General features: G+C 29.8%; 3 protein-coding genes and 1 pseudogene across 3 annotated transcripts; 3 read left to right on the top strand and 1 right to left on the bottom strand.

The window, feature by feature from the left end:
• Window positions 1–12,585: 12,585 nt before the first annotated feature.
• LOC148191413 (cytochrome P450 78A3-like) lies at window positions 12,586–15,007 on the top strand. Its single transcript, XM_088102245.1, has 2 exons — window positions 12,586–13,852; window positions 14,035–15,007. Exons 1-2 carry the CDS (start codon window positions 12,854–12,856, stop codon window positions 14,659–14,661), a joined length of 1,626 nt encoding a protein of 541 aa, XP_087958371.1. The 5' UTR covers window positions 12,586–12,853; the 3' UTR covers window positions 14,662–15,007.
• A 19,602-nt stretch (window positions 15,008–34,609) lies between these two features.
• Window positions 34,610–37,011, top strand: LOC124836991 (cytochrome P450 78A3-like). The gene is made up of 2 exons (XM_047312270.2): window positions 34,610–35,866; window positions 36,049–37,011. The coding sequence occupies exons 1-2, from the start codon at window positions 34,868–34,870 to the stop codon at window positions 36,673–36,675; spliced, it is 1,626 nt and encodes a 541-aa protein (XP_047168226.2). The 5' UTR covers window positions 34,610–34,867; the 3' UTR covers window positions 36,676–37,011.
• Window positions 37,012–50,383: 13,372 nt separating this feature from the next.
• On the bottom strand, window positions 50,384–54,393 carry LOC124836989 (cytochrome b5-like). The gene is made up of 4 exons (XM_088102304.1): window positions 54,263–54,393; window positions 53,967–54,066; window positions 51,112–51,178; window positions 50,384–50,962 (listed from the first exon to the last, which is right to left on the bottom strand). Exons 2-4 carry the CDS (start codon window positions 54,051–54,053, stop codon window positions 50,682–50,684), a joined length of 435 nt encoding a protein of 144 aa, XP_087958430.1. The 5' UTR covers window positions 54,054–54,066; window positions 54,263–54,393; the 3' UTR covers window positions 50,384–50,681.
• Window positions 54,394–56,107: 1,714 nt separating this feature from the next.
• LOC124822672 (uncharacterized) lies at window positions 56,108–57,354 on the top strand (annotated as a pseudogene).
• The last annotated feature ends 5,681 nt before the right edge of the window (window positions 57,355–63,035 follow it).

Raw genomic sequence — 63,035 nt, 5'->3', positions numbered from 1 at the left:
TGACGAGAAATTTTCTATTCTTTTTATTGATGGACTATTTCGTTAGTAATACATATTTTCGACGGATTTTATCGACGAAAATTTCTTTGCTAAATAAAATGTGGTTGTTGATTTTTTTTATAAAATCCGTCGATAATAAATCTGTGGGTAAAATTCATTAATAATTAAAATTTCAAAATTCGTTAATAAAATTCATCAGTAATTTAAATTTATTGACAAATTTACTTTCGTCAATAAAATTTCATCAATAATTTCATAAATTTATATACTGTTTCCATTAAAATTGTCATGTCATGAATAGTAGCTGAAGTAATAGTATGTATCTTATTACTTTATTCCAATATAGAGTGAGTGAAATATATTAGAAAACAAGTTGATCATGCACAACATGTGACTAATTTATGAAGTTCTTAAATTTATTAGCCAAATTTTTAGTTTGTTTGTCCTTTAGAGTTTTAAAATGTTAAACTTATCCTTAAGTTTGTTTCTTTTTAATAGGACATGAATGTCTTAAATTTTTTGTCTTTTAAAGCTTATCAAATAAAGTTTTTTGTTTGTTTTTCTGTTTAGAGGACAACAAACAAAGTCTTCCATACTTTTTTAAAACCAAAACATGTAGCCAAAAGTTGTAGTGACATATTATTTTCAAAGATTCAATTAAAACTATGTTAAAGGTTACGAATTCATATATATATATATATATATATATATATATATATATATATATTTAAATAATTAGTTTCTAAGAACAATAAGATGTTATAACTACTAAATTAAGAATTAGGATGAAACATGTTTAGGAGTACTAAAAAATAAAGGATATCTCACTTAATACTTTACAATATTTCTTCACAATTTTTGTTACAAATAAATATATTTAAACTCTTTAGTTTAAAAGTTAAAAGAAAAGTTTTTACATAGATTCAAATACATGTATGTTATCGTTCTAAGAAAAATCATTTTGCTATTTTTCAGGCAATGCTCCATAAGAGTCGACTTAATAGACACATCATCAATATATATTTTTATAATATTACTAATGATTTCTTTGAACTCTTTATCCAACTATTTGTTGAGTATTTATACCAAATCTCACTTATTATTTTCATAATTCGTAGCTCGTGCGAATGTGAATTTGTATTTTTAAGCTAAAAGAAAAATCCAAATTTTTGAAATTCAATCCAAATTACTCATGGATTACGAATTTTTCCATGAAGTTTGTGGTTATATGCATCCATTTAAAAGAAGTCTAATATAACTTAAGACTTTAGGTTTTCGATTTCCTATTGTTAGGGTTACATTCATGTTCTTCCCATGAAAAGTTCAACAATAATGGTGACATTCCTCTTTGTTATTTCCAATTTGCATTAATTTTCATGTTCCATTGTTGCAATCATCTCCATATCTCAAAAGAGGTTTTCCACTTCAACTAGTAGATCCAACTCACTTTCCACACATGTGACACAACTTTAATTGTAATCTCCGGTGAAACCTTATCCCCCTAGTCCCCTCTATTATTTTATTTGTCAATATTTCTATCTAGATTTTTGTTTCGTTCCTTATGATTTAAACTCAAAATTATTTAATTCAATTTTTTTTTGCTAGGTTTTGTGGTGTCTCAATTTATAAATTCTTACTTTTACGTTTCAAAAAGATCGTGTTTGTTTTCGAATTTATGATTGCTTAATTTACTATTAGTTATATGATGATGAGTGATAAAAAAAATAGAATATCATAATTGAGAATGATATAAGAATACATATAGAATTAATTGTTTTATACATGTTTATATAATGTTCTACTATTTAAGTTTATATATATATATATATATATATATATATATATATATATATATATATATATATATATATATATATGAGAAACATTGCATGATATCATATAGTTGGAATAAGGTTATTGAGGTTATAAAGGATTATCCATATAAATCTATCCCTTTTATAATTTTAAACATTTTTCAATCGCTGAATTTATAATTAAAAGTTTTGTATGTTCAATTTAGTGATGATAATGTTATTAGTAAAGTATATGAAAATTATTGTTAGTTAAATTTTTGCAAGGTACATAAGCTTGTATAAACCACGAGTTTTACAAATGTAAATAAGCTCGTATAACTTGCACGTTTTGCAGTACGAATGCAATTTGTTAAAATTGATGGCCATTTAAATATTGTGATTGAAAAAATACAAAAGAAAAATATTAATAAACTTTTAGTGATTAACCAAAACTATACTACATAGTATTTATGGATTTGTTATAGTTTTGATCAAGATACTTAGAAATAATAGTTGTTATTTGTTATGGATGGAAAAATAAATAAAAATTACCAGGGCATAATCAATTATGAGTTACATAATTTTTCTTATGATCGACCAATGAAAATTTTTCACAAGTTGTAACTAAAACATGCTAGAAGAGAAAAACCTTTAATTAGTCAACCTCCTTCCCTTTCCACCAATCTCCTATTCTCTTAGTTTTCATCTTCTCAAATCAGCAAAAACCTAAAAATCCAAACAACAACAGTCCAAGCTTACATTTTGCATGAATAATACATTTGCTTAATCGAAACACACGGTACATTACTGTTATATATTAAAAGTCTCCTATATGTTTGAATTTTCTTGAAGATTTTAAACATATGAACTTAAAATACTCCTTAATAATTATTTATTTATTATTATAAGAAAACAGATACAAATAATAATTTTGAATTATAAAACTAAATGAAAAAAGAAACGTTGTATTAAAGACCGGTTGTATTACTCTCTAGTTAGAAATTCGCTAATATATGTAATGTTTATATTAAAATTACAACTTGGACAGATAGAATATAAGCTTTCTTTTTATAATTATAATGGAAATAGATATTTCGGCGCGTTACTTGCCTTTTTAATGCATTGTTATACCCCTTTTTGTATTAACCAAAAATAAAATAAAATAATTATTTGTATTATTATAAAAATAAATCTTAAAAAATATTAAATGCATAAAACATAATATATTGTTTAAATAAACCTTCAAGAAAAGCCGTTACATATATAAGTTTCAGATAGTTATATAAGAATATGATAATTATATCAAACATTTTTAAGAAAATAAAATATGTACCGCACGGAAATAATAGAAATAATATTTTGTTTTTATTATCATTGTAGATTATAGATAACATATCAATAATCAAAATATAAGCACAACATAACAATAACGATGTTCGTATACTTCATGATGTGAACGCAGTTCTTGAATTCTTACAATTTCTTAAACTTGTACGCGCCGTTAAGTTAGAAAACCTAAAAAGACATTGTTATGTTTCATATGTTCATTAGATCAGAATTTGAACAAGAACACGGTTTGACATTTTACGTTAATTTGTATAGTATTGAGGAAATGTTTATTCGTTTAATGTCATAAAACCATGCGTTTCCGTCAAGTTCTAAAGCATGTTAGGTGAAAATCATCGAAACTAATGCCAAAGGAGATTGATTAAGACGGTTTACAAATTAATGTCACAGCATATACTGCTGTTCCCTAAAATATACACATAAAATCTAAATGCAGCTTCTTTGTAGATTTCTATGTTTGACAGAAGATTCAATTCCACTAAGTTACAAACGTTAAACTCCAAAACTTAACAGGGTTATGAACAAGCAGGTGATTTTCTTAGTAATGACTCTAATTACTTTGTAAACCATTTATTAATATTGTCCTCTGAGAGACAGTGGTGTCTCTCAGCAACCACCAACCGGCATCGAAGAAAGATCCGGGACAAATACCTTAAACTAGGTTCCTTCAACATGTAATCTAACAAACACCTTAAACTATGGATTTGGCATTGTCAAGTACGGTTCCAATACGCAGAAAATCATATTCAATTAACTTTATCTAATCAAATGAAGTATATATACTTTCCACTGATGATAATCCCATAAAGAAGGTTTCCTAGAAGCTAGGTGTCTTGTTGCCGGTAACGACAATATCAGGGCATAATTTGATTAGCCTAATTGTGTAGTCTACACGTCAATTAATTGATTAATCATAATGCTCAATATATGGTCCTGAAGTGGACATCACACTTACTTTATGGATTAAGAAACAGCCATATGCTTAATGTTGATTTGATTCAAAAGGTTAAAAAATGATTAAGTGCTTAAGGTTCTTTGTTTCAGAATGTTTAATTAGCTGGAGGAGCACGCTAGTTTCATGCACAAACCTTCCCTAGTTTTTTAGATGTGAACTTGGAATTTCCACTCGTTAGGTGTGTAGTTTAATAATGAAAAAATCATTTGAGTTTACTGATTGAGTGCATGAATAAGGAGGGAAATATATATCATCCATTTTCTTTAACACCATTATTAGGTCAACCTGAGAGTTTTCATTAACCATGGCAGGAGCTTCCAGACAACAGAGGCTTTATTATTTAATGAACATGTCAACATTTCTACATAAATTTATCGGAAAATTAAAGCTTAAATATTTTTTAAAGAGAAAAAATTAGACTGAATGGTATTCAACATTTACTCCATTGGAGTGCTGCCAAAATTAGTTTATTTTTAATCAAAATGATTTATAATAAAGTTTTTTTTTCAAGAACTAACCATATATAACGTTTTCTTCAATATGTATATGAATAAGAAATAGTTTGTACTAATTTATTAAAATAAACTATTAAAAAAATTAATAATCTATTATGTTAAAATAAATTATATTGTAAACTAAAAGGTGTTTATGATATTAGTATATTCTAATAAATTCAACAAGAAAAATAAAAAGTTTCTGTAATTTAAAAACATTGTAGAGGTGAGAGAGTATTTGATCGTCTAATTAGATCTTGATTAGCTGCTGATGTTTGAAAGATTGTGCAGACATATTCATTGCCAGTGTAAAATTTGAAATCAAACATGCATGGGGAAAATTTATTTTTATTAATTAATCAAGTCTTCCTTTCTGTTGACTGACTTTATTATTTAGATCAAAATTGAAATTGAAAAGTAATTAAAATATAAACAACTCTATTCTTTAATTTTTCTAAAATTTTTACTTTTTAAAACTATATTCACATAAATCAATGCACAATATGAGTTTAAATTAATTTATCTAAATTAAAATTAACAATAAGTATTTTAAAAATATATTAAAAATAAATTATTTAATTATCTAAAAAAGGTTAACATGCATATTTGTTTTTATATATAATTCAAATATTGAATAGAAATAACCATTTTTATTCAACTTAGTTTTAATGTATCATATTATATATATATATATATATATATATATATATATATATATATATATTATATATTAGAAATTTAAATAGATTTTGTCTAAACAAATCATTTTTAAAATATAGATAATATAAATCAGATTTGAAATATTTCAAAATTTCTAAAAATTAAAAAAAAATATTTTAAACACAAGGTTGGATTTAATCATACATAAAATCATTAAGAACTTTTTTTTATCATATTAATTTACCAACATAAAAATTATAGAGACATTTGATACTATCATGGATAAGAATTAACATTGAAAGGTAATTTAGTCCACAATATTGGTAAATTTATGATTGAATAGAGGTTATTTTCTACCAAGAACTAATTTACTCTCATCTCAAGTTAAAAAGTTATGGAAAACTATAAATTTGAGGAAGTTAAGTCCTTCATGTTGCATATGTTCTTGTCTTCAGTCTAATTTCCTTTGACGTATATAACATAATTAATTATACTATTAAAAATTATATATATATTATTATGATCTATTATGGAATGTGTTTATAAATATCACTAGAAATAAATAATAAATTGGTTATTTTTATTTTTATTTTCTTTGATTTGATCTAAATAATTTTACTTTTCAACTTTTTTTTTTTTTTTACTTTTGGTTTTCACTTCTTTACTTTTTTGTCATAGTGCATTATTCTTTCTACTTAAATAAAATACATCATATGTGACACATATACAAAGTTAGACAACCAAAATGAAACATCTTAAATTAAGAGACCAAGATTAAACCTTGACATATTTTGTTATTAATTTATAGATGAAATAGTGTTTTTGAGAATTACATTTGACCTATTACAACAAATACTTAATTTCATTTTTTTAAAGTCTTTGAATAAATAAATAGTACTAATAATTTTGAGAGATAAAAAAGTATTTGTGTAATCCTTGTTAGGTAGTGTTTAAATTAACGTTAGAATAAAAACAACAAAAACACTTAAAAAATAAAATAAAATCAACAATAATAAGAGATTCAAGTTAGTTTTTTTTTTTCAAATCTTCCATCAAAATAATACAATTTTTACCTGAAATTTGTGTAAAAGGACAAAAATGACTCTAGATAAGTTACTCAAGATACTAAGTTTATGACAACTCTTCATTTACTATTTAAAGCATTAATTAAACTATTTTTTACAGGAAGTAAAAATCATAACTAAATTATATTAATAAATTATTTAATATCAAAAGAATATAATTTTTTTATTAAAGTCAAATATCAAGAAAAAAATATAATACCAATTTTAAGTATCAAATAATAGTGAAATAAATATCAAGTAATTATAAAAAATAATTAAATATGAGTGTTACCGACATTGACTTTTTCAAATAAATAATAAATCACGGATAACATATTTAGTAGAATTTCCAGTAAAAAAAAGTTAACAATTTTTTTTAATGATTTTGATCTAAGAGTAGTGCACATGACAGGAGATTTTTTCACAGAAGAAACAAAAATGTTGAATGTGTTGGTGACCAGTCCCTGAGTTTCTCGGTGCCCTTGAATTTATCTATCTACCAACAAAAGACAATTGAAAAGGTAACAAATAGACTCAGCAAATTGTTATATATTTTAAAATTTATTAAAACTATCATTTTCAGTAAATTTATTTTTACGTATTATTGTTTTTACCAATTTTATTATTTTTATTAAATAAGTGTTTTTTATAATTTTTTGTTTATATTTTTTTAAAACGTGAAAGTTATTATTTTTGATCTTCAGTATAACATAATAATAACTAACCATGTAAAAATAATAATATACCAGTAAAGTATTATATACAAATAATTTTTTTTTAAAGAAAAGTTATCAAGATGCAAACTGTCACCTATCTCAAAAAAGATTAAAGTTAGTGATTTTATTTAAAGTACAAAAATTGACAATATTATAAAGTTAAAATTAATAATTCTAATTTTATAAATGTCTAAACAATTACTTTAATCATTTTCAGTGTATAAGTGATACGTAAAATTATAAATTTAAAATTTTATAATACAATATTTAAAAAATTTGAAATTCTAAATAAGATTTGAAATCATAAAAAAGAGAGTTAAAAAGCATGAAGAACATAACAAAGTATGAACAATAGAATAAGATTCTAACTTGAATTTTATGAAGTTTATAGATAAGTTTTAAGATTTTTGTTTAACTATTTTTGGGATTTTTCTTTAATTATTAAGATAAGCATATAGTTTTAACCCGTCTTACATTTATAAGATGCTACCGAACATAATAAATAGAGTAAAGAAATAAGATGAAGGTGTAATAAATAAAAAGGAGTGGAGCAAGAAATAAATAATTTAATTTTGAGAAGAAGAGAGTGAAATAGTTTTGACTGTGTGGGATGACAGTGAGAGATGGAATCGATGGACAGGGATTGGTGAGGGAGAGGGTGAGAAAGGAGGAACGTTGATGAAGTGGAAACAAAAAGAGTGGGTCCCAGTTTCTTAAAAGTTCACTTTACACGCAACCCTCCCTGCGAGGGTTGCAGCGTATCCTTCGGTCCATGTGTGGTGGTCTGGATGGGAAAAGACAGTAATGGGGTGAAGGGAGAATGGGATGCGAAGGGCAAATCGGGAAAGAAAGGCAAAGAGAAGGAGTTGTCGCAGTCATGAAAGAGGTTAGTGCAGTGACACACTGGTACATCTAAACATTGCCCTCATTGTACTAATGTACTCTTTCGCCACACACTTCCACACTCATTTTTTATTTATTTTTTATTTATTAGATGAATTATTAGAATGCATGGAGCAGCAGTAGGGTTTGAAGATTTGGAGGTAGAGCGAAAGGTTAAAGTGAAATGAAAAAAGGACAAAAAAATAATTAATGTTAAGATTGAGGGAGATCTGCATGATAAAATTGGAAATGAGAAATGGAAAATGAGAAAGAGAATGAAAGAGAGAGTTGAGTTGGATGGGAGGGAGAAGAGGCCATACTGAGATACTGATACTGATACTGTGTACTGAACGCCTAAAAGCAATGTATGAGAGCCATAAGTGGATGGGCCTCATGTGCCCTTTCACTCTCTCAGTCGCATCACCAGACAGTATCAAGCCACACGACCCCCACGTGTCAGACATCCAAACCTGATTTTTTACTGCTCCCACGTTAATTTGTCGTCCCAGGATGTCTCTTCCTCACGCGCTTTCTTCTTCCCTATTCCCTCACCGCCCAACCCAACACGACATCCACACTCCCTCAACAACAACAACAACGCAACACACCAACATTAAACACCTCTTCAATCTCGCTCAATCCCAACCGAGCCCTCTCTTCCTAGTTGCATACCAGGTATGATGGATTCTGTTTCATTATGTTACAACTTCTCTTACCACTCTCATACTATATACATTATAATAACATATGCATATTCACTTCTGCTCATTTTTTCTTATCTCTTATGTTCAATTTCATTTTTTAATCTCCAAAAGGTTCCATTTAGTTTTTAGCCCTTTTTATAACAACAGAAATTGTAAACAAAGATTATGTTAGGTGATTTTTTAAGTAAAGTTTTATTGTGCTATGCCATCTTAAACATTTTTTATTTTCTTTTTCTAGATCTACATTTTTTAAACTTAAAAATACTTTTTTATAATTTTAGATTAGATACTATTTTATCATAGTTCTACTGAAATTTGTATAACTATTAATATTAATTCACATAAATTCAAAAAATAAATGGTAATATATATATATATATATATATATATATATATATATATATATATATATATATTATTGATTTGGTAGCTATCAAGTTGGAGAAGACAGCAGTAAACAGTATGTGTGTGTCCAATCTAGTGGCAACTTACAAACACTATCAAAATATATTACTCATCAAACATGATTTAGACAAGGGGTATGCTTAGATTTGTGTAAGATCTTCTGTCCATAATATACCACCTATTTTTACACTGATTTGAAAACCAATTTAATAATTTTTTTAACTAGTTTCAACAAACTCTTTTACACTAATATTAGATAATAAAACTAAAAAAAAAACATGATTCTTTGATTGAATATTAAAAAAATCTTAAAAAAATCTTAAAAAATAGGATATATAAATTTTTCATGAGAAAATAACATTATTTACCTCATTAATTTTTCTAGAAAACGGCAACTTTTAAATGAGTACATATATTAATTATACTCTTTTGCTATTTTTTTTTATGTAAAATCAAACTGAGAGAAATATTATTTGAAGACTTAAATGAGTTATCTATTCAGTAATAGTATGTTTCTTTGGGGGAGAGGAATTGAGAAGAGTGAGTAATGAATTTGAGGATGAATTAATTGTTGTTTGTTTGAGTGGATTTGGAGGTAAAGGAGAATAGATTTGGAAGTAAAGTTTATAAAAATTAGTGTAGGATTTATTGATGTGAAAGATAAAATTTTTTGTTTAATTGGTATAAATTAAAGATTACCAAAATACTCCTAATTATTAAAGTAAAATAAAATGATAATGATTAATGTTATATTTAATTGTAAAAATATTTATAAAGAGTAAAAAATTAACATTAATTATTATTATTATTATTTATTACTATTATTATTTTATTAATATTATTATTATTACTATCATTATTATTATTATTATTATTATTATTATTATTATTATTATTATTATTTCTATTTCAGCTTGTAAATCATTTTAGTCAAACACATTATATTCAAGAGATAAAATTATAAATGTTGAGAAATTCTTACAAATATGCTAATAGATAAGAGATTGAAAAAAAATTTTATCTGTAAATCCGTGCTTTCAAATTGCACAAATCTTTAAAAACAAATACAACAATAATTTAAAATCCGGTTTTACATTTTATCGTACATAGTAAATTAACCTCAAGCGAAAAAAAAATGTTAAATAAATAATTAGTATTAGAAAAATAATGTAAAATGATTTAAGGACATTGAAAGAACATATGGTGGTTGCCGGATTGTTAAACACAAGTAGTCCTGATGACCATTAAGTAGTTCACGTGTTTTAAATTGAAACTAAAAGGAACATCTGAGTTCAATTCTCAACAGTATGTGTCTGATGTCCCATCAGACTCCTCTCAGATCTCCTAAGCCTAAACAAATAAACTGTGTACTTCTCCTATTTATGTGTTCTTTGAAAAATTTAATATTAGAAAAAAAAACATGTCATAATGGAAATAAACAAAATCAAACTACTTTTATTAGATTTTTCAAAAAGATTAGAAGTAGATAAAATCTATTAAACAAGTAAAAATTAATACTTTAGTTTAATAGTCATAACCTATATTTTTCCTTTGATGGTTAATAAAAATAAAAATACAATCCAACTAATTTAAAAAATAATAAAAGTAAATGAAAAAAACATTAAGTTCTTAACATTCATCTACCCATTTGTATTTAGATTAAAATTGAGAGGTTAGAGAATGTAAAACGAAAAAGAAAACATGAAATGCAAAACTGAAAAGTGCAAGATGTGAGTTATAAATGAGTATATATATTAAAGGGTTAAATATGTTTTTAGTCCCTAAACTATTGGCCGTTTCTGGTTTTCGTTCCTCTTTCAAAGTAAGGTACAATTTGGTCGTCATTTTTTTCGAAAACGTTCGTTTTAGTTATCGAAAACTAACACTGTTTAAAAATTTGGTCCTCATTTAGCAACAAATTGAGGACAAAAACCAAAGTTCCGAGGACTAAAACGAACGTTTCGAAAAGAATGAGGACCAAATTGTATCTTACTTTGAAAGAGGGACGAAAATCAGAAACGGCCAATAGTTCAGAGACTAAAAACATATTTAACCCTATATTAAATAATTGAAGTTCCATTTTATTAAAAAAGAAAAATAATTAAATATTAACAGATATTTTTGAAAGAATGTCTTAAGTAAAATATATATTTATAAAGTAAGCATTGATTATTTTATACCTATTTGATATATGAAAATATCCATACTTTTATATAAAAATTATTTAAAAAATAATTTTTAAAATATTAATTAAAGTTGATAATTTAAAATAAAATAAAATATTATCAAATTTTTCAAGAAAAAACCATAAAAAACAATACATTAAAATAAATTATTAAGTAAAGTACCCTAGTTTAAATTAATTATTATTTTTTATTTTAATGATTCATTCATTGTAATAAAACCGTAGCTGTCAATGATATAATTAATCATATTAAAAAAGTAAATTACAAAAAGTAACATAAGTGCATGTAGGTTTAACATATTTAACTTTTTATCAAAAATATTAATGAAATTTTTACTATATAATATTTCAAACACGCTTAATTATATATATTTGGAAAATCTGTTCAAGAACAAAAATGTTTAACAAGTATTTTTATTATATTGCAGTTTGATAATTAACTTTTTGGAACAAACAAGACGTGAGTACCGATGTGGAATACGGAAATATGTTTAATATTTTAAAAGGGAATTTTGTCAAACATCAGGTTTTAAGAATCATACAACATTTAGACAGCAACAGAAATAAAATAATTGGTATTTGACGAAATTAGAGTGATATAAGAAGAAAAAACAGTTTTTATGATTTAATTTTAACAAAAAAAATAATAAATACTAAGACTTCCTTCACTTGAATAAATTTAAGAAAGAATGATTAAGAAGATTTGAAGATAAATTTTGTTGTTATTTATTTAAAAAGATTTAAAAATAAATAAAAGTGAATTTAAAAAATTTAATTTATCACCTTAATTAAATTCTATATTAATTCTTGCAAACATTACAATTACGTTTAAATTTATTCAAAAAATTTACTTTTAAATTCTATCATTCAGTCAGCAAATCCTAAAAGTAAAAATAAGGTAAGGTAAAAGTTATGAAAGCATATATTCTAATTCTTGTGTTGAAGGGAAAGGGAAATAGAAAGAAGTGGGTAAAAGCAAAAGGGAATGGGTAGTACATCATATCTTATACACCAAAGCGGTAATGGCGCGTGCATTAATCAACCCTCTGAATCTAGTAACTTACTTTTTTCAAAGGATTTCGTCATACAACCATGGCGGCGCCACAACAGTTCTAAACATTTCCTCCAAAATAAAAACTACTTCTCTGCACACTACAACTACTAACTCTCATATTACTTTCATTCCCAGTCTATATAACCCCACCCACTGTACCATACACCTCCCAACGTCACTATAGCAAACATTAATTCCTTAATTCCCCCTATAATCATCACTCCTAATTTTTTAATTTTAATTTATTACTATTTTTTATTTTTTATTTTTTTATTATTAGTCCATCAATCAATTCTTATTAGTATTCTTCACTCCTATGCAATCTATTAGCTTAGTGTCCTGTTCCTTCCAGCATGTAACACATCATAAGCATAAACATAAGCACAAGTATAACTATAACTATAACAGTTATGATTTGAGCTATAACAGTTTCTCTTGCTATGTTCTCTTCTCACCCTATATATTTGAGAAGCACCATCTACCATACTCATCTCTTCCTTCGCTTTCCAACCTCGAAAGAAAGAAACTTTCTTCCTTCGCTTCCTCTCTTTTCTTCAATTCTCTGTTTCAAACACACTCTCTCAAGTGAAGAGTATGACAACGCACATTGATAACCTGTGGGTGTTGGCCTTGGCCTCCAAATGCACTCAAGAGAACATTGCATGGTCACTCTTGATCATGGTCTGTCTCTGGCTCACCATGACTTTCTTCTACTGGTCTCACCCTGGTGGTCCTGCTTGGGGTAAGTACTACTCCTTCCATTACTGGAAAAAGCCCACTTCAACCTCATCCAACAACCTTAACCTTTCCTCGGATACTGACAAAATCATTCCCGGTCCCAAAGGCTACCCTATTATCGGGAGCATCAACCTCATGATCTCCCTCGCCCACCACCGTATCTTTGCCGCAGCCAAGGCATGCAACGCCATCAGGCTCATGGCCTTCAGCCTCGGAGACACGCGTGCCATAGTCACGTGCCACCCGGATGTGGCTAAGGAGATTCTCACCAGCTCTGTCTTTGCTGATCGTCCAATCAAGGAATCTGCATACAGTCTCATGTTCAACCGAGCCATCGGTTTCGCACCATACGGTGTCTACTGGCGCACCCTCCGCCGCATAGCCGCCACACACCTCTTCTGTCCCAAGCAAATCAAGGCGTCCGAGCTCCAACGGGCAGAAATAGCCGCCCAAATGACCCGCTCCTTCTGGAACCGCCAAGGTGCCTTTCAGCTTCGCCAGGTTCTAAAAAAAGCTTCTCTTAACAACATGATGTGGTCTGTCTTTGGACAAAGATATAAGCTGGACGAGGCAAACTCAGAAATGGAGGAGCTTTCCCAGTTGGTGGAACAGGGGTACGATTTATTGGGTACCCTTAATTGGGGCGACCACCTCCCTTTTCTCAAAGACTTTGACCTCCAGAAAATCCGGTTCACTTGCTCAAAACTCGTCCCCAAAGTAAACCGGTTCGTTGGTTCAATTATCGCCGACCATCAAGCCGACATAACCCAAACCAACCGCGATTTCGTTCATGTTTTGCTCTCTCTCCAAGGTCCAGATAAATTGTCTCACTCCGACATGATTGCTGTCCTCTGGGTAAGTTTAATTTAATTCTCACAAAAATAAATAATATAAATTTAACCTAAGAACTTAATTACTCACTGCTGCTTCATACCACGTTAAATAATATATACATATATAAATAAATAAATGTCTTATTGATCATGTAAGGCTATTTAATCATATGTTCCTAATTTTTTAATTTGTATTTTGGACAGGAAATGATATTTAGAGGGACCGACACGGTGGCGGTTTTGATTGAGTGGATATTGGCGAGGATGGTGCTTCATCCCGAGGTGCAAAAGAGGGTGCAAGAGGAACTGGACGCGGTGGTTGGTGGTGGGTCACGTGCCTTGACGGAGGAGGACGTGGCCATGACCGTTTATCTTCCGGCGGTGGTGAAGGAGGTTCTGAGGCTGCATCCTCCAGGCCCGCTTCTCTCCTGGGCCCGCTTGGCCATAACTGATACCACCATTGATGGGCATCATGTGCCCGCAGGGACCACGGCTATGGTAAATATGTGGGCCATAGCACGGGACCCGGAAGTATGGGTGGACCCACTCGAATTTAAGCCGGAGAGGTTCGTGGGTTTGGAGAACGAGTTTTCTGTTTTCGGGTCGGATCTGAGACTTGCTCCATTCGGATCGGGTAGGAGGACTTGTCCGGGGAAGACTCTGGGTTTGAGCACCGTGACCTTCTGGGTGGCGAGTCTCTTGCACGAGTTTCAATGGGTACCGTCCGATGAAGGCAACGGTGTCGATCTAACTGAGGTGCTGAGGCTCTCTTGCGAAATGGCGAACCCCCTCACTGTTAAAGTCCGTCCTAGGCGTGGACTAAGCCCTTAAAATAATAATAGCAATGTTTAAGTTTGTCTAAGTTATTAACTTGAAACTCTGTTTTAATGGGAAGAGAGAAAAAAAAAAAAAAAAAAAAAAAAAGAGGGAGAGGAAGGTTTTGCATGTGGCAGGGGTTGGTGGGAGGTGCATGGCCCTTTGGAGGCACTAAATGTTAAGTGCATGGCCCTTTGAGTCATCAGGTTTTTCTCTTTTTTCTTTTTCTGGTTTTCGGTTTTTAAGTTGACAGTGAAGTCTGAAGTTGTCCGGTTATAAAAAATTAGATAATATCTATTTTCATTGTAAATATTGGTGAAATTAATACAAGTTTTTAAGTTTGGTTCTACCATTTAAACAATGTGTCGTTAAAAACTAAAACGGAAGTAAATAAAATGATAAATAAGAAACGGTAATGTGATAGATAGTACAATATGGCAGTGGGAGTTTAGCTATAGACAAGATAGCACACGTGATTACATGATAATTGGGAGTAAGGATTAAAGAAATATATAATGAGTTTGATAAAAGCAGTAGTCTATTTTATGAGAGATAATTATTTATTTGGGTGATGGAATTTGCAAGTTGAGGAGGTGTTTTATGAATGAATTGAATATTTGGAATTTGGCACTATGCAGTGAGAGACAAAAACCTTGGCCTGATCTGCGTCTAAACGAAGTACATGGTTCCCCGAGGTTTATTGTGACTCGTATGTTGATTACTATGGGTGGGGGCAACTCTCAACTTGTCCTCAGCTCCTATACCACCTATGACGGTTTGCACCACAAACATCAAAAATTGGACCACATTGATCTGTATCTTCAATTTTCTAGGGAGAGATGTAAGACTTCAACTATATATGTAATTGACAGCACAGAGAGGTACATCTTACTCAAATTTAGCACATACACAACAGGGAATGTTTTATTTATTACAATGCCTTTTATTAATCTTTTTTCCCCTTTTGCTCACTTTCAATTTCATTTCATCTAAAGTGTCTTTGCCCCCATTTCAATAAAAGCCTCTCTAAATCATTAATACTAACAAAATTAAAGCCAATTTCGTCTTCGCTATAACCATTTAAGTCAAACCAATTTAGTTGACCCTGGTCTTCAATTATCCTATTCTTGTCAACTTCAACTTTATTCCTTTGCCCACCTGCCTTTTATTCTCTAAATTCCTCTTCAAGAACTTGGCGTTTCGTTTTTAGTCATTGCACTTTTTCAATCCTGGTAACAATTTTTTCTTCTTCTTTCTTGCGAAATCGGATTCGGATAAGAACTGTCATCGTTTTTGTTTACTAGTAGTGAAGCCTTAGGATAAGAACCATGCCTGGTTCATCAAAACTCACACGTTTATCATCATAATTGGGCCCAACTCTAGTGACATGTCTTGGATAACAATACAAATTCATTGAATATCTTGTTCCAACTTTTTAGGAAACAAAATGAATACTGCATTGACAATTCCAATTCTATCAAGGACATCGAAAAATATACTCATGCTTTTATTTTGTCTAACTTAGGTTTTTTCTCACGTTTTTTCTTTTTTTCACTTTTAATGATAAGAATATTCTCTATTTACTCGGGGCTGTAAAAATTAGTAGATCTCTCGGCCGAATTAGCTTAAAACACAAATCACTATTGGAGATTTAAAATAATTATGGTAAAGTTACTAAAAGTGTTCCTCGTACATAAAACATCAGAGTGATCGGTATTTACTAATTATAGAAAAAGTTGCACCTTTTGAATTTCCCTCCCATGATTACTGTTATTTTAAAACGAAATTTAGAAATTGAATAACATCACATATATACGTATCGAGAGTCAGCTTTGTTTTCGGAGGTTGACAAACTAGGAATGCATGACATCAATCATGTAAGTCTAATCGGGTTTAATATCCACACAATTAGTGTGAATAATGAAACAAATAAAGTAAAAGGGATTAAAATACATTTTCTTTGCGAAGTCAGAAACTGAAAAAGTGCTTTTAAAATTTTGGAAAACTCAATTGGCCTATGTATCACAAAAAACTAATTAAACTGAAAACTTACTCAAAAGCACTTCGACAATAAAAAACTTTAGAATAAAATATTAATTATTAGTTTTTCACATTGTTCCAACCACAACCAATAATTTAAACATTTTTTTCTTTTACTTTCTAATATATTTTTCAAACACAAAATCGTTTTTATTTATAAGTACACTGTATCACTCTTTTCACCTTTTTTATGAATCATTTATCAATTGTAAGGTGAGATAATTCATACTGGTCTTCACACTCATAATAAATTGTCCGTTTTAAATCAAATTCTCAAAATATTACTTTTGAGGGTGTTGTTCTCTCCATCACCACACCTTTCTCCCTCCACCTCCTCTTTACTATTTTGTCCTTCAGTAAAATTTTAAAATTTTATTTTTAGGGTTATTATTTTTTAATTTTACTCATTTACAATCTATTTCACTAATAACCTATTCTAGTCCTCGTTTCACTAATAACCTATTCTAGTCTCGTACATGAGTAAAATATTTTTTTTCATTTTAACATTATGTTTCTTCCTCTCTTTTTTCGTCATTGTGAGATACTACAAGTTGCAAAGGTTGGTGGTGGTGGAAAGAATTATCAAGCAATCTCCCTCTCATGGTGCAGTGTCGCTCTTGTGGTACAATGCGTGGAGTGGTGCAGTGCGTGGAGTGGTGCAGTGTGTTTCGTGCTTCCTCGTATTCGAATAAACCTTGAAATAAAACCCTAAAATAAAAAAGTAAACGGAGGTGACATCCTTCAACGTCCTTCAACGGATGTCAACATCCGTTTAAGAAAAAACGGATCCGTTTTACCTTAAACGGATGTTGAGATCCGTTGAAGATGTCACCTCCGTTTAAAGGTTACATTTTTTATTTTAGAGTTTGTTTTATTAGGGGACATCCGTGTAAGGATGTCACCTCCATTGATGTATACTTCCTCACGCTGATTGATGCTCTGGACGCTCCTCGATGTTCCTCCACACCACGGCGGAGACGCTCCTTCACACCACGGCTGCAATGGAAGCTTTCAAACAAAAAAAAACTGGGAAGAAAAAGGAATGGAAGTGCGGGAGGTGGGAAGGTGAAACGAAAATGGGGAAATAGGAATAGAGTTCCGTGGGTGGGTGCTGAGAAAGTAAAATTAGGGTTTCAAATTATTTAAAATAGGATAAAAGTAAAAATCTTTTTAACTTAAGGATATAATTGTATTTAAAATAATGTGAGGAGGTGGAGGAAGTATAGGATGGTGGTGGAAGGAGCAACACCCTACTTTTGATATCACTTTAAAATACTTTTTACTAATATAAATATTTTAAATGTATATAAACTCATTTTCATATCATATTTTATCTATTTTTCTTAACAATATAATGAAAGACTTTGTGAAATGAGGAATTGGCAATGCGGGATAGAGTGTAATGGCCTAAGATCAGAGCGTGCCATCGTATACGTTAGTGGCTGTCTCTTCGTTGAGACTATAATAGTTTGTCTTCGTAAGTGGTTCAATGCATTTTGTACATGAAAACTTTTGTCAAAGTTCAGATCCCCTATTCAATACTTTTAACATATTCAATTCCACTTACATGCAATGATTTCGAAATTCTATTTAACAAAATCATCAAATTTCTCATCCCATTGTCTTGCTTTTCTTCTGTTTTAAACATATATCACGCTAAATGTTTTTCTTCTGTTTTAAACATATACAATCCTAAATATTCTTAACATAACATCTTAAAATCATGCAGCAAGATTGGGCACAATAAACATTCCAAGAAAGAAATTTGCTTCATAAAACAAATATTACAAAGAGAAAGATACCGTCACTTTTTTAAAGCGTCGAAAGGGCGACTTTTTTTTTTCAAGGTTTTAGGGATTTGGTATAATCATCTTCATCTGCTTGTTAAAAATTTACCAGAGGTTCATTTAAAAAAAATTGATGTTCAATTTAATAAGAATTTTAAATAAAAAATATACAAAAAGTAATTAAGTATTATTTAGTACTTTCTTTATAAGTAAAGATGACAATAGGTAAGATTTAATGTAATTAGTGTCTACACATTATCCATTCAATCTAAAATTTTCTAGTTATTTATCTAATTAATAGTACGGTATTTGTAAAATGATATCTATGACTTTTTTTATATCTGCCAACACCAATAAATATTCACAAATATTTTTATATTTTATTTTATTTTTAATTTTTTAAATAAAATTGTTTAGAAGCAATTTTTGAAATATAAATTTACATAAAAAAATAAATTTTAAGTACAGTTTAAATTAAATTATTCAACAAAATATTAATATAAATAATTTTTTAAAAAAGGTTTAATACATTGGTCCCTATTTTTAGGGATTTGGTTCAAAGTAATCCTACCTTTTAAAAAAGTTCAGTAAGACCCCATATTTTGTTAAAAAATGTTCAGTCCGGTCCTTTCTGCTCACGCCGTTAAAAACAATAACGGTACAAATGCTATAGTGGCACACGTTAATAGGTGGACTTAAATGATTTTTTAATTTAAAAAAAAGTTCATGTCACGTCATCATCACCATCTCCACACAAACCCTAATTTCTTCTCCAAGAAATCCTAGTTGCCGCACCATCCAGTGTCGTCACCGCCATCCTCGACGGCAGCGTCCTCTCCAACGCATCACACGCCACCACCAAAGCTATGCGACGAGAACGTGAGAAACCCTAGGTCTCCACGGTTTGCTTGCAGGTCTGATTTTGGTTGCAAGTGGAGGCAAGCAGCAGCGCAATTAGTGGGGGAGAAGAGTGGCGATTCGCGATCTGCAGCAGCTGGCGATTTAGCTAGTGGTTAATGGTGGACGATTCTGTGGTGGAGATTGGACGACAGTGCTGCTAGCGCGATGATGATTTGACTGGTACGAGGGTGAAAAATGGTGAAGATTGGTGGTCGCGGCATAGCAAGGGATCACGTTGGGTGCTGGCGCGAGAATGAAGGTGAGATGCGAAGGTGAAGAAGGTGCAACACAAGGGAGAAGACGCTTTGGTGGTGGCGCGTGATGTGTTGGAGAGGACGATTGCCAACGATAATGGCGGTGACGACGTTGGATGGTGCGGCGGCTAGGGTTTCTTGGAGAAAAATTAGGGTTTGTCTGGAGATGGTGATGATGACGTGACATTTGCACCCTTATGTTTTTAAAGGTGTGAGCGGAAAGAATCGAATTTAACATTTTTTAAAGAAATATGGGGTCTTACTCAACTTTTTTAAAATGTTGGATTACTTTGAACCAAACCCCTAAAAGTAAGGAGCAATGATGTATTAAACCTTTTAAAAATTAAATAAGTTGGATTAAAATATACATTTTAAAAATGAATGAATCTCTTAGTTAATAACTTCAATTTCATGAATCTAAATAAAATAATAAAATATATAAATATATGAAGTAAAATTTGAAATTGATCTTATGATTATATTTTTTTCACCAAATGTCGTTTTGATCACTTGAATTTAAAAATACTAAAATAAAATTCAGTTAATTATTAGTTGTGAGTGAATAGTTGAATCTAACTTTTTATTTCTTAGTTCAATACTCATCTTTATGAAAAAAAAAATAGTAACTATAATAATATTCTCTTAACATATTTGTAACAACTTACACATATATACATGTCAATACAAATTTATAGGAGGTAGGTAGGTATGTAAGTGTTTCTAGCTATGAGATATTTTCAAACGACCAAGTGGACAATTAGTTCTCCATTTTGAGGATGCAGGAGCTTAGTGTGTAGACTCATTACAATTTATTTCATAAAAATCAGTTTTTTTACTACTAATTTTAGAGAAAACAAACTTCTAATATTTTTTTGAAACCTTGTTTTTCATTATTGTTCGTATTTATAAATAATAATATGTGAGTGCTTTTCAATGCTCATTATAGTGAGAGATTTTGAAACCTTATTTCTTCTAATGTTATTATTTTATTCAACCTTTTTCGTATTTTATAAATATTTTTGAAATCATGAAATCAAGTTTATAAAGTAATTAAAATAATTTTAGGATGGTGGTCTTGACACATTTGCTATATATAAACTGATAATAGTAGAAAATTCTTTTTTTATATGTTGGGTGGTGTTATATATAAGTACTTCATTTAGTTTGATAGATTACTGTCTACGTTTTTATAATTTTGTCTGGTTGACTACGCGCATCTAGCATCAATATAATCATATATTGTGTTCATTAATTCATGGTATTGATATGATCATCCTCTATTCCATTTGAGTCTATCTAATTTATCATTATACTATTTATACAATGGTTTAGGTTTTTGTAAACTTTGATTTCTTATTCTTATATTATAATTATCTTCACTTAAAACTATTTTAAATATCACTATCATATTTTGTCTCAAACATTTTCCCATATTCATTTTTCATACAAATCTTGAAATTTAATTTTCATTAAAAAATTCAAATTAAAATAAAGAAAATTCAATAGCATAGTGATTGCATTTAAATGTCCCAAAATTTTTAAAGAATAAGTAAATAAAGTTGTTGTTCGAAAAATAACGTGAACATAGAAAGTTTCAATTCAGAATTGCAAAGAAAATAAAGAAGAATATGAAAAGTTGGCATGACACAAAATAAAACTAAACAAGTTGAAAATTTAGAAAATAAAATATATGTCATAATAAAGATTAAGAGATTACGACTAACACCCTTACCTTAAACAATGTTTTAATATTAAAATAGAAGACTCAAGGTGAGGTATTATTCTATAGGCAAAACTTTACATAAATGATGAAGATAAAAATAATTATTTAATTCTTATTACCATATAGGTAAAATTTGTAATTAGAAAAAGAAGAAGAAAAATCTAATTGAGTTTATCTTTTCACTGCAAAAAAACAAACAGGTATGGTTAAAATATGTTAAAAATGTATCGGTAATAACTTTTTTTATGAATTTTCGATGAATTGAAATTTGTCGATAAAAGTGTATAGGTATTTATCAATGAAAATTTATATTTGTTGATAATTATCGAAGAAAAAAAAATTATTGGTAATTATTAACAAAAAAAACTCGTTAACAAATATTGTGATTTGATTCATTTTCTTCATCCTCTCTTCTTTTGTTTAGGGATTCTCAATCAATCCATTTTTCATCTTCATTCAACACCTAAACTAACATAAAGACTACACCCAGAGTCATTCAAATCTCTCTTTTCACTCACAATCACAACATAATAAAGCTAAAAAAACACAAAATCCTTGTAAACAAAAAAAAAAAGGAAAGAATAAAAAATCATAACTCAATCACAAAAGAGTTTCTATTTAGAGAGTGTTTTGTTTTATATTGACACTAAACGCAAGATTTTGACGAGAAATTTTCTATTCTTTTTATTGATGGACTATTTCGTTAGTAATACATATTTTCGACGGATTTTATCGACGAAAATTTCTTTGCTAAATAAAATGTGGTTGTTGATTTTTTTTATAAAATCCGTCGATAATAAATCTGTGGGTAAAATTCATTAATAATTAAAATTTCAAAATTCGTTAATAAAATTCATCAGTAATTTAAATTTATTGACAAATTTACTTTCGTCAATAAAATTTCATCAATAATTTCATAAATTTATATACTGTTTCCATTAAAATTGTCATGTCATGAATAGTAGCTGAAGTAATAGTATGTATCTTATTACTTTATTCCAATATAGAGTGAGTGAAATATATTAGAAAACAAGTTGATCATGCACAACATGTGACTAATTTATGAAGTTCTTAAATTTATTAGCCAAATTTTTAGTTTGTTTGTCCTTTAGAGTTTTAAAATGTTAAACTTATCCTTAAGTTTGTTTCTTTTTAATAGGACATGAATGTCTTAAATTTTTTGTCTTTTAAAGCTTATCAAATAAAGTTTTTTGTTTGTTTTTCTGTTTAGAGGACAACAAACAAAGTCTTCCATACTTTTTTAAAACCAAAACATGTAGCCAAAAGTTGTAGTGACATATTATTTTCAAAGATTCAATTAAAACTATGTTAAAGGTTACGAATTCATATATATATATATATATATATATATATATATTATATATATTTAAATAATTAGTTTCTAAGAACAATAAGATGTTATAACTACTAAATTAAGAATTAGGATGAAACATGTTTAGGAGTACTAAAAAATAAAGGATATCTCACTTAATACTTTACAATATTTCTTCACAATTTTTGTTACAAATAAATATATTTAAACTCTTTAGTTTAAAAGTTAAAAGAAAAGTTTTTACATAGATTCAAATACATGTATGTTATCGTTCTAAGAAAAATCATTTTGCTATTTTTCAGGCAATGCTCCATAAGAGTCGACTTAATAGACACATCATCAATATATATTTTTATAATATTACTAATGATTTCTTTGAACTCTTTATCCAACTATTTGTTGAGTATTTATACCAAATCTCACTTATTATTTTCATAATTCGTAGCTCGTGCGAATGTGAATTTGTATTTTTAAGCTAAAAGAAAAATCCAAATTTTTGAAATTCAATCCAAATTACTCATGGATTACGAATTTTTCCATGAAGTTTGTGGTTATATGCATCCATTTAAAAGAAGTCTAATATAACTTAAGACTTTAGGTTTTCGATTTCCTATTGTTAGGGTTACATTCATGTTCTTCCCATGAAAAGTTCAACAATAATGGTGACATTCCTCTTTGTTATTTCCAATTTGCATTAATTTTCATGTTCCATTGTTGCAATCATCTCCATATCTCAAAAGAGGTTTTCCACTTCAACTAGTAGATCCAACTCACTTTCCACACATGTGACACAACTTTAATTGTAATCTCCGGTGAAACCTTATCCCCCTAGTCCCCTCTATTATTTTATTTGTCAATATTTCTATCTAGATTTTTGTTTCGTTCCTTATGATTTAAACTCAAAATTATTTAATTCAATTTTTTTTTGCTAGGTTTTGTGGTGTCTCAATTTATAAATTCTTACTTTTACGTTTCAAAAAGATCGTGTTTGTTTTCGAATTTATGATTGCTTAATTTACTATTAGTTATATGATGATGAGTGATAAAAAAAATAGAATATCATAATTGAGAATGATATAAGAATACATATAGAATTAATTGTTTTATACATGTTTATATAATGTTCTACTATTTAAGTTTATATATATTATATATATATATATTATATATATATATATATATAATATATATATATATATATATATGAGAAACATTGCATGATATCATATAGTTGGAATAAGGTTATTGAGGTTATAAAGGATTATCCATATAAATCTATCCCTTTTATAATTTTAAACATTTTTCAATCGCTGAATTTATAATTAAAAGTTTTGTATGTTCAATTTAGTGATGATAATGTTATTAGTAAAGTATATGAAAATTATTGTTAGTTAAATTTTTGCAAGGTACATAAGCTTGTATAAACCACGAGTTTTACAAATGTAAATAAGCTCGTATAACTTGCACGTTTTGCAGTACGAATGCAATTTGTTAAAATTGATGGCCATTTAAATATTGTGATTGAAAAAATACAAAAGAAAAATATTAATAAACTTTTAGTGATTAACCAAAACTATACTACATAGTATTTATGGATTTGTTATAGTTTTGATCAAGATACTTAGAAATAATAGTTGTTATTTGTTATGGATGGAAAAATAAATAAAAATTACCAGGGCATAATCAATTATGAGTTACATAATTTTTCTTATGATCGACCAATGAAAATTTTTCACAAGTTGTAACTAAAACATGCTAGAAGAGAAAAACCTTTAATTAGTCAACCTCCTTCCCTTTCCACCAATCTCCTATTCTCTTAGTTTTCATCTTCTCAAATCAGCAAAAACCTAAAAATCCAAACAACAACAGTCCAAGCTTACATTTTGCATGAATAATACATTTGCTTAATCGAAACACACGGTACATTACTGTTATATATTAAAAGTCTCCTATATGTTTGAATTTTCTTGAAGATTTTAAACATATGAACTTAAAATACTCCTTAATAATTATTTATTTATTATTATAAGAAAACAGATACAAATAATAATTTTGAATTATAAAACTAAATGAAAAAAGAAACGTTGTATTAAAGACCGGTTGTATTACTCTCTAGTTAGAAATTCGCTAATATATGTAATGTTTATATTAAAATTACAACTTGGACAGATAGAATATAAGCTTTCTTTTTATAATTATAATGGAAATAGATATTTCGGCGCGTTACTTGCCTTTTTAATGCATTGTTATACCCCTTTTTGTATTAACCAAAAATAAAATAAAATAATTATTTGTATTATTATAAAAATAAATCTTAAAAAATATTAAATGCATAAAACATAATATATTGTTTAAATAAACCTTCAAGAAAAGCCGTTACATATATAAGTTTCAGATAGTTATATAAGAATATGATAATTATATCAAACATTTTTAAGAAAATAAAATATGTACCGCACGGAAATAATAGAAATAATATTTTGTTTTTATTATCATTGTAGATTATAGATAACATATCAATAATCAAAATATAAGCACAACATAACAATAACGATGTTCGTATACTTCATGATGTGAACGCAGTTCTTGAATTCTTACAATTTCTTAAACTTGTACGCGCCGTTAAGTTAGAAAACCTAAAAAGACATTGTTATGTTTCATATGTTCATTAGATCAGAATTTGAACAAGAACACGGTTTGACATTTTACGTTAATTTGTATAGTATTGAGGAAATGTTTATTCGTTTAATGTCATAAAACCATGCGTTTCCGTCAAGTTCTAAAGCATGTTAGGTGAAAATCATCGAAACTAATGCCAAAGGAGATTGATTAAGACGGTTTACAAATTAATGTCACAGCATATACTGCTGTTCCCTAAAATATACACATAAAATCTAAATGCAGCTTCTTTGTAGATTTCTATGTTTGACAGAAGATTCAATTCCACTAAGTTACAAACGTTAAACTCCAAAACTTAACAGGGTTATGAACAAGCAGGTGATTTTCTTAGTAATGACTCTAATTACTTTGTAAACCATTTATTAATATTGTCCTCTGAGAGACAGTGGTGTCTCTCAGCAACCACCAACCGGCATCGAAGAAAGATCCGGGACAAATACCTTAAACTAGGTTCCTTCAACATGTAATCTAACAAACACCTTAAACTATGGATTTGGCATTGTCAAGTACGGTTCCAATACGCAGAAAATCATATTCAATTAACTTTATCTAATCAAATGAAGTATATATACTTTCCACTGATGATAATCCCATAAAGAAGGTTTCCTAGAAGCTAGGTGTCTTGTTGCCGGTAACGACAATATCAGGGCATAATTTGATTAGCCTAATTGTGTAGTCTACACGTCAATTAATTGATTAATCATAATGCTCAATATATGGTCCTGAAGTGGACATCACACTTACTTTATGGATTAAGAAACAGCCATATGCTTAATGTTGATTTGATTCAAAAGGTTAAAAAATGATTAAGTGCTTAAGGTTCTTTGTTTCAGAATGTTTAATTAGCTGGAGGAGCACGCTAGTTTCATGCACAAACCTTCCCTAGTTTTTTAGATGTGAACTTGGAATTTCCACTCGTTAGGTGTGTAGTTTAATAATGAAAAAATCATTTGAGTTTACTGATTGAGTGCATGAATAAGGAGGGAAATATATATCATCCATTTTCTTTAACACCATTATTAGGTCAACCTGAGAGTTTTCATTAACCATGGCAGGAGCTTCCAGACAACAGAGGCTTTATTATTTAATGAACATGTCAACATTTCTACATAAATTTATCGGAAAATTAAAGCTTAAATATTTTTTAAAGAGAAAAAATTAGACTGAATGGTATTCAACATTTACTCCATTGGAGTGCTGCCAAAATTAGTTTATTTTTAATCAAAATGATTTATAATAAAGTTTTTTTTTCAAGAACTAACCATATATAACGTTTTCTTCAATATGTATATGAATAAGAAATAGTTTGTACTAATTTATTAAAATAAACTATTAAAAAAATTAATAATCTATTATGTTAAAATAAATTATATTGTAAACTAAAAGGTGTTTATGATATTAGTATATTCTAATAAATTCAACAAGAAAAATAAAAAGTTTCTGTAATTTAAAAACATTGTAGAGGTGAGAGAGTATTTGATCGTCTAATTAGATCTTGATTAGCTGCTGATGTTTGAAAGATTGTGCAGACATATTCATTGCCAGTGTAAAATTTGAAATCAAACATGCATGGGGAAAATTTATTTTTATTAATTAATCAAGTCTTCCTTTCTGTTGACTGACTTTATTATTTAGATCAAAATTGAAATTGAAAAGTAATTAAAATATAAACAACTCTATTCTTTAATTTTTCTAAAATTTTTACTTTTTAAAACTATATTCACATAAATCAATGCACAATATGAGTTTAAATTAATTTATCTAAATTAAAATTAACAATAAGTATTTTAAAAATATAAAAATAAATTATTTAATTATCTAAAAAAGGTTAACATGCATATTTGTTTTTATATATAATTCAAATATTGAATAGAAATAACCATTTTTATTCAACTTAGTTTTAATGTATCATATTATATATATATATATATATATATATATATATATATATATATATATATATATATTAGAAATTTAAATAGATTTTGTCTAAACAAATCATTTTTAAAATATAGATAATATAAATCAGATTTGAAATATTTCAAAATTTCTAAAAATTAAAAAAAAATATTTTAAACACAAGGTTGGATTTAATCATACATAAAATCATTAAGAACTTTTTTTTATCATATTAATTTACCAACATAAAAATTATAGAGACATTTGATACTATCATGGATAAGAATTAACATTGAAAGGTAATTTAGTCCACAATATTGGTAAATTTATGATTGAATAGAGGTTATTTTCTACCAAGAACTAATTTACTCTCATCTCAAGTTAAAAAGTTATGGAAAACTATAAATTTGAGGAAGTTAAGTCCTTCATGTTGCATATGTTCTTGTCTTCAGTCTAATTTCCTTTGACGTATATAACATAATTAATTATACTATTAAAAATTATATATATATTATTATGATCTATTATGGAATGTGTTTATAAATATCACTAGAAATAAATAATAAATTGGTTATTTTTATTTTTATTTTCTTTGATTTGATCTAAATAATTTTACTTTTCAACTTTTTTTTTTTTTTTACTTTTGGTTTTCACTTCTTTACTTTTTTGTCATAGTGCATTATTCTTTCTACTTAAATAAAATACATCATATGTGACACATATACAAAGTTAGACAACCAAAATGAAACATCTTAAATTAAGAGACCAAGATTAAACCTTGACATATTTTGTTATTAATTTATAGATGAAATAGTGTTTTTGAGAATTACATTTGACCTATTACAACAAATACTTAATTTCATTTTTTTAAAGTCTTTGAATAAATAAATAGTACTAATAATTTTGAGAGATAAAAAAGTATTTGTGTAATCCTTGTTAGGTAGTGTTTAAATTAACGTTAGAATAAAAACAACAAAAACACTTAAAAAATAAAATAAAATCAACAATAATAAGAGATTCAGTAGTTATTTTTTTTTTTCAAATCTTCCATCAAAATAATACAATTTTTACCTGAAATTTGTGTAAAAGGACAAAAATGACTCTAGATAAGTTACTCAAGATACTAAGTTTATGACAACTCTTCATTTACTATTTAAAGCATTAATTAAACTATTTTTTACAGGAAGTAAAAATCATAACTAAATTATATTAATAAATTATTTAATATCAAAAGAATATAATTTTTTTATTAAAGTCAAATATCAAGAAAAAAATATAATACCAATTTTAAGTATCAAATAATAGTGAAATAAATATCAAGTAATTATAAAAAATAATTAAATATGAGTGTTACCGACATTGACTTTTTCAAATAAATAATAAATCACGGATAACATATTTAGTAGAATTTCCAGTAAAAAAAAGTTAACAATTTTTTTTAATGATTTTGATCTAAGAGTAGTGCACATGACAGGAGATTTTTTCACAGAAGAAACAAAAATGTTGAATGTGTTGGTGACCAGTCCCTGAGTTTCTCGGTGCCCTTGAATTTATCTATCTACCAACAAAAGACAATTGAAAAGGTAACAAATAGACTCAGCAAATTGTTATATATTTTAAAATTTATTAAAACTATCATTTTCAGTAAATTTATTTTTACGTATTATTGTTTTTACCAATTTTATTATTTTTATTAAATAAGTGTTTTTTATAATTTTTTGTTTATATTTTTTTAAAACGTGAAAGTTATTATTTTTGATCTTCAGTATAACATAATAATAACTAACCATGTAAAAATAATAATATACCAGTAAAGTATTATATATACAAATAATTTTTTTTTAAAAAAAGTTATCAAGATGCAAACTGTCACCTATCTCAAAAAAGATTAAAGTTAGTGATTTTATTTAAAGTACAAAAATTGACAATATTATAAAGTTAAAATTAATAATTCTAATTTTATAAATGTCTAAACAATTACTTTAATCATTTTCAGTGTATAAGTGATACGTAAAATTATAAATTTAAAATTTTATAATACAATATTTAAAAAATTTGAAATTCTAAATAAGATTTGAAATCATAAAAAAGAGAGTTAAAAAGCATGAAGAACATAACAAAGTATGAACAATAGAATAAGATTCTAACTTGAATTTTATGAAGTTTATAGATAAGTTTTAAGATTTTTGTTTAACTATTTTTGGGATTTTTCTTTAATTATTAAGATAAGCATATAGTTTTAACCCGTCTTACATTTATAAGATGCTACCGAACATAATAAATAGAGTAAAGAAATAAGATGAAGGTGTAATAAATAAAAAGGAGTGGAGCAAGAAATAAATAATTTAATTTTGAGAAGAAGAGAGTGAAATAGTTTTGACTGTGTGGGATGACAGTGAGAGATGGAATCGATGGACAGGGATTGGTGAGGGAGAGGGTGAGAAAGGAGGAACGTTGATGAAGTGGAAACAAAAAGAGTGGGTCCCAGTTTCTTAAAAGTTCACTTTACACGCAACCCTCCCTGCGAGGGTTGCAGCGTATCCTTCGGTCCATGTGTGGTGGTCTGGATGGGAAAAGACAGTAATGGGGTGAAGGGAGAATGGGATGCGAAGGGCAAATCGGGAAAGAAAGGCAAAGAGAAGGAGTTGTCGCAGTCATGAAAGAGGTTAGTGCAGTGACACACTGGTACATCTAAACATTGCCCTCATTGTACTAATGTACTCTTTCGCCACACACTTCCACACTCATTTTTTATTTATTTTTTATTTATTAGATGAATTATTAGAATGCATGGAGCAGCAGTAGGGTTTGAAGATTTGGAGGTAGAGCGAAAGGTTAAAGTGAAATGAAAAAAGGACAAAAAAATAATTAATGTTAAGATTGAGGGAGATCTGCATGATAAAATTGGAAATGAGAAATGGAAAATGAGAAAGAGAATGAAAGAGAGAGTTGAGTTGGATGGGAGGGAGAAGAGGCCATACTGAGATACTGATACTGATACTGTGTACTGAACGCCTAAAAGCAATGTATGAGAGCCATAAGTGGATGGGCCTCATGTGCCCTTTCACTCTCTCAGTCGCATCACCAGACAGTATCAAGCCACACGACCCCCACGTGTCAGACATCCAAACCTGATTTTTTACTGCTCCCACGTTAATTTGTCGTCCCAGGATGTCTCTTCCTCACGCGCTTTCTTCTTCCCTATTCCCTCACCGCCCAACCCAACACGACATCCACACTCCCTCAACAACAACAACAACGCAACACACCAACATTAAACACCTCTTCAATCTCGCTCAATCCCAACCGAGCCCTCTCTTCCTAGTTGCATACCAGGTATGATGGATTCTGTTTCATTATGTTACAACTTCTCTTACCACTCTCATACTATATACATTATAATAACATATGCATATTCACTTCTGCTCATTTTTTCTTATCTCTTATGTTCAATTTCATTTTTTAATCTCCAAAAGGTTCCATTTAGTTTTTAGCCCTTTTTATAACAACAGAAATTGTAAACAAAGATTATGTTAGGTGATTTTTTAAGTAAAGTTTTATTGTGCTATGCCATCTTAAACATTTTTTATTTTCTTTTTCTAGATCTACATTTTTTAAACTTAAAAATACTTTTTTATAATTTTAGATTAGATACTATTTTATCATAGTTCTACTGAAATTTGTATAACTATTAATATTAATTCACATAAATTCAAAAAATAAATGGTAATATATATATATATATATATATATATATATATATATATATATATATATATATATTATTGATTTGGTAGCTATCAAGTTGGAGAAGACAGCAGTAAACAGTATGTGTGTGTCCAATCTAGTGGCAACTTACAAACACTATCAAAATATATTACTCATCAAACATGATTTAGACAAGGGGTATGCTTAGATTTGTGTAAGATCTTCTGTCCATAATATACCACCTATTTTTACACTGATTTGAAAACCAATTTAATAATTTTTTAACTAGTTTCAACAAACTCTTTTACACTAATATTAGATAATAAAACTAAAAAAAAAACATGATTCTTTGATTGAATATTAAAAAAATCTTAAAAAAATCTTAAAAAATAGGATATATAAATTTTTCATGAGAAAATAACATTATTTACCTCATTAATTTTTCTAGAAAACGGCAACTTTTAAATGAGTACATATATTAATTATACTCTTTTGCTATTTTTTTTTATGTAAAATCAAACTGAGAGAAATATTATTTGAAGACTTAAATGAGTTATCTATTCAGTAATAGTATGTTCTTTGGGGAGAGGAATTGAGAAGAGTGAGTAATGAATTTGAGGATGAATTAATTGTTGTTTGTTTGAGTGGATTTGGAGGTAAAGGAGAATAGATTTGGAAGTAAAGTTTATAAAAATTAGTGTAGGATTTATTGATGTGAAAGATAAAATTTTTTGTTTAATTGGTATAAATTAAAGATTACCAAAATACTCCTAATTATTAAAGTAAAATAAAATGATAATGATTAATGTTATATTTAATTGTAAAAATATTTATAAAGAGTAAAAAATTAACATTAATTATTATTATTATTATTTTATTACTATTATTATTTTATTAATATTATTATTATTACTATCATTATTATTATTATTATTATTATTATTATTATTATTATTATTATTATTATTTCTATTTCAGCTTGTAAATCATTTTAGTCAAACACATTATATTCAAGAGATAAAATTATAAATGTTGAGAAATTCTTACAAATATGCTAATAGATAAGAGATTGAAAAAAAATTTTATCTGTAAATCCGTGCTTTCAAATTGCACAAATCTTTAAAAACAAATACAACAATAATTTAAAATCCGGTTTTACATTTTATCGTACATAGTAAATTAACCTCAAGCGAAAAAAAAAGATGTTAAATAAATAATTAGTATTAGAAAAATAATGTAAAATGATTTAAGGACATTGAAAGAACATATGGTGGTTGCCGGATTGTTAAACACAAGTAGTCCTGATGACCATTAAGTAGTTCACGTGTTTTAAATTGAAACTAAAAGGAACATCTGAGTTCAATTCTCAACAGTATGTGTCTGATGTCCCATCAGACTCCTCTCAGATCTCCTAAGCCTAAACAAATAAACTGTGTACTTCTCCTATTTATGTGTTCTTTGAAAAATTTAATATTAGAAAAAAAAACATGTCATAATGGAAATAAACAAAATCAAACTACTTTTATTAGATTTTTCAAAAAGATTAGAAGTAGATAAAATCTATTAAACAAGTAAAAATTAATACTTTAGTTTAATAGTCATAACCTATATTTTTCCTTTGATGGTTAATAAAAATAAAAATACAATCCAACTAATTTAAAAAATAATAAAGTAAATGAAAAAAACATTAAGTTCTTAACATTCATCTACCCATTTGTATTTAGATTAAAATTGAGAGGTTAGAGAATGTAAAACGAAAAAGAAAACATGAAATGCAAAACTGAAAAGTGCAAGATGTGAGTTATAAATGAGTATATATATTAAAGGGTTAAATATGTTTTTAGTCCCTAAACTATTGGCCGTTTCTGGTTTTCGTTCCTCTTTCAAAGTAAGGTACAATTTGGTCGTCATTTTTTTCGAAAACGTTCGTTTTAGTTATCGAAAACTAACACTGTTTAAAAATTTGGTCCTCATTTAGCAACAAATTGAGGACAAAAACCAAAGTTCCGAGGACTAAAACGAACGTTTCGAAAAGAATGAGGACCAAATTGTATCTTACTTTGAAAGAGGGACGAAAATCAGAAACGGCCAATAGTTCAGAGACTAAAAACATATTTAACCCTATATTAAATAATTGAAGTTCCATTTTATTAAAAAAGAAAAATAATTAAATATTAACAGATATTTTTGAAAGAATGTCTTAAGTAAAATATATATTTATAAAGTAAGCATTGATTATTTTATACCTATTTGATATATGAAAATATCCATACTTTTATATAAAAATTATTTAAAAAATAATTTTTAAAATATTAATTAAAGTTGATAATTTAAAATAAAATAAAATATTATCAAATTTTTCAAGAAAAAACCATAAAAAACAATACATTAAAATAAATTATTAAGTAAAGTACCCTAGTTTAAATTAATTATTATTTTTTATTTTAATGATTCATTCATTGTAATAAAACCGTAGCTGTCAATGATATAATTAATCATATTAAAAAAGTAAATTACAAAAAGTAACATAAGTGCATGTAGGTTTAACATATTTAACTTTTTATCAAAAATATTAATGAAATTTTTACTATATAATATTTCAAACACGCTTAATTATATATATTTGGAAAATCTGTTCAAGAACAAAAATGTTTAACAAGTATTTTTATTATATTGCAGTTTGATAATTAACTTTTTGGAACAAACAAGACGTGAGTACCGATGTGGAATACGGAAATATGTTTAATATTTTAAAAGGGAATTTTGTCAAACATCAGGTTTTAAGAATCATACAACATTTAGACAGCAACAGAAATAAAATAATTGGTATTTGACGAAATTAGAGTGATATAAGAAGAAAAACAGTTTTTATGATTTAATTTTAACAAAAAAAATAATAAATACTAAGACTTCCTTCACTTGAATAAATTTAAGAAAGAATGATTAAGAAGATTTGAAGATAAATTTTGTTGTTATTTATTTAAAAAGATTTAAAAATAAATAAAAGTGAATTTAAAAAATTTAATTTATCACCTTAATTAAATTCTATATTAATTCTTGCAAACATTACAATTACGTTTAAATTTATTCAAAAAATTTACTTTTAAATTCTATCATTCAGTCAGCAAATCCTAAAAGTAAAAATAAGGTAAGGTAAAAGTTATGAAAGCATATATTCTAATTCTTGTGTTGAAGGGAAAGGGAAATAGAAAGAAGTGGGTAAAAGCAAAAGGGAATGGGTAGTACATCATATCTTATACACCAAAGCGGTAATGGCGCGTGCATTAATCAACCCTCTGAATCTAGTAACTTACTTTTTTCAAAGGATTTCGTCATACAACCATGGCGGCGCCACAACAGTTCTAAACATTTCCTCCAAAATAAAAACTACTTCTCTGCACACTACAACTACTAACTCTCATATTACTTTCATTCCCAGTCTATATAACCCCACCCACTGTACCATACACCTCCCAACGTCACTATAGCAAACATTAATTCCTTAATTCCCCCTATAATCATCACTCCTAATTTTTTAATTTTAATTTATTACTATTTTTTATTTTTTATTTTTTTATTATTAGTCCATCAATCAATTCTTATTAGTATTCTTCACTCCTATGCAATCTATTAGCTTAGTGTCCTGTTCCTTCCAGCATGTAACACATCATAAGCATAAACATAAGCACAAGTATAACTATAACTATAACAGTTATGATTTGAGCTATAACAGTTTCTCTTGCTATGTTCTCTTCTCACCCTATATATTTGAGAAGCACCATCTACCATACTCATCTCTTCCTTCGCTTTCCAACCTCGAAAGAAAGAAACTTTCTTCCTTCGCTTCCTCTCTTTTCTTCAATTCTCTGTTTCAAACACACTCTCTCAAGTGAAGAGTATGACAACGCACATTGATAACCTGTGGGTGTTGGCCTTGGCCTCCAAATGCACTCAAGAGAACATTGCATGGTCACTCTTGATCATGGTCTGTCTCTGGCTCACCATGACTTTCTTCTACTGGTCTCACCCTGGTGGTCCTGCTTGGGGTAAGTACTACTCCTTCCATTACTGGAAAAAGCCCACTTCAACCTCATCCAACAACCTTAACCTTTCCTCGGATACTGACAAAATCATTCCCGGTCCCAAAGGCTACCCTATTATCGGGAGCATCAACCTCATGATCTCCCTCGCCCACCACCGTATCTTTGCCGCAGCCAAGGCATGCAACGCCATCAGGCTCATGGCCTTCAGCCTCGGAGACACGCGTGCCATAGTCACGTGCCACCCGGATGTGGCTAAGGAGATTCTCACCAGCTCTGTCTTTGCTGATCGTCCAATCAAGGAATCTGCATACAGTCTCATGTTCAACCGCGCCATCGGTTTCGCACCATACGGTGTCTACTGGCGCACCCTCCGCCGCATAGCCGCCACACACCTCTTCTGTCCCAAGCAAATCAAGGCGTCCGAGCTCCAACGGGCAGAAATAGCCGCCCAAATGACCCGCTCCTTCTGGAACCGCCAAGGTGCCTTTCAGCTTCGCCAGGTTCTAAAAAAAGCTTCTCTTAACAACATGATGTGGTCTGTCTTTGGACAAAGATATAAGCTGGACGAGGCAAACTCAGAAATGGAGGAGCTTTCCCAGTTGGTGGAACAGGGGTACGATTTATTGGGTACCCTTAATTGGGGCGACCACCTCCCTTTTCTCAAAGACTTTGACCTCCAGAAAATCCGGTTCACTTGCTCAAAACTCGTCCCCAAAGTAAACCGGTTCGTTGGTTCAATTATCGCCGACCATCAAGCCGACATAACCCAAACCAACCGCGATTTCGTTCATGTTTTGCTCTCTCTCCAAGGTCCAGATAAATTGTCTCACTCCGACATGATTGCTGTCCTCTGGGTAAGTTTAATTTAATTCTCACAAAAATAAATAATATAAATTTAACCTAAGAACTTAATTACTCACTGCTGCTTCATACCACGTTAAATAATATATACATATATAAATAAATAAATGTCTTATTGATCATGTAAGGCTATTTAATCATATGTTCCTAATTTTTTAATTTGTATTTTGGACAGGAAATGATATTTAGAGGGACCGACACGGTGGCGGTTTTGATTGAGTGGATATTGGCGAGGATGGTGCTTCATCCCGAGGTGCAAAAGAGGGTGCAAGAGGAACTGGACGCGGTGGTTGGTGGTGGGTCACGTGCCTTGACGGAGGAGGACGTGGCCATGACCGTTTATCTTCCGGCGGTGGTGAAGGAGGTTCTGAGGCTGCATCCTCCAGGCCCGCTTCTCTCCTGGGCCCGCTTGGCCATAACTGATACCACCATTGATGGGCATCATGTGCCCGCAGGGACCACGGCTATGGTAAATATGTGGGCCATAGCACGGGACCCGGAAGTATGGGTGGACCCACTCGAATTTAAGCCGGAGAGGTTCGTGGGTTTGGAGAACGAGTTTTCTGTTTTCGGGTCGGATCTGAGACTTGCTCCATTCGGATCGGGTAGGAGGACTTGTCCGGGGAAGACTCTGGGTTTGAGCACCGTGACCTTCTGGGTGGCGAGTCTCTTGCACGAGTTTCAATGGGTACCGTCCGATGAAGGCAACGGTGTCGATCTAACTGAGGTGCTGAGGCTCTCTTGCGAAATGGCGAACCCCCTCACTGTTAAAGTCCGTCCTAGGCGTGGACTAAGCCCTTAAAATAATAATAGCAATGTTTAAGTTTGTCTAAGTTATTAACTTGAAACTCTGTTTTAATGGGAAGAGAGAAAAAAAAAAAAAAAAAAAAAAAAAAAGAGGGAGAGGAAGGTTTTGCATGTGGCAGGGGTTGGTGGGAGGTGCATGGCCCTTTGGAGGCACTAAATGTTAAGTGCATGGCCCTTTGAGTCATCAGGTTTTTCTCTTTTTTCTTTTTCTGGTTTTCGGTTTTTAAGTTGACAGTGAAGTCTGAAGTTGTCCGGTTATAAAAAATTAGATAATATCTATTTTCATTGTAAATATTGGTGAAATTAATACAAGTTTTTAAGTTTGGTTCTACCATTTAAACAATGTGTCGTTAAAAACTAAAACGGAAGTAAATAAAATGATAAATAAGAAACGGTAATGTGATAGATAGTACAATATGGCAGTGGGAGTTTAGCTATAGACAAGATAGCACACGTGATTACATGATAATTGGGAGTAAGGATTAAAGAAATATATAATGAGTTTGATAAAAGCAGTAGTCTATTTTATGAGAGATAATTATTTATTTGGGTGATGGAATTTGCAAGTTGAGGAGGTGTTTTATGAATGAATTGAATATTTGGAATTTGGCACTATGCAGTGAGAGACAAAAACCTTGGCCTGATCTGCGTCTAAACGAAGTACATGGTTCCCCGAGGTTTATTGTGACTCGTATGTTGATTACTATGGGTGGGGGCAACTCTCAACTTGTCCTCAGCTCCTATACCACCTATGACGGTTTGCACCACAAACATCAAAAATTGGACCACATTGATCTGTATCTTCAATTTTCTAGGGAGAGATGTAAGACTTCAACTATATATGTAATTGACAGCACAGAGAGGTACATCTTACTCAAATTTAGCACATACACAACAGGGAATGTTTTATTTATTACAATGCCTTTTATTAATCTTTTTTCCCCTTTTGCTCACTTTCAATTTCATTTCATCTAAAGTGTCTTTGCCCCCATTTCAATAAAAGCCTCTCTAAATCATTAATACTAACAAAATTAAAGCCAATTTCGTCTTCGCTATAACCATTTAAGTCAAACCAATTTAGTTGACCCTGGTCTTCAATTATCCTATTCTTGTCAACTTCAACTTTATTCCTTTGCCCACCTGCCTTTTATTCTCTAAATTCCTCTTCAAGAACTTGGCGTTTCGTTTTTAGTCATTGCACTTTTTCAATCCTGGTAACAATTTTTTTCTTCTTCTTTCTTGCGAAATCGGATTCGGATAAGAACTGTCATCGTTTTTGTTTACTAGTAGTGAAGCCTTAGGATAAGAACCATGCCTGGTTCATCAAAACTCACACGTTTATCATCATAATTGGGCCCAACTCTAGTGACATGTCTTGGATAACAATACAAATTCATTGAATATCTTGTTCCAACTTTTTAGGAAACAAAATGAATACTGCATTGACAATTCCAATTCTATCAAGGACATCGAAAAATATACTCATGCTTTTATTTTGTCTAACTTAGGTTTTTTCTCACGTTTTTTCTTTTTTTCACTTTTAATGCTAAGAATATTCTTTATTTACTCGGGGCTGTAAAAATTAGTAGATCTCTCGGCCGAATTAGCTTAAAACACAAATCACTATTGGAGATTTAAAATAATTATGGTAAAGTTACTAAAAGTGTTCCTCGTACATAAAACATCAGAGTGATCGGTATTTACTAATTATAGAAAAAGTTGCACCTTTTGAATTTCCCTCCCATGATTACTGTTATTTTAAAACGAAATTTAGAAATTGAATAACATCACATATATACGTATCAAGAGTCAGCTTTGTTTTCGGAGGTTGACAAACTAGGAATGCATGACATCAATCATGTAAGTCTAATCGGGTTTAATATCCACACAATTAGTGTGAATAATGAAACAAATAAAGTAAAAGGGATTAAAATACATTTTCTTTGCGAAGTCAGAAACTGAAAAAGTGCTTTTAAAATTTTGGAAAACTCAATTGGCCTATGTATCACAAAAAACTAATTAAACTGAAAACTTACTCAAAAGCACTTCGACAATAAAAAAACTTTAGAATAAAATATTAATTATTAGTTTTTCACATTGTTCCAACCACAACCAATAATTTAAACATTTTTTTCTTTTACTTTCTAATATATTTTTCAAACACAAAATCGTTTTTATTTATAAGTACACTGTATCACTCTTTTCACCTTTTTTATGAATCATTTATCAATTGTAAGGTGAGATAATTCATATTGGTCTTCACACTCATAATAAATTGTCCGTTTTAAATCAAATTCTCAAAATATTACTTTTGAGGGTGTTGTTCTCTCCATCACCATACCTTTCTCCCTCCACCTCCTCTTTACTATTTTGTCTTTCAGTAAAATTTTAAAATTTTATTTTTAGGGTTATTATTTTTTAATTTTACTCATTTACAATCTATTTCACTAATAACCTATTCTAGTCCTCGTTTCACTAATAACCTATTCTAGTCTCGTACATGAGTAAAATATTTTTCTTTCATTTTAACATTATGTTTCTTCCTCTCTTTTTTTCGTCATTGTGAGATACTACAAGTTGCAAAGGTTGGTGGTGGTGGAAAGAATTATCAAGCAATCTCCCTCTCATGGTGCAGTGTCGCTCTTGTGGTACAATGCGTGGAGTGGTGCAGTGCGTGGAGTGGTGCAGTGTGTTTCGTGCTTCCTCGTATTCGAATAAACCTTGAAATAAAACCCTAAAATAAAAAAGTAAACGGAGGTGACATCCTTCAACGTCCTTCAACGGATGTCAACATCCGTTTAAGAAAAAACGGATCCGTTTTACCTTAAACGGATGTTGAGATCCGTTGAAGATGTCACCTCCGTTTAAAGGTTACATTTTTTATTTTAGAGTTTGTTTTATTAGGGGACATCCGTGTAAGGATGTCACCTCCATTGATGTATACTTCCTCACGCTGATTGATGCTCTGGACGCTCCTCGATGTTCCTCCACACCACGGCGGAGACGCTCCTTCACACCACGGCTGCAATGGAAGCTTTCAAACAAAATAAAAACTGGGAAGAAAAAGGAATGGAAGTGCGGGAGGTGGGAAGGTGAAACGAAAATGGGGAAATAGGAATAGAGTTCCGTGGGTGGGTGCTGAGAAAGTAAAATTAGGGTTTCAAATTATTTAAAATAGGATAAAAGTAAAAATCTTTTTAACTTAAGGATATAATTGTATTTAAAATAATGTGAGGAGGTGGAGGAAGTATAGGATGGTGGTGGAAGGAGCAACACCCTACTTTTGATATCACTTTAAAATACTTTTTCCTAATATAAATATTTTAAATGTATATAAACTCATTTTCATATCTTATTTTATCTATTTTTCTTAACGATATAACGAAAGACTTTGTGAAATGAGGAATTGGCAATGCGGGATAGAGTGTAATGGCCTAAGATCAGAGCGTGCCATCGTATACGTTAGTGGCTGTCTCTTCGTTGAGACTATAATAGTTTGTCTTCGTAAGTGGTTCAATGCATTTTGTACATGAACACTTTTGTCAAAGTTCAGATCCCCTATTCAATACTTTTAACATATTCAATTCCACTTACATGCAATGATTTCGAAATTCTATTTAACAAAATCATCAAATTTCTCATCCCATTGTCTTGCTTTTCTTCTGTTTTAAACATATATCACCCTAAATGTTTTTCTTCTGTTTTAAACATATACAATCCTAAATATTCTTAACATAACATCTTAAAATCATGCAGCAAGATTGGGCACAATAAACATTCCAAGAAAGAAACTTGCTTCATAAAACAAATATTACAAAGAGAAAGATACCGTCACTTTTTTAAAGCGTCGAAAGGGCGACTTTTTTTTTTCAAGGTTTTAGGGATTTGGTATAATCATCTTCATCTGCTTGTTAAAAATTTACCAGAGGTTCATTTAAAAAAAATTGATGTTCAATTTAATAAGAATTTTAAATAAAAAATATACAAAAAGTAATTAAGTATTATTTAGTACTTTCTTTATAAGTAAAGATGACAATAGGTAAGATTTAATGTAATTAGTGTCTACACATTATCCATTCAATCTAAAATTTTCTAGTTATTTATCTAATTAATAGTACGGTATTTGTAAAATGATATCTATGACTTTTTTTATATCTGCCAACACCAATAAATATTCACAAATATTTTTATATTTTATTTTATTTTTAATTTTTTAAATAAAATTGTTTAGAAGCAATTTTTGAAATATAAATTTACATAAAAAAATAAATTTTAATTACAGTTTAAATTAAATTATTCAACAAAATATTAATATAAATAATTTTTTAAAAAAAGGTTTAATACATTGGTCCCTATTTTTAGGGATTTGGTTCAAAGTAATCCTACCTTTTAAAAAAGTTCAGTAAGACCCCATATTTTGTTAAAAAATGTTCAGTCCGGTCCTTTCTGCTCACGCCGTTAAAAACAATAACGGTACAAATGCTATAGTGGCACACGTTAATAGGTGGACTTAAATGATTTTTTAATTTAAAAAAAAGTTCATGTCACGTCATCATCACCATCTCCACACAAACCCTAATTTCTTCTCCAAGAAATCCTAGTTGCCGCACCATCCAGTGTCGTCACCGCCATCCTCGACGGCAGCGTCCTCTCCAACGCATCACACGCCACCACCAAAGCTATGCGACGAGAACGTGAGAAACCCTAGGTCTCCACGGTTTGCTTGCAGGTCTGATTTTGGTTGCAAGTGGAGGCAAGCAGCAGCGCAATTAGTGGGGGAGAAGAGTGGCGATTCGCGATCTGCAGCAGCTGGCGATTTAGCTAGTGGTTAATGGTGGACGATTCTGTGGTGGAGATTGGACGACAGTGCTGCTAGCGCGATGATGATTTGACTGGTACGAGGGTGAAAAATGGTGAAGATTGGTGGTCGCGGCATAGCAAGGGATCACGTTGGGTGCTGGCGCGAGAATGAAGGTGAGATGCGAAGGTGAAGAAGGTGCAACACAAGGGAGAAGACGCTTTGGTGGTGGCGCGTGATGTGTTGGAGAGGACGATTGCCAACGATAATGGCGGTGACGACGTTGGATGGTGCGGCGGCTAGGGTTTCTTGGAGAAAAATTAGGGTTTGTCTGGAGATGGTGATGATGACGTGACATTTGCACCCTTATGTTTTTAAAGGTGTGAGCGGAAAGAATCGAATTTAACATTTTTTAAAGAAATATGGGGTCTTACTCAACTTTTTTAAAATGTTGGATTACTTTGAACCAAACCCCTAAAAGTAAGGAGCAATGATGTATTAAACCTTTTAAAAATTAAATAAGTTGGATTAAAATATACATTTTAAAAATGAATGAATCTCTTAGTTAATAACTTCAATTTCATGAATCTAAATAAAATAATAAAATATATAAATATATGAAGTAAAATTTGAAATTGATCTTATGATTAATATTTTTTTCACCAAATGTCGTTTTGATCACTTGAATTTAAAAATACTAAAATAAAATTCAGTTAATTATTAGTTGTGAGTGAATAGTTGAATCTAACTTTTTATTTCTTAGTTCAATACTCATCTTTATGAAAAAAAAAATAGTAACTATAATAATATTCTCTTAACATATTTGTAACAACTTACACATATATACATGTCAATACAAATTTATAGGAGGTAGGTAGGTATGTAAGTGTTTCTAGCTATGAGATATTTTCAAACGACCAAGTGGACAATTAGTTCTCCATTTTGAGGATGCAGGAGCTTAGTGTGTAGACTCATTACAATTTATTTCATAAAAATCAGTTTTTTTTACTACTAATTTTAGAGAAAACAAACTTCTAATATTTTTTTGAAACCTTGTTTTTCATTATTGTTCGTATTTATAAATAATAATATGTGAGTGCTTTTCAATGCTCATTATAGTGAGAGATTTTGAAACCTTATTTCTTCTAATGTTATTATTTTATTCAACCTTTTTCGTATTTTATAAATATTTTTGAAATCATGAAATCAAGTTTATAAAGTAATTAAAATAATTTTAGGATGGTGGTCTTGACACATTTGCTATATATAAACTGATAATAGTAGAAAATTCTTTTTTTATATGTTGGGTGGTGTTATATATAAGTACTTCATTTAGTTTGATAGATTACTGTCTACGTTTTTATAATTTTGTCTGGTTGACTACGCGCATCTAGCATCAATATAATCATATATTGTGTTCATTAATTCATGGTATTGATATGATCATCCTCTATTCCATTTGAGTCTATCTAATTTATCATTATACTATTTATACAATGGTTTAGGTTTTTGTAAACTTTGATTTCTTATTCTTATATTATAATTATCTTCACTTAAAACTATTTTAAATATCACTATCATATTTTGTCTCAAACATTTTCCCATATTCATTTTTCATACAAATCTTGAAATTTAATTTTCATTAAAAAATTCAAATTAAAATAAAGAAAATTCAATAGCATAGTGATTGCATTTAAATGTCCCAAAATTTTTAAAGAATAAGTAAATAAAGTTGTTGTTCGAAAAATAACGTGAACATAGAAAGTTTCAATTCAGAATTGCAAAGAAAATAAAGAAGAATATGAAAAGTTGGCATGACACAAAATAAAACTAAACAAGTTGAAAATTTAGAAAATAAAATATATGTCATAATAAAGATTAAGAGATTACGACTAACACCCTTACCTTAAACAATGTTTTAATATTAAAATAGAAGACTCAAGGTGAGGTATTATTCTATAGGCAAAACTTTACATAAATGATGAAGATAAAAATAATTATTTAATTCTTATTACCATATAGGTAAAATTTGTAATTAGAAAAAGAAGAAGAAAAATCTAATTGAGTTTATCTTTTCACTGCAAAAAAACAAACAGGTATGGTTAAAATATGTTAAAAATGTATCGGTAATAACTTTTTTTATGAATTTTCGATGAATTGAAATTTGTCGATAAAAGTGTATAGGTATTTATCAATGAAAATTTATATTTGTTGATAATTATCGAAGAAAAAAAAATTATTGGTAATTATTAACAAAAAAAAACTCGTTAACAAATATTGTGATTTGATTCATTTTCTTCATCCTCTCTTCTTTTGTTTAGGGATTCTCAATCAATCCATTTTTCATCTTCATTCAACACCTAAACTAACATAAAGACTACACCCAGAGTCATTCAAATCTCTCTTTTCACTCACAATCACAACATAATAAAGCTAAAAAAACACAAAATCCTTGTAAACAAAAAAAAAAAGGAAAGAATAAAAAATCATAACTCAATCACAAAAGAGTTTCTATTTAGAGAGTGTTTTGTTTTATATTGACACTAAACGCAAGATTTTGACGAGAAATTTTCTATTCTTTTTATTGATGGACTATTTCGTTAGTAATACATATTTTCGACGGATTTTATCGACGAAAATTTCTTTGCTAAATAAAATGTGGTTGTTGATTTTTTTTTTTATAAAATCCGTCGATAATAAATCTGTGGGTAAAATTCATTAATAATTAAAATTTCAAAATTCGTTAATAAAATTCATCAGTAATTTAAATTTATTGACAAATTTACTTTCGTCAATAAAATTTCATCAATAATTTCATAAATTTATATACTGTTTCCATTAAAATTGTCATGTCATGAATAGTAGCTGAAGTAATAGTATGTATCTTATTACTTTATTCCAATATAGAGTGAGTGAAATATATTAGAAAACAAGTTGATCATGCACAACATGTGACTAATTTATGAAGTTCTTAAATTTATTAGCCAAATTTTTAGTTTGTTTGTCCTTTAGAGTTTTAAAATGTTAAACTTATCCTTAAGTTTGTTTCTTTTTAATAGGACATGAATGTCTTAAATTTTTTGTCTTTTAAAGCTTATCAAATAAAGTTTTTTGTTTGTTTTTCTGTTTAGAGGACAACAAACAAAGTCTTCCATACTTTTTTAAAACCAAAACATGTAGCCAAAAGTTGTAGTGACATATTATTTTCAAAGATTCAATTAAAACTATGTTAAAGGTTACGAATTCATATATATATATATATATATATATATATATATATATATATATATTTAAATAATTAGTTTCTAAGAACAATAAGATGTTATAACTACTAAATTAAGAATTAGGATGAAACATGTTTAGGAGTACTAAAAAATAAAGGATATCTCACTTAATACTTTACAATATTTCTTCACAATTTTTGTTACAAATAAATATATTTAAACTCTTTAGTTTAAAAGTTAAAAGAAAAGTTTTTACATAGATTCAAATACATGTATGTTATCGTTCTAAGAAAAATCATTTTGCTATTTTTCAGGCAATGCTCCATAAGAGTCGACTTAATAGACACATCATCAATATATATTTTTATAATATTACTAATGATTTCTTTGAACTCTTTATCCAACTATTTGTTGAGTATTTATACCAAATCTCACTTATTATTTTCATAATTCGTAGCTCGTGCGAATGTGAATTTGTATTTTTAAGCTAAAAGAAAAATCCAAATTTTTGAAATTCAATCCAAATTACTCATGGATTACGAATTTTTCCATGAAGTTTGTGGTTATATGCATCCATTTAAAAGAAGTCTAATATAACTTAAGACTTTAGGTTTTCGATTTCCTATTGTTAGGGTTACATTCATGTTCTTCCCATGAAAAGTTCAACAATAATGGTGACATTCCTCTTTGTTATTTCCAATTTGCATTAATTTTCATGTTCCATTGTTGCAATCATCTCCATATCTCAAAAGAGGTTTTCCACTTCAACTAGTAGATCCAACTCACTTTCCACACATGTGACACAACTTTAATTGTAATCTCCGGTGAAACCTTATCCCCCTAGTCCCCTCTATTATTTTATTTGTCAATATTTCTATCTAGATTTTTGTTTCGTTCCTTATGATTTAAACTCAAAATTATTTAATTCAATTTTTTTTTGCTAGGTTTTGTGGTGTCTCAATTTATAAATTCTTACTTTTACGTTTCAAAAAGATCGTGTTTGTTTTCGAATTTATGATTGCTTAATTTACTATTAGTTATATGATGATGAGTGATAAAAAAAATAGAATATCATAATTGAGAATGATATAAGAATACATATAGAATTAATTGTTTTATACATGTTTATATAATGTTCTACTATTTAAGTTTATATATATATATATATATATATATATATATATATATATATATATATATATATATATATATATATATATATATATATATATATATGAGAAACATTGCATGATATCATATAGTTGGAATAAGGTTATTGAGGTTATAAAGGATTATCCATATAAATCTATCCCTTTTATAATTTTAAACATTTTTCAATCCCTGAATTTATAATTAAAAGTTTTGTATGTTCAATTTAGTGATGATAATGTTATTAGTAAAGTATATGAAAATTATTGTTAGTTAAATTTTTGCAAGGTACATAAGCTTGTATAAACCACGAGTTTTACAAATGTAAATAAGCTCGTATAACTTGCACGTTTTGCAGTACGAATGCAATTTGTTAAAATTGATGGCCATTTAAAATGTGAGCTATTCAAGCGAACCATTTTTTATTGGGAGCATATGCAATTGCATGTTTAAGTGAGCGAGCTTAATCACATATCTAACTTTATTCGATGGTACGTTGTACCTATATTTTGAGATTGAATAACATGATTTGGTATAAAAAAATTTCCTCTTTAATCATAAATAATGTTTGAATAACACATTTAGATTTTATTGCACTAGGAATAGGCATTTAGGAGAGGAAAGAGCTTAAATGTTGTTTTTCATGCATATTCTATTCCTGTTTATGTAATCAATGCATATTCTCCATTAGTCGTTAAATTTCTTGACCATAATTATATTACCGAGCCATGTAATATACATGTGTCTCTTATAAAAGAGAATTTCAACAAGTTGTTAACTCTTTATCAACCATTTGATGACTTTTTTCTCCTAGCTTTGTCTTCCTTTGAACTATCCACTTTGCCTAAAGAAGAATGACATGTTTATGACACACGAACTAAAGTCTAACATATCTACTAGACTTTAATTGGAGTTACAAACCAATGCTCTTATATTCTTACATATTTTATTGTTTATAGTGCCCAATATGCACAAGGAAGTGCAAACCTCTATAGACTTATGAAATTAAAGTATTATACTAAGCCTTATTTGTGCACAAGATCAGTGACTATATTATTAAGCACAAAAGGATATTATTGTTGAGGAGTACATAAGGAATGATAATATTGTTGCAGAGTTATATAAAGGACAAAGTTTCCAGTTGCTCAACAAGATATAGTTTGTTAAGAATTATAAAATATGCAATGCTTTAAGCTTGAATGTAATTTGTTTTTATGGAAATTTTAAACCTTTGTGCTATTCATTTTGTTAAGTCATGCACTTTTAAGGAAATTTTACTACATCCTTTCTACCTTCTATCTTATATATTTATAGGCATGAGTGATAACTAAGAATACTCAAGTTCTTATAGGGAGATTGAGACTGCATAACCAAGAGTTGTTTTTGTATTTGTTTAATATAAAGTTTTGATTACTGAAATCTTTTAAAATTTTCATAAAAAGTGAATTAAACTTAGCACAAAAATTATGGGGGAGCCAATGTAAATTGTTGTGTTATTTTTCTTTGTGGTTAAATGGAAGACATTTTTTTTATTAAAGGTGAACTTGGTAAGGGATATTGGAAAATTTAACATGACTATGTTAGGAAAGTTGCATCGAAGAATGCTTCATGCAAAAGGAACACTTTAAGATATAAGTTTTTTGTGCAAAACTAAGTGGGATTAATGAATGGTTGGAACGAGAGAAATATTAAAAAATGACTCTTATGACATTAGAATTCAGAAAATGACTAAAGGGGAAAGAGAGAAAAATGATTTGAATCTAACATTTATACAAAAATTGGATACAAAATCAATTATCAGTTTTGTGAAAGACTTGTCGATTGGTAATGTGTCCGTCAAAGTTAAATTTTATAGGTTATTTGATGTTTATGTCAACAATAAATTAATCTTAAGAATTTTGGTGTATATGAAAACAACCTCCTTAAAGAGTGAAGATTGATATAAAAAAGACCTTAAAGACATGATAAATTGGAACGTGAGATGGATTAGAAACATTTATTGATGAACTTTATCCAACATTGTTTACTGTTGACAAATGAGTGTGAAAACAAGCAATAAATGAAAGATATACATCTAATAATGCATGTCTTTGTGTTGAGTCAATATTTGATTACTAATATATTTTTACTTAAGCTATTGGAAATGTAATATGTCATCAATATTGCTAATATATACACACATAGCTATTATGGACAACATATAAGTAAAGAGAGCTTGTCCAAAATGAACCTAGAGGAAAGAGAAAACAATCTTCATTCTTTTTACTAGATACAAGTGGAATCATTAATGCATTTTTTTTCTTTAATTGTAAGTTCTCATATGAGGTGTGAGAAGAATCATATACATGTGTAGGTTACAAGAGATGATGTTAGGAAATTTGTAATAATTTGGACGACATTTTCATATAAGACAAAGTGATTAGAAGAGAAAGAAATGAATAATAGTTTGGTTAGAACTTATGATCTATCAAACTTCATAAAAATGAAGAAATCCTTAGAAAAAGACAACCATGTGTTGTAAATGATAGACTCTATAAAATTCAATGCTTAAAATTTGGCGAAAGTCAGGCTTAATATTTATAAATTTTTTTTCTTTTTTGAGTGAGAACTTTACCCTTTAATTTGTATGAGTACATTTGAATGAGAATATACACGAATTCTATTCTCGAATAGAGTATGTTTTCTTAGACTTCTTCAATAGAAATCTATGTTGCTGAAAGAGAAAAGGACAAATACTGAAAGGTACTAATAAATATGTAGCATCAGTTGATGATATTTTTTATGTAATATATAAGCTTTTACTAAAGTAAGAATAATGATATTTTAGAGAAACCACTATCTACCAGACTCTTGCAAACTGACATTATTGATAAGAACACCAATTAATGTATGGGAACAAACATTAGAATGAAATACATTTGTTACACATTTATTGGTTTTTAATGGTTTGAATTGTGTCACTTTCAACATTTTCAATAATAAAGCTGGTCGCATGACTCGGCAACATATGGATTAAATTAACAAAATCATTTAACGAGCGTATGGGTATAAAACGAACACTATTTTTTCCAATATAAAAAAAGTGGTAGCTAAAAAGTTATAAAGAATTTACCCTAGCCTTTTTGCTTGTAAAGATTTGTCCAAAGACATGAAAAAATAAAAAAAAAAAAAATCTTATACTACCGAAAGCCTATGAAATATGAATGACAGTGACACGAGTTGAAGCTTGAGTCTTTATCCTGTTCCTGTCTCATTAACGAAAAAAATATCTGGTGGCATATCCATATACTTTATAGTTTATACTTTTGCATGATGGAAAAAGAAGAAGGGTAGGAAAAAATTTACTGATAAAAAAACAAAAAGAGGAAGGTAGATTACGTTGTTGGGAAAAGAAAGGTGAAATAAGAAGTGAGCTCAAATATGCAATTGACAACATAACAAACGGGACAAAATGGTTCGTGGGTCGTTTGGCACAAATTTGGGCCAAACAAAGTGGGACAAACAAGATTTTGCGTTTGGTTATTGCCCTCTAGCTCACAGAGGAACATGGGTCCAATGATGTCTACGCCTAAATGACACATTTTGTCATTGGGATTCACTCAGTGGGGGACCGAATCTTAAACTTTATACTCTTTCATCTATCTATACCTCTATTGTCACTTTTCAAGTAATTATAACGGGTCTACAACGGATACAGCATGATTATCAAAAATTAATTTTCATTTATCAAATATGTCAAATTTTACCCTTTTTTTTTCTTCTTCTTTTGGTAAAAACAAAGAAAGAGTGGTCTATGGAAGAGATTTATTCATCGAACCAAGTTCTCTGGCCAAAATGACGTGATTAATAGAATTGAGTGTGGATGGTTGGAGGAAGAATATTAGCTCTCAAACTTATCTTGCTGTTCGTTGTATTTGTTTTAATGAAAATTACTTATAGTAATGTGCAACATATCTATATCTAGGAAAAGGGGTGCTAAAAAATCATAAAGGGTACATTGATTGTTGTTAAAACCGACTACGACCAGTCTAATGCTAAAAATTTAATGATTTTGTACAAAGTTCTAGCTTTAAATCTTGTTGTCGCTTTTAAAGAAAGCTAAAGTTATATATATATATATATATATATATATATATATATATATATATAAAAGCCCTCATACAGGCTAAATACGTCTAATTAAACAGAAATTATAACCCAAGAACAATAATGTTTATAACACGGCTAGATCTGCTTACTTAGCTTATCAAGCAAACAAAAAGGATCTGGGTGAATTTTCCCAGATTAAGTTTTTATCAGAAAACTGTTGTAATCTCTTTTTAGTGTTAACAGTTCTTTTTTTTTTAACATGATCTCATGTATTTATTATCTATTGAAACACAACTTTCACATAATATCGTCAACATAAGGCCATTCCCAAAAAAAGACAGTTGTTTGTTCTACTTTCGAAGTGTTTACTGCTATTAAATGATTCGATCTTTTTAACTAAAAACTGGCCAGGGCTACAGAATTTAAACATGAAACACAACACATAATACAATAATCTGCACTCCAGTTACTATGTTTAATAGAATATATTTCAAAATATTATTCATGAGATAATCCCAAATGAGCAACTAGCATAACTGAGAAAGAGGCCATAGCAAATCAAGGAAACAAAATTAATCCCAGCATGATAATTGAGAGAGAAAAATACTTTTAAATGATACCCAGAAAAAAGGAAAAGGAAAAAGAAAAAGAAACAACACTGCCGCCACTTTATTACCACCAGGAGACTTTTGATATAGACTTTGATAATAGATGCACTAAAACTATGGCCACAGCTCATATTCAATTTTCTGATTCAGTGGACTTGTTTTGTTTGCCATAGTACTGCAGAGCAAATGCAAGGCCCAATATCAGCAATGGCACCAGGTACTGCAATATCTTCACAAATCCAAAAGATTGATTGTTGTAGGCAGGTGCTAGTGTAGGTGGGCTTGGAGTGTGTTTGGGAGCTTGTTCTGCTGGAATAGAGTTGGTGTCAACATCCCCAACAAAGTATGCCTCCATCATCTCAACTGCTGCTTCACTGTGGCCAATATCTTCAAAATCAGTGGTGGCATCCTTCTCTGTGTAAAGACCAAAACATTCTTAATCCGTGTCTATTATTTTCTCTGTTTCTTTATTGATTCATTTCTTTCTTCTAGCAAACTAGGCCAGAGGAAATAGATTCCGATTGCATATTAATGACATTAACGGGCCAAGATGAAATAATTACCTGTTGCGGTCACTAAAACTTCATCACCTCCTGGATGATCATCCAAAAATGGGGTCACATCATACACCTGCTTCCATGAAATGCGTTAGGTAAATTGTTTTGATCTATATGCAGTCCTAGTATTCACAAAATCTCAAGAAACATATACTTGAGCTTCTATATTATAAAAAGGAAAAAGAAGGATAAGTAAAGAAATCAGGGACAATGGGAACAAGGAGTATGTATTTTTCATCTAGAAATAAAGGTTAAAATTAGGATCATATTCTATCTACAAAGGTTTCCCCCCTCTATTGGCTCTTTTTGCAGTGCCGAGTGTAATTAATCAATTCAATTGTCAGACAGTGAGTGTAAAAGAAAATTTATTTAAGTATTTGACTGGTCAATCTATTTACAGATGAATATTTCTTCAATGTTGTTTTATGATACTATCTATATTACTTTATAACAGAAATGGCATTACCAGTACCTAAAGTTTCCTACACTAACTAACCACTGATTGTGTTCATCTTTCTCAAAGACTCAAGACAGTCTGAATAAAACATTTAAACAACGACCAGGTTGCCTTTCAAATAAATAATTTACATTTATGATATTATAAATATAAGGAATTTTTTTCTTTTACTGATAAGTGGGTAGGGAAGAATCCATGTCATCCTGATTTGATAGAACTGGAGGTGGGGTGTGGCATCCATCAATAGGATTGAAAACATTGTAGGCTTTAAGTGAGGACAGGAATGAACAATGATTTCCAGAGAGTCTTTGAAAATTTAAATCAAGAGTTTTAGCAACATAATTTGTTCGATAACAAAAATCACAAGAGATGGTTATGAGAAGGAATGGAGGTACTTTTGAAAGACTGAGATTCTGAGTGCTTGCGGAGGGTGTGATGGATGCAGAGGTGTTTGTTGATGGAGAAATCAACACCTGATACCATGTAAAGTTCTTAGAGAGGAAAGGTGTTTGTTCCCTCTTGCCAGCTCTGAATAAGCTGTTTACATGAAGCTTTGAAAGATTAGTGGTCTAGGAGACCTGGAGAGCATGGGATTCTTTTGGCTTAGATTCATTGCCGGAAATGTTGTTTGAAGAATTTCTTCTTTCATTGTTTTCCCTTTTCTGAATGAGTTTGTATTCTCTTAAATAACATTTGTTCTTTTGATAAAAAGAAAAAAGGTGTACAGGTTAATGAAAATGCAATGGAGCACTTCACACAAACAACTTGTTCTAGCAACTACAATTAAGAAACCAAAAGGTTCTTTTCGATAGGTGATGATATGTTAGTTTATGAAGCTTGTTAACTCAGGTAGTGTTATGATAATATGTAATGAACACTTGAAAAAATAACTCATTTAACTACAACTTAAACAGGAAAATCCTATTCTTTAATAAAAAAAATCACATCAACGTCGCTTTGTGGACAGACTCACAAGCCAGGATAGAAAGATAAACAACCATTGATATATAGTTTCCTAACCAACCAGGAGTATGCTATCTCCTTCATGTTCAATGACTGATAAGATGACACAGTTTATCATAGAAATAGTTTGCGATAAAATTGAACTTCAAATTTCAACAGTTGCCGCCTTCAACAAAATTAAGAATATAATAATTGTACATAGATTGTGTTTTGCACACGCTATACAGCCAAAATGAGAAAATAAACAGAGACAATCCATATTTTACAAATGGTATAAATGTCTCTTAATTATGCCCAAACAACTTTCTAAATCATTAAATAGAATATTCCCATTGGGAGCCCTCTGATTTATCCATCTTTTAATGAATTTCACAAGGAAAGAATTTGCATCATTAAAAAATCTTATAGAATTGGGTTTAGTCTAGTTATTTATGCTTATACTATTTGAGCCAAGAAGAGTAGTTTTAATTTCACCCCCTAAGACCCCTAAGACCATTTTTATTGTTGGGTTCTTCAATCTAAGAATTTTTCCTAGAAGAACTGTGGATGGAGTAGATGAAAAGTTCTCCACGCTGGAATAATTGTGTTTCACCAAGAACTCTGAAGAGCAGTGAAAGGGAAGGTGATAAGAGAGCTGAGAAAGAGAAAAGGAAGGGGATGAGGTACATGAAGAACTTCAAAAGTGTTCTTAACACTGGAGAGAAAAGAAACAATAACGTTCTTAGCATGGTAGATGGCAATGTGAACCCAAAAAATTATGCTTAAGAACCATTTTTTGGTTCTGGGTAACCACTCTTCACCACCACAGCTGCAGCCACGTCAAGCACCTTCCCACAATTTGACACGATTTCAGCAATCACAGTACAACTCCTCAATTAACCAAACATTTTAGGCATTTGCCCATAAGAGATTTCTTTTATTATTGAGCTAGTATAAACACTTAACCCATTTGCACTGTGTTAGGATTTTGGGGTTTCCCATGATGAGTACGCTACACTAATCTGGTTAATCAGTAAGTGCTATTATCATTTATCATAGGGTGTTCATAATCATTGTACGAGAATCCATGTTCATTGCTGTAGGAAGACATAAATTAAGGTTAACATATCATGCTTAGGGATTAAACTGATGAAAGAATTCTGATTACATTTACATCAAAATTCTAAAATCTAAATGCCATACACAACTTCTTTTAACTTGACACATACAAGGATTGGATCAATGACTTTTGTTCAAACCCAAACCAAGCCAAAGGAAAATTAGGACCTTCCCCCACCCCTCTCCCAGGATCAGTCAAATAAAGTAAGATAAAGTCCACAACATTCATCCATGGATTATTAACACATCAGATTCATCCAAGGAAAAATGAAAGATCGACTAAGGAAAACAGATCTAGAATCAAATGATAACATAAACTGAATTCAGATCACAAAAAACTGACCTTTCCTTTGATTATAATCCAACAATCCTTCTTGTGGTTGTGCTTAGCCACCTCCTCAAAGGTAAAAGTTTTGGTACTTGAACTCATCACTGCCTCTTCGCTGCCCACAAAAAAACCAAGTACAACAACCCATTGCCATAGTATTATTCATAAAATACAACACAAAAAAGCAGAAAGTATTTGTTAAACACTCAAAATCAAGACAAATTAAGATAATTTAGGCTTAAAAAAATGGAGAAAGGAAGAAAGGCACAGCCATAGATGGAAAAAAAGTTAAAAGAGAGAAAATTTCTTACACGCTGCTGAGGATAGAAAGGAGAAGATGGTCTTTCTCTCGGACAGTGTACTTTTAAACGGCGATGCTGTTTCTTTTACCTAACAATCTAAAGACAAAGACTATTTATATACTTGTACATTTGAAAATCCCAAGACTACACTGCTTTTTTTTCTACGTTTTTAAAAGGAAATTCTGTTTTTTTTTTGTTTAATTAAATATTAACTTCACTTATTATTCTATTCCCCACTTGTTAAAACTAGTCAGTTATAGACAATTTACTATTTTTCTCAACTTTTAAGTTTAATTAATAAAAATATTTATTAAAAAATTAATGTAGGTTTTTATTCATTAAATAACAATAATTTTGTAGAATGATACATACATTTGTACTTTTGTAAGAGGAGAAAATATTAATATTAACATTAATCCCTCATTATCTCCTTTTTAATGAATATTACAACCATATAAAGTAAAAAAGATAAAAATAAACATTAAATAATTGGATCAAAAGAGGTACTAATCCCTCACTTCTAATAGAATTATACATACCAATAATACAAACAATTTTTTACTTAATTTTATTCAATTTATAAAATAATGTTACCAATTACTAAATTTATCTTTATTATTTAAACTTTTTAATTAGTGATAAAAAAACGTTTATTAAATTAATAACAAGAACCGTTTACTTCCTTAATAATAGAAAAAAAAAGGATATATTGAATGCTCATAATGATCTTTTAAAATATTTATAAATAAAATTGTAAGTTATTTTAAAAGTTTGTGTGAATTTTTAAAAAATAATAATGAAATGATACATATTTAAATTTATTTGAAACACATTATAAAAATGAAATAATTATAAAAGAGTTAATTTTGTATTTTTAAAAGGAAAAGAATATATTAAATAAATGTAAAAAATAATATGAAGCGTATGTTAGCATTGTTTCTCACGCTTTCTTGCATCATTAAAATCAAACGTTGAAATTCGTGTATTTCGCACATGTTGTCTATTCGCGTTGAATTCAAAATCTTAAATGCGAGAATCAGATTTGGAAGAAAGTGTTTGATTCAACATATTTGGTGTTTATAGAGAAGCTCAAGAGTGAAACATTTATTAGGAACTTGAACTTGGTGGCCCCTTATGCATGAAGAGAAAAGAATTTGGAACTATGCGATTTTATCATTTAATACAATTAAATTTTAATAATAACTCCAGAAGTTTATTAAAGTTTTAAATTACAAAATTAAATTGTTTATTATACCTATTTATATATACTGTAACTCAAGTTTGTCTACAAGCTTAATTGTTTATGAAACTACTTTCATTGTCATTGACAGGAGGTGCTTTTTTTATTATAAGTAATTAATTAAATTTTAAAATGTAATTATATTTTCTTAAGCTTAAAAAGTAATAAATAAATAAAAACAAAAACTATCTATTTAATTTCTGGACATGCAAGGAAGGGATAAATATTTATTTCTCACTTTACTTACTTTCTTTTTATGTTTCTGTCATTATAATTTCTCAAATTTTAATTTATGGATTATTATGGTCATTGTAAACACAAGGTTAAGAAATTTAACGTGTAACTGTTAACATATTAATGAACATAATAAGTTTTTAGATAAGTTCAATTATAAAACATACTACAGTAACCTCTAAGGTGATAAAACGTATTGTTGTTTATGAAAAATGAGTTTGGGAATAAGAAAGTTAATGTTTTTACTGGATTCACTAGTAAAAAAAAGTTTTTTTAACGCGCTATATATGTTTCGGTTTTATTGAAACCGAAGCGTATAAAAGTGCGGTGGCATTATCGTAATTTTAATGAAAGTATATGTCTCAATTGTCCGTGAACCGATGTTTAAAGGGAGATACTGTCTCGGTTCTGAAAAAATCGAGTCAGAAAACTCTGATTCCACTTGCAAAAAGGACTTTTCACTTGACAACTTTTTTGATATAGAGGTTCCACCTTGGTTATCTAACCAACTGAGGCAGTAGAGGAGGTGAGAGAGGATAAATATGATATTAGTTTTTCATCTCCATATTTTCTCTTGATCCAACCACCTCTCTCCTTTCCGACTCACTCTCATCAACCACTGTCAACCTCTCGTCCCTCCTCCATCGCCCCCCTCCTCTTCTTCACCATCACCTCTGTCTCCTCCTCCATCGCCCCCCTTTTTTTCTTCACCACGCCCCTCCTCCTCCCTTCCCAACCCCAACGCTGCCGCCACCACCACTACCAACAACCCCAACACCACCATGCGACGCCCAATGATGCTCCCTTTACAGCCTCTTCTACCCCGTCTTCACAAACGTCGTCGACAAGCTCAAGCCACACATCGCCCTCTCCAATCTCTCCCTACCCTTCGACTGCGCCATTGCCATGGTCCTCTCCCGCCTCGCCCACAGCCTCTCCGCCAAAACCCTCACCACCCACTACTCCCTCGATCCGTACCTCGTCTCCAAAATCACCAACATGGTCACTCGCCTCCTCGCTACTCCCTCGATCTGTTACCCGTTGGTCGCCGCCGCCTCCTCAAGACCACCCAGGCCTTCGAGGAACTCATATCCCTCCCCAACATGTGCGGCGCCATCAACACCATCCCCGTCCACCTCCGCTCCACCCCCAACAACAACCCTAACCTCAACCACTACCGCTGTTGCTACGACTACCCCCTCTCTTTTCCTCCAGGTCGTCTCCGATCACAAGAAGATCTTCTGAACGTCTGCGTCAAGGCCCCCGACGCCACCCACTTCCGCGACAACCTCCTCTACCGCCCTCTGCTACCTTTTCTCCTCATCCTGATCTCCCCCAGCGGGATGGGCACCCCTGCACAGAACCTGTTCGATGGAATGCTCATGAAGGGAAGGAGTGTATGGGGCAGTGTTTGACTTTGCCAATCCACCGAGAGGTTCAATCCTGCTGAGGTTTCAAGTTGGCGTTAATTGGATTACACCAAACATCCCTATTCCTTCTAATTGGAAGCCTGGAGCTACTTATGACACCAAACTAAGAAGGTACTTTGATTCTCTGTTACAAAGTTAGTGTTGTTAAGGCTGGTGTAGTTGTTGTGCTGGTAGAATTGATGGTGTAGTTGTTGTGCTGGTAGAATTGCTGGTGTAGTTGTTGTGCTCTCAGCCTCATCATTTTGTTTGATGATTTCACACTTGTATATTTTGTGAATGAAATTGGTATACTTCAAAAGTAGCTCATCATCTCTTGTTTAGAATTTTTGGTTTCAATGCTTTGGAGCTTTGCCCAAATGACTGTTGATTGAGGAAAAATAAATAAATAAACTCTTCTACTACCTCGGTTCAACTAAAATCGAGGCATAAGACTCCTCTACTACCTCGGTTGTATTTCAACTGAGGCAAAATCATACACCATTTTGCCTCGGTTCAGAATCGAGGCAAAAAGGGGTAGACTTTTTACCTCGCCAGTATATACTTCGGTTGTGGAACCGCTGTCTATGGACAAAAATAACCGTTGTCGTTTCCCTTGACTGCACTAGTGATTACTGCTTACTTTTTCTACATTCAAAGTACTGTAAGAAAATAATTAATAAAAATTTAATTAAGAAGGTAGTAACAATAAATTTTTTAAATAATTATTAATTTTAGTAACAAAAAATAATTAAATTAATTAATTATTTTTTTACTAAAATTAATAATTATTTAAAGATTTTTAATACTAAATTAGTAGTCATTGTTTGCGTTTTTAAAAAAAAAAAAAGAAAAAGAGAGTACGATTATTAAAGGATTAGTCATTTTTTCTACTATAGTCCTACCATATCTATGGTAGTGTGATAAACAAATAATAATTCAAATGGGAGAAAATATGAATATTATGACCAGATAAAACTCAATAAGAATAAGTAAATAAAATTGTGAATAAAGTGAGTCATGTTTTTTTTTAAATTTATTCAAATTTGACAAAAAAGAAGAAGAATTTATTGATGAAAATTTATTGAGAGATCAAAAATTTATCAATAATATATAACTATTGAAGAAAATATTAGCAATGAATATTGACATTTTGTTTTACCAACAATAATATTTATTGATAAGGTTGTAATAATTGTTTATCAATAGTTTTATCCATCGAATTTAGGTTATATGTATTAAGTAAGAGAATTAAAATGAAATTTTAAGGTTTAAAAAAAGCGTTTCTTTCCTCTTCGTTTCACAAAAAAAACTTTCAATACAGTCTTTCTCAGAATTTTCCATTTCTAAACTCCTTTTCCCAAAATTTGCCTCAATTTTGTCTTTTCAAAGTCCCAATTTCAAGACTTCTCTATATCATATGGCCTTTTCAAAAACTTAACTCCTAGGTTCTCATGTTGTCGAGAGTGATTAAAGCGTAGCCCTTTGTTCTATTTTTGAATTCAATCTTTATTATTTTAATTTCAATTTATTTTTTTCAATTAAACTTTGTTTGTATCGATTAAAGATGTATCTTTATTGAATTTGTTACAATTCTTGCTATTAATGTCAATTTATGCTTGTCATTTTATTGTTGTATATTATTTTTGCTGATATTTTCCGAATGGGTTCTATTTTGAGTCTTGCATTCAGGTTTTGCAATCTTGCCTCCATTTTACCGTCTTTTGCATCCACTGATTTGCAGAGTAGAAATTGGGTTCAAACCCAAATCACCAATTTTAGGAAAAAAACCTCAATCACAGTTTTATTAACTTGTTTTAATTAAAAGTTTTAAATACATAGTTTGGTTAGTAAATACATTAGTTTCAGTTAAGTATTTCGATTAGGACCCCAATCACTGTTTGGTTAGTAAATACACTAGTTTTAAGAAATATACTCAATGATATTTTATAGGTTCATTTATGAATTTTAAGTATAATATCATCACTGCATATGTTTTACCCTATTTTAGTATTTTTTTTTTAAGCTTTCAAAACAGGTAACCCGGCTCGATCCAGCTCGATTCATCACAGATTGATCACTTAATGAGCCAACTCAACCCGACTCAACTTGACTTGACCCACCACGGATTGATGGATTAAATGGATTGGCTCACTGGTCCATTTAATTATAAGTTTTTTTTAAAATAAAAAAATTACAATTTGTTTTAATTCAAATCTAAATAAACGTCACAATAAAATGATGTTAAACTTCAAAATAATAAAATAAAAAGTATCTTACAATGCAAGCGTAATCCAAAAAGATGTACAAAACACGAACAAATAAGTTTTTAATATTGATAATTTTTGTATTACTTGTCCATTTATAATATTAGAGTTTTGAATAAATAAATCTATAATATTTTTCTCTCTTGAAACATCTTCTTCTTTATCACCATCTACAATATAATAAAAAAAATAATAACTAATAATATTGAAACACAAAATAATAAATAATTAAATTAAATTAGGTGGGTTAGTGAGCCAATTCGGCTCACCACGGGTTCAACCCGGTGAGCCAGGTCATAAGTGAGCCGGGTTGAAAACTAGCCCGCATAAAAAAATTACATTTTTTTCAAATTCATGGTAAGTCGGGTTAGCTCGCGTATTACAACCCATTTTGACAGTATTAATTTTTTATTACAAGGTTATTCTAGTTTCTTCTATACTTAAAATTCTTTAGTATTCACCCGTGACTACATCCTTTTATGCAAACAAATCATTAATCCTTTGCCATACCCTTGAATTTGACAATTGTCTTTTTCCTAAACTATAGTTGATAGTTTAGGCTTTGATAACGGTTGATTTTACGTGTTTTTGTGTATATATTTTGTGAATAAATAAACTCTTTCATAGTTTTTACCTTGTTTTATCCTCAAGTTTAGTGTGTTTTCTAGTTTTCTTGTGTTTTATTTAGTATATGCTTGTTTTTACCTCTAATATCTTTATTTGAGTGTGTGAAATAAATGAATAGGAAGCAATTCTAGTGGAGGAAAACAAGCAAGAACTCAAGAGAACATGTTTTGGGACAATAAAAGATCAATTTGAAGCAAATACCCATGTTGGACGCCTTTGGAGCAAGCAGATCTGTAGAAAAAGTGAAAAAGATGCAGTGCAGAAAAATCAGGCCAGGGGGGCTGAGCGCCACCTGCATAGAAGCTGATTTCTGGTGTGCTCGAGCCGGGCGCCCCAGGAAGGGGGCTGAGCGCGGACGGTACTGATGTGTCAAAATGGGTTATTTAAACATGGGTCTCGCGATTTTTTGAGCATTCTTCTCCTCCTACACTTCATTCTTCACCTAGAGAGATTGGGAGAGGCCCTTGGAGGGTGTTTGGGGTGTTGGGAAGCTCTCCCACTCCTCCTTGGGTCTTCAAGCTTCATCAATGGTGATTTTGTCCCTTTTGGGTTGAGGAAGAAGATGGGTCACAAATTGGAGATGGAGATGCGAAGGGGAGACGCAAATGGAGCATGGAGCAGCTGCCAAAAACCTTGGGAAAGGCTGTGCATCCTCTCTTTGGTTCCAATTTCTTCCCTATCTCTTCAATTTTTTAGAACCCTAAGTTCTCCACCATGGAGGGCTTTTCCTATTTGTTGAGATTAGTTGTAAAACATGGAATTCTTATGTATTTTGTGATGTTAATGCTATATGCTTTTCCAATTCATGTTAGTATTTGATTTCTATGCTTAATGCTTGCTTTGGATTGATCACTCATGCATGAATTTTGGTTCTTGATGTATTGAGAAATATGAATTGAACCTAGAACTGAAATTGAACACCTATTGGATGGAACTGAAATTGAACACCTATTGGATGAATTCTAGTCTTAACAAATTGTAAATACTCTATGTTAAATTCTTTGCACACCAACTGTTTGATAAAAATACCAAAAAGAACTTCTTGTGTTTTTTTGTACACTTTGATGTCTAATTGAGTTATGGAAGGAAGAGTTGTCATGTGTTGCATAAGTCCCTTGGGAGAGAGCGATATTTATCACTTACTACGCTGCGACCGGTGCACTTGCCGTTGGTTTTGCAACTAACAAGCTTGCTTCCATTTGATTGTGATTTTTTGGATTTTTAGTGATTAGACAGCTCTACATGCGTATCATACTTAGTTTTAGGTATATAAAATTGTCCTAATCATTCTTATTGCATGAAACATTGTTTTAGTTCAGTTAGACATTTTTTTAATACATATGAGTATGATATATTTGGATATGTTAATATCATGTATGATATTAAGTATGCTATATGAGTATGACAGATTTCTAGTGTTATTGTGTATGTTAGTATCAAGTATAAACTATATTGTTTTAATTTAAAGTAGAAAACTCAAATGCATGTGATGAGTGTCTGATATTAGTAGAGTGACCTCTTTGCATGGTCATCATGAAAGGATTAGACATCTTAACATAGTAAACCCAATAAGAATGACATTTCAAGTTCATAGTGTGTACTTGATCAAATGTTTGCCTCTTTTCCAAATAAATATTGTAGTTTGTCTCTTGTTGAGTTCCAATAAACCCAATCTCACATTTTCCAAATAGAGTTCAAAAAGAGTAACTTATGATTTAAATATCTTTTAAATGTTTAGTAGATTAACAACTACCAAAAGAGAACATAAATCACTATCTCTATAAAGATGTCAAAGACATTGCAGAGATATCTTTTTATAGGGATAGTGGTTTACATCTTTTGATAATTCATAATCTACTAAAAATTAAAAGATTAAAACCATAAGGTACTTGTTCCAGACTCTACTAGAAAAATGTGAGATTGAGCTGATTAAAATTTAACATGTGGCAAACTACTATATTCATTTGGAAAAGAGGGAAAAACAGTAAATAAAGAACATACACTATGAATTTGAAAAGTCATTCTTATTGAGTTTAAGATGTTAAGATGACCAATTATTTCATGATGACCATGCAAAAAGGCTACTCAACCAATCTCAGGCACTCATCACATGCAATTGGCTTTACTACTTTAAATTAGAACAATTAAGTTCATGCTTGTATAACAACCCAAATTTGGTCATCATTAAATAATAATATTCATTACAAATGTATAAATCTATGTACTACGTATTTATAGCCCTTCAAAATTTTAAATAATTAGAAAACAAATCTTATTAAAGAGGAGACATTGTCGAATACATGAACACCTAAATGTATACATGTGTTCTTTCCTATTTACATCATCACAAGCTTGTTGTCGATCCTCACTACTACCACTGAAATGTCTACTTCCATATATATACACAATCATTACAAGTGGAAACCATAACTACAAAATATAAAAGTAAGCTATTGACATTGAATCATAATATATATAACTTGATTATATTTAATTTAATTTAAACAATTTATATCATATCAAAATAATATACTACATATTCTGAATAAATTCATTAATTTCACTTATAATATCTTTACAAAGATTCAAGTAAATTTTCTCGTATTGCTAGTCAGGATAAATAACCTAATAATCTACTCATCTAAATCTCCAATGTTACACCTCTAACCACAATAAATCAAATTATTTAGTAGTGGCTAATCAAGATATATATACTTTCCAACCATTACAATATATTAAAATCAAACAATATAGATGAATAGTTAGAATCATCGTACATTTGAAGGTATAAAGAGAATGAGCTCAAAATCACCTTATTAAATTAATTAAATCAAAATAATAAATAAAAATCAAGTTATCAATATCTCACTAAAATAACTTATATTAATAATAATAATAGTAATAAAAAGTTATGAACATCTAACTAAAATAAATTATATGAATCAAAATAACAAATAAAAATTAGAAGAACACCTCACTAGAAAAATTAAAGAAAAAGAATAATAAAT

This window comes from Vigna umbellata, chromosome 11 (assembly GCF_029865625.1).
Source record: "Vigna umbellata cultivar VRB3 chromosome 11, Vumbellata_1.0, whole genome shotgun sequence".
NCBI lineage: Eukaryota > Viridiplantae > Streptophyta > Magnoliopsida > Fabales > Fabaceae > Vigna > Vigna umbellata.
This window is presented reverse-complemented; position numbering and strand designations above follow the sequence as displayed.

Bases quoted from the DNA above. Each gene is read 5' to 3' on its own strand.
- LOC148191413 (XM_088102245.1), top strand. From the start codon at position 12,854: ATGACAACGCACATTGATAACCTGTGGGTGTTGGCCTTGGCCTCCAAA. The intron at 13,853-14,034 runs GTAAGTTTAATT...TATTTTGGACAG, and splicing joins ACATGATTGCTGTCCTCTGG to GAAATGATATTTAGAGGGAC.
- LOC124836991 (XM_047312270.2), top strand. From the start codon at position 34,868: ATGACAACGCACATTGATAACCTGTGGGTGTTGGCCTTGGCCTCCAAA. The intron at 35,867-36,048 runs GTAAGTTTAATT...TATTTTGGACAG, and splicing joins ACATGATTGCTGTCCTCTGG to GAAATGATATTTAGAGGGAC.
- LOC124836989 (XM_088102304.1), bottom strand. From the start codon at position 54,053: ATGAGTTCAAGTACCAAAACTTTTACCTTTGAGGAGGTGGCTAAGCAC. The intron at 51,179-53,966 runs GTCAGTTTTTTG...TCATGGAAGCAG, and splicing joins GGATTATAATCAAAGGAAAG to GTGTATGATGTGACCCCATT. The intron at 50,963-51,111 runs GTAATTATTTCA...GTCTTTACACAG, and splicing joins AGTTTTAGTGACCGCAACAG to AGAAGGATGCCACCACTGAT.